The following is a 72,089-nucleotide window of genomic DNA, read 5'->3' on the forward strand; positions in this document are numbered from 1 at the left end:
GATGACAAAATAACTGTACCATAACCAAGTACCTATACTGGATGACAAAATAACTCAGTACTTTTGTTGGAAGGTAAAGTAACCGAGTACCTTTGTTGGATGACAAAATAACAGTACCTATGCTGGAAGACAAAACGACTGAGTACCTTTTTTGGATGACAAAATAACAGTATCTATGCTGGAAGACAAAATAACTGAGTACCTATGTTCGATGACAAAATAACTGAGTGCCAATGTTGGAAGAGCACAAACTGAAGATACAAGGTCAAAGGATATTACTGATAAACTCTTTATTTTCACTTGTTTATATACACAGTACTCAAAAGATTTTTTTAAAATCTAATTAAAGAAGCTTATTAAAATTGTTTGTGCAGAAATAATGAGTTTACAATGATGACAGCTTAACCTCCTTTTCCAAAATAATACACAGGTCAGGACCTTGTAACTGCCTTTCAACAATGGCTGTACACAAAATGGGTAAGATGTTATAGTAAATAATGACTGCTGGATCTCCACATTAATATCAATACGTTTACACATAACATTTACAGATGCTTTTCCTGACAATGATGACACACTTTACCTACAATTTATTATAGAACTTTCCCGAATAATATGGAGAAATTTTGGGCATGCTGAGAAAAGTACCAAAAAAATATACTTGCATGAAACAATTACAGATACATATTTTCAATGTCTTCCACTTATATCTACTTAGCTCCTGCATCTATGGCATCTAAGCTGTCAAATCATGCGTCATTACTAAGAACAGGAACAAACTTTATAGTCTTAATAAAATTAATTAACAAAATAGAGACCTATATGAACTTCCAGGTGATTATGTTATGGGGGGCGGGCACTAATTTAGGTAGGAAATTATACCCGATGGTAGCTACCTCTCTTGGTTTAAACAGAAACTATAAATCAACAAATCATTGAATGTTTCAAATGCTAACATAGATTCTCTTGTTACGCATAGTAAAATAAAATATGAATACCAACATCTCTTGATGTTCTTCATACTGATTGTTTCTCTTTGCTTTTCTTTTCTTATTGGCCCTTGATTTGGATCTTCCTGAGCCATCTGTGTCAAGTAAGGTAACCTACTGAATAACAAACACAAGTGTTTTTCTTCACTTCCTTTTCTCATTAAACTTGGGATGGTTAATAAATTTTCTCAGCCACACTTCACATTTAATAAAACTTTTCAAAGAGATGCTATGTATATTCATCCATGCAAAATTATCACCTGGAAAAAGACTCTCGACTAAATACAGTCTATGCTGTCATAATCCCTGAAAAATTATCACCTGGAAAGAGACTGGGCTTGAATGCAGATAGTCTTTACTGCGATAGTACATGAAAAATTATCGCCTGGAAAAAGAATGGGCTTGAATGCTGATAGTCTTTACTGCGATGGTACATGAAACATTATCACCTGGAAAAAGACTGGACTGGAATGCAGATAGTCTTTACTGCGATCATACATGTTTGTGTGTGTGTGATTTGGATTTTTAACATAGCTTTAACAATTTTTCAGTCATATCGCTACGATGTCTGCAGTGTGGCAGTTTTTAGTGATGTCTAGCACTGGGGCATCATGCCGCAGACATGTAGCATGATGTCCCACCCAGTCACATTATCCTGACACCAGGCTGACCAGTCCTAACACTAACCTCTTAATGCTGAGCGCCAAGTGAGGCAGCTGTTAGTACCATTTTTTAAAGTCTTTGGTATGACTTGGCTGGGGATCAAACCCATGACCTCCTGCATCCAAGGCAGATGCTCTAACCACTAGGCCACCAGAACAGAATGCAATCGTACATGAAAAATAATAAAAATCAAATTACTATCTGACAACATGTACATTACATGTCATAGAAAGAGTATCTGCTTTTGGAAAAATGACTGCTGGCTCTTGTACAATATCTTGCTTATTTAACATAGTCTTTGCCTCCTTTTGGAATTATTCTGGGATGTCGGATCAGTCTTTCCAATCTCAAATCAGCATGAAATCCATGTTAACATTTCTCCTGCATAATGAAAATCAAAACTGGCTTCAAATCAGCTAAAGAACTGACATTGTTTTGTCAAGAACTGACATTGTTTTGTCATTTAAAAATAAATGTTTCTGTCTAGTAGCTTGTATCCATCCAACATTCTTAATTTACTAAATATTTTACATTCTACACTGAAACAGGAAATGAAATCCTAAGTGACCTAGCATAAACATCAAATTGATAAATATGAAACTCCTGATTCGGAAATAAAAGTTTCAAAAAATCATGTTGAACTCCCAATTTCAACCACTTACTGCTGCCAAATTCATTCCCAATAATTGTTTTCTCCACGTGGACCATTATTCCCACTCAGCTTTGAAAATTCCCTGCATGATAATCATCAATGTAATAAAAGAACATAATGCAAACACTTCTTTAACATTATTTTGATTTATTCTGTTCAAGAAACATACCTCAACTTAATCCGATTTTAGCATTCCATCCCATTCCAGCCAAACAAAATGTAGGTCAACGAAATTGGAAAACATCCATTTGCTTATGAGAATTTGAATTTATTAAAGAAACGACATCAAAGTAAGTCCATTTCAAACAATGACTTTAATTTGCAGAAAAGTGTTGATATGGGCTGCCAAGTGTGCGAGATATTCCTGAAAATTGGAGCTGAAGTGTCATATCTCTTCTGTAATACACTGCCCATAAAGATAACCATCTGGTGACCATGGCAATGACACAGTGTGGCTTAAGAGTAGTAAAATCGGTATCGATTTCCTTCAGTATGAATTATGTCATCATTCCACAGGTAAGCCAAACACATGACTAGCTGACTCTACTCAATGCAATTAGTATGCACAACATTTTGATGTGCTTAGAGCCCATAAAGTGCAAAGATGCTAACTAAATTGAAAAACAATGTAATTACTCTTTTGACTCAATGCAATTAGTATGCACAACATTTTGATGTGCTCAGAGCCCATAAAAGTGCAAAGATGCTAACTAAATTGAAAAACAAAGGAATCACTCCTTTGGTTGCACCTGCCTCGTGTATGAACGAACTTCAGCTACCAGACTTAACATAAAGCATCATCAATGAGGCAGATTCATGCTGAATGGATAATTGCATCTCTCACAAAAATTTGTGACAGGTTGGACCTAATTATCCATGGCTTTGAGAATACTGGACTTGTTTCATTCAACAATTTTAAGAATCTTTACCCAACAAATGTTTGTGTGTACCAGTCAATCTGACATGATGTCAATTCTGTGGTTTCTCAGAAAAACAGTGAAGTGTGAGCTTCAGTACTCTGTCATAATTAGTAAATACATCGTTTCATTAGTCACTGTGCCTCAAGCACTGGTTTTAGTATTTTTTCAGTCATGTTCATTGTGATTAAGAATGCATGAATAAAATGTCTCATTCCTAGAGATCAACAATGTTATTTGATAACTCAACATTATTTCTGTAAAATGCTTTATAATTCTTTTTCCTTAAGATAGTATTTTTAACCAAATTACAGAAATAATGTGGATTTATCAAATAACATTGTTGTTCTCTAGGAATGAAAATAAGTTTTAAAAAGGGTGGGGCGATTTTTTTAATCATATATGGCTAAGTTTTGGTTGGGTCTTTTAGGTTCACTGCTCAAGACAACAACAAAATCCACGAAAATTTGTACCCTACGAAAATTAGTGATACTACAGAATACCTTACCAGGTACCCCACATTGATAACAAACCTCTGTCTGCCAGTAGACTCTGAGATTAATTAATGCAGTTCTGAACTAAACTTACAATTTAGAAACTACTGTTTTTCTTTTCATTGCCTTATGCGCAAATGTTCAAGCCCTTCAAATGCTTTCGTAACGATGCCTACAACTAAAATTATGTTAAAGTTTTTTTCAGCTACAGTGACCTTGCCTTTCGACTTCAAAAATGAATAGGCATCATTCTATAAGCAAATTGAAGCCATCATGTCAAAGCCACAAAAAGTACAGCTGTAAAACATTACCTTGATTCCAAGGTCAAAAAGATATGCGAACATGCCACAGACTTGTTGTCTTCGCTATATACTATCAATTCATTAAAAGTATGAAAAAAGTCATTAAGAGTTTGCAAATTATGCAATGAAAACTTTACAATTTTATATAACTGACCATGACTCCAAGGTCAAAGGGGCGAGTGAACCTGTTGCAAAATGATCTTAGCTTTGTAATAATCATCCGAAGTATAAACCATGTCCATTAAGGGGTTTAGGAAATGTTGCTGTTGTGGGATTTAATGCCATTTTTCAGCAAACGATAGGCTAAGGGTTTGGGAAATAGAATGAAGAAAAAAAAACTGAGCACAAAATTTCTTTGTGACCTTCACCACATGGTCAAATTAACAAGCAAGAATGTTGCAGAACAGATAGTCTTAACTTCATAATGAATTATTCCAAGTATGATTAAATTCCATGAAATGTAGGCAAACATAAATTCTTATCGCAAATATTCTACAACTTACTTTGACCCCAAAATAAAAGGTGTAGTGAAAAAAGTCAGAGAAAGAGTTGTCTTTGCTTGATATTGATTGACGCCAAATACAATCAGGCCAAGCACAATGAAAATTTATCATGGTGTTTTGGAAATATATGATAATGAAAAATTAAAAGCAGAACTATGGCAAACTGCTGGCAATGATGCAGATTGAAAAATTATTGCTATTGTCTCACTTCCCACAACAGACCTGCCAAAGGAAAAGAAAAATGAGATTTGGAAAATATAACAGAAGCAGTGTTTGCGGCCATATATTTACAAAAACTTTACAAAGGAATTTACATCTCTGCTGTCTGATGCTATCTACTTAACATAAAAATTGTATGCTAGTCATACCATGAAAAGTTATCATTTTCCCATTTTCATCTTTAATTCTGATATTTAGTGTTAATTCAATTAATATACTAAACATCATCATAAAAGATGAAAATGGAAAAATTATAGATTTTCACAGTATGACTGTAGTGTATTCCTCGTGGAATTTCTGCATCACTTTTGCTCTCTTTGCAAAAACAAAATTATTAAATTATATTTTAAAAATATTTGGCATTTTGAAAACTTGGGATTGGGGGAGGGGAAAAACAGGAAATCAGATTTTTTAAATATTTTTAAAAAAATTGAAATGGTCCAGAGTAAGTCGGGATAAGTGACAGGTCTGCCACAAACATGGACCTGGCAAAAATTACCAATACTTAGCAAGAAGAGTTGCTGAAACATAACATATGCTCAATTGACTTAAGGGCCTTTATTGGTAATCATTTGTTCTTGTACTTGCTTATAGTTTCACAAACTAAAAGAATATTAATACAGCAACAAAACTGTCATTTGTTTAAAAAAAATATCAACATAATAAGGCATGGCTTATTAAAGAATACAAGTACTTATTTTGGCTAAACCGAAGCCTGTATCAATGCATTCTAAAACTGCTTTCAACAAATTCAAACTATGGGATGATATTTAATGGAAATAATTAACATATTCCAACGAAAAACTATTAATCAAACCTCTTAAATTTACATTTTATATTCTAGTTTGTTAGCTGCTTTCAATTTTCTGGAAACTTAGCTCCTAATAATAAACATGCAAAAGAAGCTTATAAATTGATAAATGATGTGTGTCAATCTACATGGTCATTCAGTGTCCATTTCACATTGCAATGTTTACAGTATATATTTCATCACAGGATGACATTCTCTATCCAAAAACTCATTTCTTTTATCAGTTTATCTGAACTACATGTATAGTAAACCTGTTAATCCAAATTCCATTTATCATAATGCTTTTTGTGTCCCCCTTAGGAGTTGGACAAAGGAGATTATACAGTACTGGAAATTAAAGTTTTTATAAGCTGTAATGTAGACCAAAACTGCACCCTTCATTACTCAAGGTTAAACAAAGAGTCTCTTCTTGGACATGTGAATGTAAGATTCACACTAATTTCTGAAAAATCGCAAAGAAAAATCAACAGCATGCACAAAAATCGTGCATCATATTGGCACATCTTTATTTCTTCACTAAATTCTTACTATATTAGAAAATCACATCTTTTTTCTCTAATGGAGGGAGAAACAAAAAAGGTATTTGCCTCCATTCCCCGAGTTTTCAGTTCTAGAATAAACCCTATAAATGATCTTCAATTACAAAAACCAAAACAACATCTTTTCATGACCAGAATGGATTCTAGGATGCATGGATTCTATGATGCAAGGTTGCAGATCCTACTTCTATCTCAACAACTGTACCAAAAATATCAGCTTATCAACTTAATGTACAACAGTGCATAATTTTAGCAAACCATCCTTTATTTCATCTCCCTAAAGTTGAGAAATTCCCTTTTTTCCCCCCCACACCCCCTCCATATTTCACATCCTGTACATCTCTCAAAATTGTTGTGGTTGAAATCTGATTTTGCATGTATTCAAATTATTCCCAAGAAAAAGAAAACTGTGGATCTACAATTTGTTTAGTGTTCATTATCTGTGTACAAAAGAAATTTTGATTCCATAAAATTTACAATATTTCATGATTTCACGGTCAGTTTATTGAGTTCCTGTAATCCTGTAGTTATAAAACAAAAACCTTCTGTTGCTGCACCCACGTGACAAGTTGGCCATTCCAATAGCAGAGAGACAGAGAATGTATTAGAATCTTGGTGGTTGTAGTCACTTCAGATAAGTAAAATAATCACAAGATGAAATGAGAATGACGAAAGAGTTCCACTGGAACACCTGGATTCAGCAAGCACTAGAAAGAGGGCTGTTGATTCTGGTTATTCATAGCATACTGTCTGGTCCATTGTCGTGCTGAAAAAAGTTTTGAAATTTTACATATGTTTTGATCAACTACCAGGCTAATCATGCATGGCAAAAATGTTCATTGTCATCTACTAAATGTGAAATTATATTGCGATAAAGTTATGCATGGAGTTACAAAGGATAGCAAGAGCATGGGATAATAAGATAATGGACAATAATAGTAATAATAATACATGTAATAATAAATGGAAAGAGTTATGTAATATCACAAAAAAATTGTACTTGTCTGATAAACTGATGCCTGGCTGTGGTTCTGATAATACTTTATTAGGAAGGTTAGACTTTATATATATAATATATAGGTAAACCCATTATAATGCAATGCTGGGGATCTAAAGAATAACATCGCAATGTAAGTGGGATAGTGTTAATAAATTTTTCAGAAAACTTCTCCACAGAAAATATGCATTGAAATTTCAATGCCATCAGTTTAACTAACCTCTTGATCATATATTGTTTGTTTTGTTCGCCGGGTTTCATCAGACACCACATAAACTCATTAACAAATATAACACTGCAATGTTTTACAAACTTTCAGAAGTGACCGCTCCGGTGGCCTAGTGGTTAGAGCGTCTGCCACGGAAGCGGAAGGTCATGGGTTCGATCCCTGGCTGAGTCATAACAAAGACTTACAAAAATGGTACTAACAGCTGCCTCGCTTGGCACTCAGCATAAGAGGTTAGTGTTAGGACTGGTCGGCCTGGTGTCAAGATAATGTGACTGGGTGGGACATCATGCTACATGTCTGCGGCATGATGCCCCAGTGTTAGACGTCACTATAAACTGTCAGAATGCAGACATCACAGCAATATGACTGAAAAATTGTTAAAGCTACGTTAAAAATCTTAAGGCAACATTAAATGCAATGTTGGGATTAAAAATCTGCAAGGGATATGAATAATCGGCTTTTCTGAGAGAATGTATTTAGGATGTTAAAAAGCGAGGTCACCTTAAATAAAAAATGGGAGCCTGGCTGCCATCGCGTTATAAGCAGAATTGCATCATAACAGGCTTTACCTTTATATATGAAAAATAACATGGCTTTAAAGTGTTGGTATAAAGCAATTTGATATACTAATACTGTTGGTGTATAAAACTGTGGTCCACCCATGGTGCATTAATAAGCATATATAAAATAAAGATTATTTCAACAGTAGAATACTGCTTCTATACATTCTAGATCAGCGATAAAATATTAATAATCACCATTTTCTAAATGAATTAAATATGGTACACAGTTTCAATGAAATCCTTTCTGCTTTCCCTTCTATCCCTAACTCCCTCTCTCATACATAATGGAAAAATTCATGGACTGAGACATAAAAAGCAGTGGGCCTGAAGCAACCCTTGAAAAGGAACTTACACCAAGTAACCTACAAGAACCTGGGTAGTCATAACGTTATTTGTACACTCCATTGGGATTTATCTATCCACATTGGTGGCAATGATATAAAGTGACACAACCCAAAAGAAAAGTTTTCAGAATATTATGTATCGCAAAGAATATTTGCTCAATCACATTACATTAGGAATATTAGCCTGCTAATTCGTGAATCCAGCCCATCCAAAAGACGAAAATTAATTTTTTCTGTCTATTCAATAGACAAAGGGCAATAACTCTTGTCATTTACCTCCCCTTGGCACTGTCAGGTGTTGCTAGTTTTTAGATGAGATCTTAATGAGGATGCTCACATGGTGGGGTGTTTGGGAGAGTTATTAAGTAATATGATTGGGTATGTTTTCTTAGAAAAACATAATTTGCTTTCTCCAAATGTTACCCAATCACAGTGCATTAGGAGAAGAAGCAAAAGAAGGAAGAGATGCAGCAAACCCAACCTCTATCTCAGGTATCCTTCTCGGAAGAACAGCTGGATTGCCCATGTGAATGAAAACCTGCTCTCCTAATTACATCAGCAACACAGCCTGGGGTCACTTGATCTAATATATGTTTAAAAAGATGAATACTGAAATCTTGTTACCAATAAAATTTCTCCAGCAAAGCTAACAGGCTGTGTTGATTGACCTGGTTGGATCTAAAAGCCATCTGTACTGCTGCCACTGGATCTACCAGATTCAGGGTTTGCCTCTGCGATGATAAATCTCTGAGATGAAGGCTCAAGAAGGTCGACTCTGCATGCCAGCCAACAGTTTCTGTTGTATCTCAGATTAAAACATTGTGCTCGAAGGCAAGGCTTGCTGAGATGGCTCAATGCTTCTGAGCAGAAATCTTTATGAGGTGACTCAGAGCTGGTGAGACATCAAAATACAAAGAATCTAAAACCCAATTCAGCCAAGAACTTGAAGGGCGATATCCTGTGTTCTGGCTCACACCAGAAGGATGAGGTGTTTGCACATGCCATGACTTGTCTCTGTGCAATTCAAATAGTACTTGAGAGTGCAAACAGGTTTTTGGATGGCTGCTGTTCTCGACCTGTCTATGGAAGACAGAGGGTGAATGACATCTCTTTGGTAACTGACAGACAGTAACCTATTTTGGGCTACAAAGACTGATTGCATCAAGAGAACCACCGATCCCTCTGATCTGAACTGAAGAGAGCTCAGGTCAACATAACAGGCATGCTGCTCAATTACCCTGCATGTGGAAGCGATAGCTATCAGGAAACATGACTTTAAGGTGACTTGAGTGAAGTGTGGTCTAAAGGTTCAAATGGATTTGAATTGAGCTGTGTTAAAAGTTCCATTTGGAAACAATGAGTGATTTAGTCATTTGAGACCAAAAAGGGCTAAAAGATCTGATAGGACTATATCCTGCCCAAAGTTATGTCTGCCATGGGGCAGTGGCCTTTGATAGAGTTTGGGGCCCAAATGTTTCTCTTCAAAGAGCCAGAGAAAACAGTCAACCAGATGAGGGATTGAGGCATGCAGAGGGACAGTGTTTTTGCCTCTGAGTCAATCTTATCAAAGTGATGGGTGTTGATGACAGCATTCATTTCTAGGATTATGATGTGGTGAGACTGTTCCCCAGGCTCCCAAGTATCAATGTTGATAGTGAGGGTCAGCAACAGGTGGGCACCCCTTCCATGTACAATGGCATCAGTACCTACTGCTATTTCTGCTTGAGGCTTTCTCCAGCAGGATTCCCATGGTCAGCCAACTTGGGTTACAGCACTGACACAGGAATGATCAAATCATGACTGTTTGATTAATGTAACTGGAAAATTGACACCAATGTACTCGCAATGTCCACATAAAAAAAAAGACCAAGCAGAATCAAACCTGCTGCCGCAGTGAACAAACTAAGGAGCTGTCAAAGCTATCTCAGTGAAATCCAAGTCATGCTTGAAACGGACTCAATCAGTTTATTACTCAATCAGTTTAACAATTCTGATTATGCAAACAGGAGGATGTCGCACCAAATTCTAGTTGATTCGAAATTCCATATCTGGATGGGCAAAATTCTGGGATGGAAGTCTGACTTTTCCCAGTTCATGAGAAGGCCTGGATGATGTCATCCAGGTAAGCTGTCGCTGTTGTAGACAGTGTCAATTGGAACAGGGTAAAGATATAATCCATAATCTCAGTAAAAGCCCAAGGGCTGATGTTGAGGAAAAAGGGAGAACTCTGAATGGATAAAGCATGTCACAGTAAGCAAAAACAAAGTGTTCATGACATGGGGGTGGATAGGATGTGAAAATGTGTGTTATCAGATCGATCCTGATGGCATACTCATTCCATAGAAAGGATAGGTGGATTAAACTTGCTGTCTCCATCTTGATTTGGTTGAGGTTTCTCCAGTCAACAATGCATCTCAGCTTGCTTTCTAAAAGAGAAATGGCCTTGAATAAATGCCTCAGGGAACTTGGTATTTGCGTAAGCTCCACTGCCCTTTTCTTTTTATGATGAGTGGCTGTATCTGCTTTTTTAGAAAGGCATCCTTCTCCCAATTTATGAGTGCATCCGTCAAAAAGGCCAAGGGGATGGGATTGTTGATGAATGAAAGTTGAAGCCCTCCAAATGATGTGGTTCACCCCACCCCCCAATGAGGGCAAGTGGAGATCCGGTGAGCTATAAATTCCGCTTATCACCTCTGTATGACTGCTTTCTAGAGGTTGATGTTGGTGCACATGACAGAAGAGATCCCCTGTCCTTAGGCCGCTTAAGATCCATTCACACTACCATGGGCAGAGTCATTCCAAATATATAGCATGGGCTGAGTCATTCCAAACACATATGTGGGTGGAGCAGCATGGTGGAGAGGCAGTTCCTGAGCTGCCTGCGTCTGAACCTTCTCTTTTCTTCCTCCAAAACAACAGTGACCTAAACAGGATCATCTGGAAAGGGAAGACATGACAAAGTTTGAGACATGGATCAAAGATCTGAGACATGTATCAGGAGTAAATTGGCCCAACCCACCCAAGTATTGGCCATGGTATGGTGAACAGCCCTGGTCAATGACCCTAACAATTCTGGCCATCGCCTTCCAGACTTGGCTATTGCCATGTGTCTCATTTGTGTCTAAAAAAATCCAGCAATGAAGAAGGTGCAGCAGCATCCCAGACCAGCTCTGATGGGCATGGAGCACATTCGTCAGCCTTGCAAAGCAAACAAGCAGACATATGAGCAGCTACTATATTCTTGTCAAGTACCAGATCAGTACCGAAGGCATCTGTTGCCTCAAGTCCATCTTGTCGAGATCAACAGATTCTTTAGAGTAGTAGTAGGGGGTGGAGGGCATTTGGAAGTAGCCAACATCCAAGCAGTGCCAAAGGGAGGTAATGGTCAAGAGTGATTGCCATTTGTCTACTGAGCAGGCTAATACTCCTAATGAAATGTGATTGGAGAACATATTCAAAGGAGAAACAGGGATTGGTACCAAATCCAGTAAGTACTTCAGTTACTACTGCAGCAGAGTCCATGCCCAGAAACTGATGAAACTGCAGTGAGGTGGTAGTGTATTATAAATGGATTATTCTGAAGAAGCATCTTCAAATACATTATGCTCCTGAAATGGATGGAACTGCAGTGAGGCTAGGAGGGTGTATGTGTATTATGATTAGATAATACTGAAGAAACATTTTACTAGAAAAATTTCATTTCTTCTTCAATTACATTACCAAATTGTAATACCTTACTGTAGGTGAATGGCAAGATGTGGAGGGAGTTATATCCCCTTACCATGTAGAGGATATCTTGGGTATATGAGGCAGCTTCTAGACAGACATCCCAGCAAGATGATTGATTCCACACATCAGGAAATGGTATCTATGAGGGATAAATCCCACACACACAAATCCAGCAGAAGTCGGGAACCCATGTACTTTGGAAGCTTCTGATGAATCCAATTGGCCACACAAAGTGTTGGAAAAACCTTTTAGGATAAAAGATCTTAGAGGTAAAAGCTGAAGAACATCAACTCTGACCTCCATCTCAAAGCTTGTACAGGGTCAGCTAGGAAATAGTTTCACCTGAATGCAATATTTGTTGTGTATGTGTAGCAAATTCATTTGATCTGGGATTCATTCTCAGTATGTAGCGTGGATAACCAATTTCATTCAGGACAAGAGTGCCTCTACTGAAATATCATCCTTGCCCTCCTTGATAGGTAAGAAGAGGCAAGATTTCCTTTGACGCACTGTCTTCAATCTTTTCAGGTACCACTTCAGAGCTTCCACTGGGTTGTGTCCAGAGTACATAGGGATTACACAACCAACATGTAATTTCCCATGAGTGTGAGACTGGCAACGAGAGGATGGACATCATGAGTGACACTGACCCATCCAGTCAGAACTGCAAGTCAACGGATAAGATACGTATCTCGCCGATTCTGCCTGCTGTCGATAGTGCAAGTAGGAAGTAGGTCTTACATGAGAGGTGATTCAAAGAAGTTTGCAAGAGGCTCAAATAGTGTCTTTTTCTGTCAGGTGAGCACCCATGATAGGTTACACACAAGTCATGGGGACAATGCCTTTGGACATAAAAGATCAATACTGAATATGCAGCATGTTAGAGATCCTGGAAAGGCAGACTTTAATTTTTATTGGACCGTTCTGTTTCTCATCAAGGAGCCAAAGTAGGAAGTTAGCTATCTGAGGTATTAATGCATTCTGTGGCAGGTAGTGTTTGCATTGACAACATTAGGTGAAAATTCTCCAGATTCCCTCGTACACTTTCCAAGTGGTGGGCCGTCTTGCTAGTGATTTTCTCCATGGCTTACTGAGAGAACTGTTTGTTCTTAATGGATTTTTTAATATGATCCAGAAGTGAAGGTCCAACAAGTCTTGAATGGGATGGAAAGCCTATCATCAAAGTTGTTTGAGTAGATGAGAGGAAAGCTGTCTATTTTCCTAGGATTATCCACCGTTAGATTGACCAATCATTGATCCATAATTTTTCCCACTTGAGAGGAGCAATCAAAATGAGACAATACCCTGATTCTCTCATCATAACATATATTTTTTCGTAACTATTTTACACATCTGGTTTCTTGGCTTGACATGGATGGCTGTGAAGCTAAATTTGATTGGCACATTAGGCCACATAACAAGAACTGTGTCATAGACTGAACCCTGCATTATGTAGGCTTGTTTGAATCTGTATAAATTGCGCTTACATGGCTACCCATGTTTCTTGACCAACATACCATATTACTGTTCTTTCATTATAAGAGCTGTATTTAACTTAGGATTTAGCATAGGGTTTCGTATTTGTTCTTGATGCAGCAAGTGTGTGTGACTTGAAATTTTAGTGTCGTTTTAACAATTTGTCAGTCGTATTGCTATGATGTCTGCAATATGGCAGTTTATAGTGATGTCTAGCACTGGGACATCATGCTGCAGACATGTAGCGTAATGTCCCACCCAGTCAGATTATCCTGACACCAGGCCGACCAGTCCTAACACTAACCTCTTAATGCTGAGCGCCAAGCAAGGCAGCAGTTAGTACCATTTTTTAATGTCTTTGGAATGACTCGGCCAGGGATCAAACCCATGACATCCCGCATCTGAGGCAGATGCTCTAACCACTAGGCCACCGGAGTGGTGGAGCAGCAAGTACTATGCTGCTTTGACTATATCTTCTGGACTATCATTTTTGGTAACGCTAAAAACAATGACAAGAAAATTCATTATCTCTCTGTTATCTCTAGTTATATGCAGAACCATTTGATATAAATACATACTGTCTCTCCACCCATTTATTTATTTGCTTCTATTTATTTTTTATGAAGTTAAGGATATTACATCATCACATGTAATTTTTTGTTTTAATTTATTTTTGAATATTCATAGATCATTTGCCATCTTAGTTGGAATCTGGTGTCCGAGCTATATGTGTAACAAATGTAGTTTTTGAACAAAATACGGTTATTAACATATATTGTTTGTTTCAAATGTGTATACTATCAGACAACATGTACATTACATGTGTATACCTGACCAATGATTACTGGCAAATAGCATATATTAGATTAAATAATAAAAGGTTTTCAGATTTTTTAAGTAGGAAAAAGTTAATCTTGTGTATATTCTGCGAATAACAGTGTCCAGTACAAAAAGAAGACACCAAGTAACATGCATTAACTTTTTCAATGTGTTGTTTTTCTCATCATATTCAAGTCAAAATGTGAATCTTTGAGGTCAGTGTTATAAATTTTCATTGAATGGTATGCAACCAGTGCATAAAAAAGTTGTTTACACGTATTCAATTTTTGGCATATACATAACACTTTTGGGACCTATGATCTCAACCAAGCACTATACAGTTTTATTTTTAATGACACATCCAAGAACATGAGAAAATTAAGTTGCTGGTCTGACCTGGTGTGCCAAACCTAAATAGATACCATGTTATATCCCATACTTCACTTGCACTTTTCTTTTCAGTTTTGTATTTCATGCTTTCTCAAATCTGTGAAATTTAAAAACATGAAGGAATGTCTAAAAAATCTAGGAAAATACAGTACAATTATCAATATTCATTGGGCTCATGACAAAATATGTTTTTTTGGCACACTTTATACACCATACTATGTGTCTGTCTGTCTGTACTGCTGCGTGGATGGATGGGCTGATGGATGGATGTTCTGGTACCTCAGCACCAAAGTGGCTATGTACTAAAGTTTGAACATTGTTGTAAAATTGAACTGCACACGATTTAGAATGATAAACCCTTCCAAATAATCAGGAAACTTTGTGAATGGATTCAGCTTGACAAGACACTCATCTGAATCTGATCAAAATGGCATAACCTGATATTAAAGAAGTAATGATTCCACCATGGTAGAACAAGTTTAGAATCTTTCAGTGAAATCTAAGAGCTGTAAATAAATTTTAATCACAGAACATTAAACAAAGTGGTACCATTCACGAGAGATTAACCTTTATGCCCCCCTCCCCTCAAATGTCACAAAAACTGGTGCTCTCCCATCGAAGGTCACTGCAATATATGACTCGGAGGTCTTGTGCAGGAAATAATAGTCTTTCATGTCAAGTAGTCTTCCATCTATTTTAAGTCTGGTTATAAAGGGATCTAATTCTGCCACTCATAAACAATGCAATTTGTCATGAAGGAATCTAATTCTGACACTCCTATACAACTCAATACACTGTCATGAAGGGATCTAATTCAGATAATCCTATACAACACAATACACTGTCATGAAGGGATCTAATTCTGACACTCCTATATAACTCAATACACTGTCATGAAGGGATCTAATTCTGACACTCCTATACAACTCAATACACTGTCATGAAGGGATCTAATTCTGACACTCCTACACAACTCAATACACTGTCATGATGGGATCTAATTCTGACACTCCTACACAACCCAATACACTGTCATGAAGGGATCTAATTCTGACACTCCTATACAACTCAATACACTGTCACGAAGGGATCTAATTCTGACACTCCTATACAAGTCAATACACTGTCACGAAGGGATCTAATTCTGACACTCCTATACAACTCAATACACCGTCACGAAGGGATCTAATTCTGACACTCCTATACAACTCAATACACTGTCATGAAGGGATCTAATTCTGACACTCCTATACAACCCAATACACTGTCATGAAGGGATCTAATTCTGACACTCCTATACAACCCAATACACTGTCATGAAGGGATCTAATTCTGACACTCCTATACAACTCAATACACTGTCATGAAGGGATCTAATTCTGACACTCCTATACAACCCAATACACGGTCATGAAGGGATCTAATTCTGACACTCCTATACAACTCAATACACTGTCATGAAGGGATCTAATTCTGACACTCCTATACAACACAATACACTGTCATGAAGGGATCTAATTCTGACACTCCTATACAACCCAATACAATGTTATGAAAGGTTCTGTGTGTGTGTGTGATTTGGCTTTTTAATATAGTCATAGCACTATGACGTCTGTGTGGCAGTTTACAGTGATGTCTAGCACTGAGGCATCATGCCACAGATATGTAGCATGATGCCCCACCCAGTCAAATTTTCCTGACACCAAGCCGACCAGTCTTAATACTAACCTCTTAATGCGGAGCAGCTAACGAGGCAGCTGTTAGTGCCATTTTTATAAGTCATTGGTATGACTCAACCAGGTTTTGAACCCATAACCTCCCGCATCTGGGGTGGATGCTCTAACCACTTGGCCACTGAATTGGTATGAAGGGTTCTAATTCTGACACTCATAAACAACACACTACACTGTCATGAAGGGTTCTAAATCTGACACTCCTATACAACATAATACACTGTCATGAAGGGATAAACAATACAATGCACTGTAATGTGTAGATCTAAGTCTGATTTTCCAGCACAACAGAATGCACTATAATTAGTTTCAGACTTCATACCAAATTCTATGGCTTTAGCTTCATTTGACTTCCATTGCTCTGCAACATCATTGGCCAGTGGATCATCAGGATTGGGTGCACTCAGCAATGCTTGTATTGATAACAACACTGTTCGAATTTGTAAAGCTGGGCTCCATTTATCTGAAATACAGAAACAGAAAAAACTATACTGAAATGAAAAAGAGACAGAGAAAAACCATATAAAATTTAATTTAAAAACAAGGTCACATTTGCTCTTACCTTTGATAAATCAATAATCTGAAAAACATGCAAAAAAGACACTTCAACCAACAAACATCAATTATCAAGCCTTGTGGCAAATTTAATGCCAACACAAGAGGTCCATTTGGATCCGATATCACTCATCAAGTGTTACTGACATAAAGACATTAGCTGGAGCAATGAGCCAAGTAATTTTTATACATAACTTTAACTTTGGTAAAAATAAGGTCAAACCTTTGCATTGATGAGAAATGCATCAGTAACAGTAAAGAAGCCCCGTTGTTAAACATTTATCTGGAAGGCTGCTATCTAACTTTTATGCAATTCATTTTTACATTTTTGGAATACAACATCTGTTGGCACTATAGAGCCACTTCTATACTAAGGTGCCATAGAGCACTGCATTCATAAATACATACATATATAAATGTTGTTGTTGTTTTAGGGTTTAATGCCATTCTTCAGCACACGATAGGTTATACATGGCAGCCAATATTAATGGTGGAGGAAGAACCCGGGAAAACCCCAAAAAGAACCACCAACCCACGAGAAGCTACTGGCAAGCTTTTTCACATACCCACATTGGCTGAATCCGAGACTCAAACACACGCAGACAGAGGTGAGATGGCAGTGATCTGTAACGGAGAGCGCTTTAGACCACTCGGCCACTTGCGGCCCCACACATATATAAATACATAAATACATACAAGCATACATACATACATACATATATATATATATATATATATATATATATATATATATATATATATATATATATATATATATATATATATATATATATATATATATATATCTATATATATATATATATATATATATATATACACACACATACATACACATACATACATATAAATACATACATACATACATACACATATAAATACATACATACACACATACAAATCAATATCAACAGGAGATCACACACTGATGGTTTGGTTGCTTAAATACTGTTAGTATTGTTGGTGATATTTGCTGTTAGACAAACCTGACCAATCTTGATACCAAAATAAAATAAAATGGGAGTTGAAATCGGACAAAAGGTTTTTGAGAAATGAAAGTAGCAGATGCATATGACATGATGCTTACTCAAGATGCCTGACAGACTTATAGCCACAAAAACAACGGCCCACTTATCATCAAAAAAGCTTATTGAAACAAACAAATCAAACATTTTTCTATTCTTTCATTGTCATTTTACTTTGATTCAAAATAAACAGAACAAATACAATTGCTCATTTCATGATTTTACTAATGTTAATTTTTTTTTTACATTATTTTTGTTGGAACAGAATTCTGTCACTTTAAACAAATGCTTATGGAACATCCTCAATAAGTGGTAGCAGTTTCCATACCTTTTATGAATTTGGTTATTAGCGCTTGATTTCAATAAGTGCCAAAAGCAAGAATTATCTGAGGTCTTATATACTTAAGATGCTATGGAGAAAAGGTAAGTCAAACACACATTTATTTTAACATATAATTTTGGTATTGATATTAACTGCAGAGTCATCAGAACTGATAAGGTAAAACTACTTAAAATGCAAAATTGGAAAATGTTTGTTTTTCCTGCAATTTACTGAAAAAACATTAAATGAAAGAATGAAAAAGGATTGAATTTTATTAGCATATATATCCAAGGTTTTCTGGGATGCCAGAATTTGCACGTATCTATGAAATCTTTGTAATCTTTATGCTTTAATGAGTCTAGAAACAAAATCTTTGTCCAGTACCTAACCTAAATTGTATCATATATACAGTACAAAATCTTTGTCCAGTACCTAACCTAAATTGTGTCATATCTACAGTACAAAATCTTTGTCCAGTACCTAACCTAAATTGTATCATATCTACAGTACAAAATCTTTGTCCAGTACCTAACCTAAATTGTGTCATATCTACAGTACAAAATCTTTGTCCAGTACCTAACCTAAATTGTATCATATCTACAGTACAAACTTTCTGTCCAGTACCTAACCTAAATTGTGTCATATCTACAGTACAAAATCTCTGTCTGGTACCTAACCTACTTTGTGTCATATCTAAAGCATGGAGTCTAGCACAAAAACAATTTTTTTTATCCAGTACCTAACCAACATTATGTCATATCTACAGTATGAACTCCTGCATAAATACATTTTTGTCCAGTACGTAACCTACTTTGTGTCATATCTACAGTATGAACTCCTGCATAAATACATTTTCGTCCAGTACCTAACCTACTTTGTGTCATATCTACAGTATGGAGTCCTGCATAAATACATTTTTGTCCAGTACCTAATCTACTTTGTGTCATACCTACAGTATGGAGTCCTGCATAAATACATTTTTGTCCAGTTGTTACGAGTCTATGCTCTTAAAATAAGTAAAATATATGAGATTTAACAAATAATTTATTTCAATAGACAGCAAAGTATTAAAAAAATAAGAAAAATTAACTTATAGTATTGCAAATGAAATCTAAATTGTAATCCAATAATTAAAACACAAGTCCTATCAATGAAAAGTTCTAAGTGAATCACAGTTCAAATCCCACTGAAAATCCAAGATGGCAGGCGATGACATATGCAATAGTCAGCGTTTTACTGATGTGTCAACAGTCTCTTGTTGAATCACAGAAAATATTATTCTAGTTTTTGAATGCTGTAAAGATTCCAGTAAATGTCTTTGCCCAAGAATTAATTTGAGCACTTCAGCTTTTCCAGGGAAAACAATCACATGAAATTCAATAATTTGAAGAAAATAAAATTTCAGCCCCAAACTGGACACAACATAAAACAACTTGACCTCTCAAGGGTTAAGGCACGAATGATATAAATCTTATCATAACATCAATTACAAGACTAACTAAAATGCAAAACAGATGCCCGGATGGGGGTCAAGAGTTCATTTTTCTGGGAAAAAATAGAAGTTTGTTTACAAATTAACACATGCCTCATGTCATGTATTCCAGGTATGACCTTGATTCAACTAAATGATTCTTACTCTTAGAAAGAATATAACTTTTTTTTACAGTTGTTTACCAAAACTGTCACTGATTTTAAGGTCAGCAACTAGATACAATGTTTCTATTATTAGGTATTTACATCAATGAAATAAATTTTAAAGAATCAATCAAGTCAAAGAGAACTGAACTTAATTCTTTAAAAAATCAAGTCCAGTAAACAATATTACATTATAATATCATGTAATGGAATATAAACTATTTTAAAACGAACACACAATTAATTTAAATATACATAATACCAGTACAAGACTTACTTTGTGTCAGATCTACAGCACAGGGTATTGCATGCATACAACATTTTTGTCCAGTACCCAACCTACATTGTGTCATCTACAGCATAGTCATAAATACATTTTTGTCCAGTGCCTAACATACTTTGTGTCATATCTATAGTATGACATCCTACATAAAAATATTTTTGTCTAGTATAATTATTTTTTGTCAGATCTACAGTATAGGGTCCAGCCTAAGCAAATTTTTGCCCAGTACCAGGCCTACTGTTGTTAAATCTACAGTAAAGAATCTAGATCACTGACATTTTTTTGTCCAGTACTGGACATAACTTATGTCAATTCAATGGCATTTGGGACATTCACATTCTAGTCTAAGATGAAATCTTGGCAGTTTTTTTAAAAAAAAGCACATTTTTAAGAAAATTATGTTTCTCCAAGAATTGTACCCAATCACATTATGTATGGAACATTAGCCTGCTACTGCATAAATCCAGCACCACTAAAAGACAAAAATTGTCTTTTCTGTCCTTTTCAAATAAATGACAATAACTTTTACCCATTACCTCCCTTGGCACAACCAGGTGTTGCTAGTTTTTAGCCATTGCAAGAAATCCTAACCAGAAGACCTGTTGCAAGGGCAAGTGAGCAACTAAAAGACAAAAAAAAAAACAAGTTTAATTTGTGGTTTGTTACTGGATTTCACTCTTCAAATTCCATAGCCAACATTCAAAGTTGGACATGAAAAATTTCCTAAATACCAGTATTGGACATGTTTTTTCCCATCTCAAAACAAGTCAGGAAAGTGCTAAATTCACATTCTTCTACTTTTATCTAGAATTCATTCCTTCTGGATGAATGGATTCAAAATTTCTTCATTTATTCATTCACACCATGTGAAACAAAAATAAATGGTCACTGATAACAGTCCCATGTGCACAATATCTACAATTTCTTAACTGTACGTTGGACTAAGCCGCCAAATTATCAAAACAACTTCAAATAAAGCGAATCTGGTAGAACTAATTAGCAGTGTTTTAAAAGATCTTGTGTTTACCCAACCCAGATACTTGTGAGCAGATCACACTTTGATTTTAATCCATCAAGTCAATACAATAAAAGTATTAAAAGGCACATTACTGATACTTCTCTTTATGAACTGATTAAATTAGTTATTTTTTAATTGATTATCAAAGATCTACTCCAGCGTGCAATACTGTATTTAAAGCAAATTGGTCATGTTAATTAAATTTTGAAATATATTTATCTTTAAATACAATGCATTGGAAAATCACAGGTATAAATATTAATACTAGTCAGAATTTGTATGAATGTTAAAACAACACGTGCTTCTTAAGTTCCTTTCAATGACACTTCACAAACTTGATGCAGTGCATTAATTTCTTAATATCTGCATAAAAAGCATTAATTCAAAAACTTTTGTTGGGCATTTAAAAAAAAAAAAGAAATTCACAAATATGCAATTATTATAAACAAAATTAAAAAATTTATGGGAATTTACAAAGCAGAGATCATCACCACCACCCCCAAGTCCAAAAAATGTACACATCTGTGCTGCTCCATACAGGCAAATGTGTAGCAAATGCCAAAAAAAACCAAAAGAAATTAATAACTCAGTAAAAAAACTAAAAATAACATCTTTGCAATGTTTACTAAGATCCCTCAGCCGCATAAAGAACATGTCAAGGTCAACTCACTAAGACATGGGAATAAACATAACAATGAGACATTTACACTGTCTAGAGTTATTTTGTGTTTAAGTTGTTACATTGTGATTAGCTCTTTCATCTCTGTGTAGTTCTTAAATAGAATATTTACTAAGTAATATGGAAATCTGGTTTGAAAATGTATCATAATATAGTGCTCCTTAACTAAAAAACAACAAGGTACTGCACATCAATGTGAACCCAGGTACCACTGTCCTGTGTAATCAAATAGTTCATTCATTAACTGTGCAGTTTATTTTGGTGGGATCATAGTTTGTAGCTATAATAGTTATTAAAAGTTCTTTAAGTGTCTGTTTGTCTTGTGTTATGGCTCTGCATTTATTTTTTGGTGTCATATTTTGGGCAAGTTAAGAAACTGAAAAGAAAAATATTGCAACTATGCAGGTTAAAGACAGCATTCTTCACTGAATTCAACATTTCCATAGCAGGAGAAAGTTAAATGTGAGTAACAGCTATGAACTGTGAATATCCGAGTACTCTGATATGTAAATGTATTTTCCTGATCTGTAATGTTAATACACATTATGATCATTCTTCATGTCTGATATTGTTATGAGTCATTCACACTGATTATTAGAAAATTAATGATGAAATTATATATTTCACATGTGTGTCAGTTTTGTTGTTGCTGTTGTAGGGTTTAACGCCATTTTTCAGCACACGATAGGCTATACATTGTGGCCAGTATTAATGGTGGAGAAACAAACCAGAAAGAACCACCAACCCACGAGAAGCTACTGGCAAGCTTTCTCACATACCCACATTGGCTGAATCTGAGACTCGAACCCACGCAGACAGAGGTGAGATGGCAGTGATCCGTAACAGACAGCACTTTAGACCACTCGGCCATTCGGGGCCCTGTCAGTTTTGTTGTATTTTATAAGCTGTAAAACGTTAACATAAAGTAATAATTGCCTCGGTGTAAGAGATGAAGTCTTAATTACAATATAATCCTGTTTGGAATATGTATATAAATTATAATTGTCACCTTGTTTTATCAGCCAGGGCTGCAAATCTAAGTTAGGAGTTTGTAACTCTAAGTTTTAAAATTCTTGCAAGAACCCTTCATACATGTGACTTAGAACCTGCAGACTGCACCAAACTTGCAAGTCTAACATTAGCTTACACACAAGTCACATTCAGAATCAGCTTTCAGTCATCGTAAATGGTATGATTGCAAATTAAAGTCTCAATCCAAAACAATAGTATACATTACCTTTAAGGATATCCAAACAAATTCTACCAAGCTTATCTATATTAGGATGGTATATTTTTGTCATAAATCTAACTTTAGGTGCTGACATTGGATACTCTTCTGGAAGGAACAGTTCTAAATTAAATGTTCCACCTTCATATGGGGACTGAAATGGGAAAAGGAATAACATTTTAATGTGTACTGATATGTAACTTTAGACAAATTGCAATAAATTACAGTCACGTTGGATGTTTCTTATGTAACTTTATTTATACAAATAATAATTACAGTCCCATTGTAGTTGTCATGCGTAATGATAAGTAGCATTATACAAATAGCAGTAAATTACAGTCTCATTGTAGTTTGTTTGACCTGTGTATTGACATGTAACTTTATCAATACGAATTCCAAGAAATTATAGTCACATTATAGGTTTCTTCCATTAACTTTTATCTGTACAAATAGCAATAAATTACAGTCCCACTGAAGTTTTTTTCTTGTGTATTTGATATGTAACTTTAGAAAAATAGCAATAAATTATAGTCACATTGTAGTTTTTTGATTAACTTTATCTGTACAAATAATGATAAATTAGTCACAATGCAAAATTTTAAAAAATTAAACTGCAGAAACTTCACCAAATATAACATGTACAGGACTTGATGGCATATATTACAATCCTGGTGACAGAGAAATGTGTGAGTTAGTTTAAGTATAAAAAAGGCATACTAAACAAAGATAAATGCATAAAAGGTAAACTCCTTCAAATGAAAATTTGACTTCACGCTTTATAAAGTCCAAGATTTTCACAGCTGGAGCATCATCATAGGACACAATCTCAGGGTAAAAAGGAAGTCTCATAGATTGGCTCTTATCACATGCAAGATGACATAACCAGCTCTTTCTATAACCATGTGCTTGCAGGGCTCAATATATGTAATTGGTTAATCTAAACAAGTTAATTCATATTATTATTTATTTTTATTATTATTATTATTAGTATTAACATTGTTGTTGTTGTCTTGGGCTGGGCCAATATGGGTATACAAGAAAATCTGCCCAAGCTACTCACTGTTCAGTGGTTCTTCCCAGCATATTCCAGCTTCTTCCTCCACCACTTATAGTGGCCACCATGTATAGCCAGCCTATTATGTACTGAACAATGGTGTTAAACCCACAACAATGAAAGATTATCAATATTATTATTACTTCCCTACTTTAATCCTAAACATAACTGGAAACAAAAGGCACAAGTCAATATGGTCTATACAAAGTGTAACTAACCTCTGATGGTCCAGCAACAACTACATGGAAATATCGAGCATTAGACTCATCTGGTCGAGCAGTTATACCAGGAACTGGTTCTGCCAACAATCGCTGTGTTTCCTATAAAAATTAAAAATATATGAAGTAAAACATGCCTCTGTGGATATCTTCTTCAAAAAACACTTGCCCATGCTGGACATCTTAAGGTTTCTCATAAAAAACACATGCAGGACAATTCTGTCTCTTAATAAAGAACACCTGCTGATACAGGACATGTCTAGGTCCCTTATAAAGTACGCCTGTTGATAAAGGACATTTCTGGGTCTATTTTCTTATCATTAAGGCTATCTGTGTAATCCATTCTTACTGTTCAGTTCAGAATGGCCTGAGTATTATGTCATCATTATTTTGCAGCTGAAATTACAATACTATGTTATCAACATGACTTAATTACATGGACATAATTATTACATTGTGGCATCAACATGACATTGCTTTTTATTTTGGTGTAGTAATGCGTTGTGAAATCTGGCAAAAACAGAACATAAAGCAATGTTTGTAACTTCCAGCTCTTACTAAATAATGATGAAAAAAATATATTTTTAAACCTAATGATATTGGCATAGAGCTTCAGTATAATCGGTATTTTACAGGCCTTATGTTATCGGCATAGTGCTTCAGTACGATCAATATTTTACAAGCATTATGATATTGGCATAGAGCTTCAGTATAATCGGTATTTTATTACAGGCCTTATGTTATCAGCATGGTGCTTCAGTATGATCAATATTTTACAAGCATTATGATATTGGCATAGAGCTTCAGTATAATCGGTATTTTATTACAGGCCTTAGGTTATCAGCATAGTGCTTCAGTATGATCAATATTTTACAAGCATTATGATATTGGCATAGAGCTTCAGTATAATCGGTATTTTATTACAGGCCTTAGGTTATCAGCATAGTGCTTCAGTATGATCAATATTTTACAAGCATTATGATATTGGCATAGAGCTTCAGTATAATCGGTATTTTATTACAGGCCTTAGGTTATCAGCATAGTGCTTCAGTATGATCAATATTTTACAAGCATTATGATATTGGCATAGAGCTTCAGTATAATCGGTATTTTACAGGCCTTATGTTATCAGCATAGTGCTTCAGTATGATCAATATTTTACAAGCATTATGATATTGGCATAGAGCTTCAGTATAATCGGTATTTTATTACAGGCCTTAGGTTATCAGCATAGTGCTTCAGTATGATCAATATTTTACAAGCATTATGATATTGGCATAGAGCTTCAGTATAATCGGTATTTTACAGGCCTTATGTTATCGGCATAGTGCTTCAGTATGATCAATATTTTACAAGCATTATGATATTGGCATAGAGCTTCAGTATAATCGGTATTTTACAGGCCTTATGTTATCAGCATAGTGCTTCAGTATGATCAATATTTTACAAGCATTATGATATTGGCATAGAGCTTCAGTATAATCGGTATTTTACAGACCTTATATTATCGGCATAGTGCTTCAGTATGATCGATATTTTGCAAGCATTATGATATTGGCATAGAGCTTCAGTATAATTGGTATTTTACATACCTGATGATATTGGCATAGTGCTACAGTATAATTGGTATTTTAAAGGATTGATAATATCGGCATAGAGCTTCAGTATGATTGGTATTTTACAGGCCTGATGTTATTGGCATAGATGAATTATCGAACATTTTCATGTCACAGCCATTACTGTTTCATTCTATTAGGAAAGACACATTTACCAATTGTGTACTGTGACTGGATGAATTATAGACCATTTTCATGTCATAGCTATTATTGTTTCATTATATTAGGGATGACACAGTTACCAATTTTGTACTGTGACTGGATGAATTATGGAACATTTTCATGTCATAGCTATTATTGTTTCATTATATTAGGGATGACACAGTTACCAATTCTGTACTATGGTTGGATGAATTATGTAACATTTTCATGTCATAGCTATTATTGTTTCATTATATTACGAAAGACACAGTTATTAATTTTGTACTGTGGTTGGATGAATTATGGACCATTTTCATGCCAAAGCTATTATTGTTTCATTAGATTAGGAAAGACACAGTTACAAAGATTTTCTAGCCCGACCTTGCTTGGTCTGACAGTGCTGTAACAATGAGGTCAAGTTTTAAATGCCAGAAACAGTCAGGTTATTTATCTAACTCAAGAACTTACTATCCATTTCTCTTAATAGCTCCCAAGAATGTGATGCAAACAGTTACAAAATAATATAAAAATCAGCTGAGGACCTTATGAATTCTGTGGCAATTTTAATGCAGAGTAAATCAACTAAACATTCAGCCTTCAAGCCATATTTTCAGCATCTTATTTAATTGCTCTGATTGCAATGACTGTATATGCACGAGACATGAAACTCAACCCAGGGCTAAAGCCATGGTCTGAGAAATGGCAGGCTTAACTTTCCCTCCAGATGAAACTAGATGCAGTGATGGTGTACAAGTGGGGTAGAAGTGAGGTAAAAATATAGTTTATATTTACATAAGTATATTTATATGTATATATGCTGTGGGTGACATATAAATATATGTGCACGATCTGCATTAGAATTTTCTAGCCATGTTTTTAAACTAGCAATTATAGTGCTGCACATTGTTGTATAATTATCCTTAAAAATGACCATTCCACATTACATGGTAAAATCTGTTCCAAGTAATCTTTAAAAAGTAACCATTCCACCATTACAAGGTAAAATCTGTTCCAAGTAATCTTCAAAAATGACCATTCCACCATTACAAGGTAAAATCTGTTCCAAATAATCTTTAAAAAGGACTATTCCACCATTACAAGGTAAAATGTGTTCCAAGTAATCTTTAAAAATGACCATTCCACCATTACAAGGTAAAATCTGTTCCAAATCTTTACGAATAATAGTCCACTGATGGGACAGTTAGTCTACTCTAAGAATGTTTTTTTATCAAAAATTCAAGACCGTTCATCCTTTTAAACTGCAGTGTTAAAACCATCTGTGATGTTCTTGCATAATACTTTCAAATTATCCACTGATGTAAATATTCCATGTTGATATCATAATCCATTCCTGAGAATTAATGACTAGATTTTCAGTATGATTACTGTGACAGTCATATTGAGGCCAGATTAGGACTAACTAGATATTATAATTCATTTTCTGGTGAAATCATACTAAATGTTGGCACTATTTTCATTTAGTACTGTACAATCTGTCTTAAATGATCTGCCACAGAATTGTGGTCTCTTGAGTCATGTGGTCTTTTTAACAGATAAAATGTGGACTCTCAAAACAGATGGTCTCATAGTAATGGCCTTTCAAGACAGGTTTTACTGAACTAAATAAATATCATAAAAAGTTTTCAGGTGAAAACCCAATATTGAATTAGCTTTCGGTGTAGTATTGAGATTTTCATGATGAAAGCTGTGGCAGTCACATACGACATCAAATTGGCACAATTTTAGTTTAGACCAGCTAGATACCATAAGGATTTCCTGTGAAGATTCCATGCTGATATAGTTTCTCTTCTGATGGAGTAGTAATAACAAGGGTTTCAAGCCTTCCACCATGGACGTCCAAGCAAAACTATTTTCACTTAGGACCAATCAGAGAGCATAAAAAGTCTGCAGGTGACAACCTCATGTCAATATGACTTTCTGTTGTAAAGTACTACAGGTAAGTCAAAATAATCCTAACTTCATTGCAGTGTCCTAATCCAAATAAATGGGCCATAACAATTCTAGAAATATCTAAAATATAGAAATATCTAAAATAATTAATAAATCTCATGAAAACAGTGATATATATATATATATATATATATATATATATATATATATATATATATATATATATATATATATACACACACACACACTTTATCCATCCAGTGTGATTTTAGATACAATTTCCATGATATTGCTACAGGTGTCCACTACAATTATATAGGTATGTAGGTGGACATGGGGGGGGGGGGGTACTAGAGCAAAATAGTAACTCTTGACCCTGTCATTTCATGTAAGCATATCTTAAATGTGAAGTACTCTTCAACTTGCATCGACTTCATGCCCCTCTTCTTCCAGTTTCAATACAATGCATAAATAATTAATGCAAAACACGGACGTTCATGCCAGTTTTCCTTCTAAAGAATCAGGTGGAATGTCAGAAAATGGAGTTATAAGCTCCGAAGTCATTTTCATGCTAATTTGTAGAATGCCAGAAATAACAGTAAATTAATGAATTCCTGCTGGAAATTCAGAAGTTCCTTAAAAAAACGAGTGAAAAATTGATTTTTTTAAAAGTCTAATCAGAAGCTAAGTAGGACTTAGTGGATATATCAAGGTACATTAAGTTTAATATCAGTTAAATGCAGCATTTTCTTTATCTGCAATTTAATATCAGTCAAATGTACTATTTTCTTAGTTCAATATCAGTCAAATGAATTTTTTAAAGCCTGAATTTCAATCAATCAAATATTTTATTTTCTTTGTCTTAAGTTCAATATCAGTCAAATGTATTTTTCTTATGTTCAATGTCAGTCAAATGTATTTTCTTTGTATTTAATATTTTTAAGAAGAAAAAAATCTGGTAATAGAAATGTCTACTGAAACAAAATACATGTCTATGGTAAATCATGTATAAGGAAAAATACAAGTCATCAAATTACACTAAGGAAGTATTGATGTTATTGTTGTTGTGGGGTTTAACGTCATTTTTCAGCATATGATAGGCTATACATGGCGGCCAGTATTAATGGTGGAGGAAGAACCCAAGGAAACCCCAGAAAGAACTGACCCACGAGAATACAGAAGTATTGATGGCAGGAAAACAGTCAAATGATTAATGTGTACAACAGACAATGAACGAGTCCTGTTTGTCTGTCAGAATTAAATTTTCTTTTTGGTTCTATTGATTTTTGGAATACACAATAAAAACACAAGCTGAATTTATTTGGGTAAAATGCCCATAAAATTGCACTGAATTCACAAGTCCTGTATGACATGTACAAGCAGCATTCAGTTATCAGGATACATACACTTCAATGCCATGCACATTTACTAACATGTCCTGAAATTTTCTGGACTGACTTGGACATAGGCCTAATCGAAACCATCTGAAAAACTAACATTGATCTGTTCAATATTTCCAAAGCATGTCATTTATGCTGTTAATCAGTCATTCCACCGAACATATGAACATGTAAACCTGGCGGTATTGACCACTCATCTCTACCTTTAATTCAAAATATGATATACAGGTAGTAATAAATGCAATTAACAAATAAAGGACACAATTTATACAAAATAATAATACTTCTAATAATAACAATACCATCAGTACATAAAGAAGTCTTTTTTACTTGATGCTTTATCATAGGTACAATGACTGAAATAATTTCAATATACAATGAAAAGATTATTTTTAAAAATTATCTAGTTAAAAGTGTCAAAACCCATAAGGTCTCACACAAACTGTAATTCTGCCTTAATGTTATAACAGTGACTTCTTTACTGTTTTTTTACTTAAATATTTTCTCCAGGCCACTAATGCAGACATGAAATGGCCATACAGAAATAAATCCTGTGGTGACAACAGTGAGTTAATTACATCACATTAATAATTATACTATACCTCTGTTATGGCTTTTACACCTGTCATAAAGTTACACTGGCATAAACTTTTGCTATCAGGTGCAAGTATTTAATGTTTATACATGAAATTCAATTTCTGATGATTATTACACCTGGTCATGTCTACATCTTGAGTTACTGACACCCCCAGTAATCCTGCCTTTTTCTCATAATCTGACAAGTTTATATAGATATTTGCAGTAATCTGTACTGGATTATCAGTATACTGTAGCAGGTGTCCTCCTGGTACATGCACTGCTGTATACTGCCAATGAACTGGTTTTTGCTGCATTTCTACAAATGGCATACAAATCAAATTTCTACTACAGCTTTCTTTTGCTTCATGTGGATATTTCTTTTCCAATGTGTGTTATTCCAAAACTACAAAAAGGTTTATATCCACAAAGAAAATGGCTGTACTACTGGGTGAAATAATCAATATATCAATATTTATTCCTTCTCAATAACTGTATTAGTATAAAAGGCAAAGAATCTATACAAAAAAATACTTACCCTATTGAAGTTACTTAATCTTCAGTAGTCATAAATAATTACCTGTGCTAGTCATTTGAATTTTTTCTTTAAATTTAGAATTTATCTGAGTCAGCCATACATCCAATTATTTATATCAGTAAAAAAAAAAACCAAAGACATCAGCCACTTAACTTCTACAAATTAGTAGCTACATGAAGACTAACTCAACTTTTTTTTAAATATACACTGCCCCCCCATGCTGATTATTGAAAATCCCATCAGTATGTTAAACCAGTGACATAAAAAAGACATCACAGATTTGTTCCCATGTATGATTTAAGTAATTTACTGATCATTTAGTAACCACTTTTATGCAAAGCTTCACTGCTGCTTCAAGGCATGCCTACTTGTGTTGAATATGAGGGTACACCTTCTGTGTCTCATGCAGTGAACTATGTTACAATCATTTCTGATAGGTGGCTATTGTTTGTTCAAGTCCAGAGTAAAATAAAACATCGATCAGAACCAACTGTATCTCACTCAATGCATGACACACTAGAAGTACTGGCATCCTAACAACTCTAGAGAAGGGAAATTACCAATGATCAGCAGAAACAGATACAAAGCAACAGAGAAATGTCGCACAACAGGCTGTTAAATGATACATAAAGTACTTTTAATTGCACATGGGGAACAAGTCTGGTATGTCTTCTTTTACACTCATATATGTCATCAGTGACTGACCGTGCCAACTGGATAAAATTTAAACAAAAGACTAGCAAAGAATCTGCAAGGGGCAGATTGCAGGTAGATCTGGTTGTTCTAGGTAAGGTTTCCCTTGCACAAGGAAACTGCACTATTTCTTCTGTTTTAATGACAACACCATAAGGCCTTCCAAATTTAGTGAAGACACGAAACTGTTAACAAAAATGTTTTAAAGCATTCATGTAGTGCGAAACAAAGGGCACGGTGATCTATTTAAAGCCCTGCACCTGATCAAATAGGGCAGCCTCAAATGGCCTAAAAAGCTAGGAAAAAAAATCATTGACACCTAACAGGTGGTCTGTTTGAAAGTACACTGTATTTCTTTTATCTTGTCAGGATGCATCATAAGAACAGATGATAGGTCTATGTTTGTCTGTAATCTGCTTGCTAGAAATATAACCAAATATGTCAGCATATATAAAATGGTACCACCATACTATACAGAGAACTCCAAAGAGGAAAGACCATGAAGCAGATACATGTATTGATAATGTGTCGAAGCAGATACATGTATTGATAATGTGTTGTATCATAGGCTGTTTATCAGGAATCATATTGATATGCAGCAGAGGTGTATTGTTTCAACTCTAGTTGTACTGCAGGGATCATGTCCTACATGTTGCATACAATAAACCATGATAAGCAAGGAGCCCCAAGTGTTGTTGTTGTGGGGTTTAACGCCATTTTTCAGCACGCAATAGGCTATACATAGCGGCCAATATTAATGGTGGAGGAAGAACCCGGGAAAACCCCGGAAAGAACCACCAACCCACGAGAAGCTACTGGCAAGTTTTCTCACATACCCACTTTAGCCAAATCCAAGACTCGAACCCACGCAGACAGGTGAGATGGCAGTGATCTGTAACAGAGAGCACTTTAGACCCCCAAGTGTTGTATGAGCTGGCATCAAATGCAATGGCAAAACTGAATAACTTTGCCATTTATCAATAATCTAATGAGAATATGATGTTCATGGGTGAGAGGACAAACTTTACTGCACACATGCAATGATATCATCACATCATAGCCACCAATGTGGACACAAGAGTTAATAAAATGTAAATTAATTTAGGAGCATGTCTCATAACTCCAAATGTAAGGATGTTTCCAAACACCATTTACTTAGAGATTTAAAAGAAATTAAATGAAACTTTGACTTCTTGTTTATGCATTTGTTTACTTCTTCACATTTTCCCACTACACTTATATAATGGAATCTGTCCTGACTAACAATACAGGAATTCTGGTAAAACCTACCATAGTAAGTCTAAAGATATTCACTTACCCACCCAACCCTGCAGTTTGTGCACACTTTTAATTTTAAAAACAAAAAATTCCACCCTAATTATCACCAGAGGGACCCTAACACTTTAATCTTGTTCATGTGCCAAACCAGAGTTTCAAGTATATATAATAAGCATGCTGTTTTTTCTCCAGTTCCTGGAAAATTTCATTTTCAGTAAAGGGATGAGGTTCCTCGGACTACACATATATAGAAGGTAAAAACTGTATGCATTCAATATTTCCAATGTCTATTTGTAATATTTCTCAAATAATTTAATGAAATAAAATGGGAAAGCAGTTTAGCTCTTATGTACTTAATTCCAAAGGGGTGAACCTCCCATATATAAGAAATCTATTGAATTATCTGGAGCTAATCAAAGACAATGAATCAAATCACTACTGCTGTCTGAAGGGGCTCTAAGTAGCCGAGTGGTCTAAAGCGCTCTCCATTACGGATTAATGCCATCTCACCTCTGTCTGTGTGGGTTCGAGTCTCGGATTCAGCCTATGTGGGTATGTGAAAAAGCTTGCCAGTAGCTTCTCGTGGGTCGTTGGTTCTTTCCAGGGTTTTCCCATGTTCTTCCTCCACCATTAATACTGGCCGCCATGTATAGCCTATCGTGTGCTGAAAAATGGCGTTAAACCCTAAAACAACAACTGCTGTCAGAAAAATTAGACTGGCCTACACAAATATGGACATAATGTTAGTAAGGAAATTCCAGTTTGGTTTGAAACACAAACAACAAGACACAGTGTTAAGGACCCCCCTGGCAACAATCAGCTTGGAAACGTTTCATTTTAAAACACAGTAGATGGGTACACAATGCTGGAGGGTAGACAAATACCTCAGATACTTTATTCAATTTTGACACACATGCTCTAGTAGAACTGATATTCATTACTAAAACCAAAGGAAAGGTATGGTCTGCCATGTGACTACATGTATATTTGGGCTAAAAATAACAAAGTCCACTGGCTGCACCTGCTGGGGGCAGACAGACATGAAAGAGTGCCAGCTTATCCAGATATCGTCCTGGGCTTCGCCAATGTCGCAAATTGCGATTTTTTTTCCTTATTGGCGACAAAAATATCCCATCTGGCGATTTTTTTGGCGACATACTTTTTGGTTATTTAATTTGTACATACAATCATGGATTTGGACTGGATAAATTAAAAGGCAGAACGAAAGGAAGCCACAAACTTGACTAAGCAATGCATTGGTATCAATCTGTTACACAAACGATCCTTTGTTCTTATTGACAACCCCATCTTTACAGTGCATTGTTACATCATAATCTGCTTATGCTGACATCTGGTCTGAGTACTGTATGCTGCGATACAGTCAATCATGCTACCGCACTATACCTATAACTGACCGACTTCTGAAGATGCGAATAGAACAGATACAATTAATTGTATGGCTAATCCTTCTGTTTTTTTTATACATATACCAATACAATAGTTTTGCTGAACCTTCATAGAAAACTGATAAGCTTTGAAGTACCGACAACTGTGTATAAATACAAAGCAAATGGAAACAATCTAAATCACAATTACATCTGTCGCCAGTGCAGCATTTTACTCATTGATCTTTTCCTTTTGCCATCAGTCCTGTGTTACGGCTGCAGAGACTTAAACTCCGCAACAAGAAATAGCAAAAAAAAAAAAAAAAAACAGTTTTGCATAATTAATAATAATTATTTATTTCTCAAAATACAGGAGTGAAAGAATCCCTAAGTTGGGTGTGAATTTATGCTTATATATTCGGTCCAATATTGCCAGGTGTTGACTCGTGTAAGTTTCATTCGTGGGAATGGAGATCCTATTTTTCTTGTCGAGAAAATTTATACAGCATTCAGTGATCATTCTTGGGATTTAGGAAGCAATTTGCTACAAGCTTTGTGAAGCTAGCCATAAAGGGTGGGGGGGCTGCATGTACAGATGTGAAAAATTAGACTTTGAAACTGCATTCAACAAGTGGGCAGCCCTAAAATCGCGACGGATCTTCATGTAACACTTTGTAACATTTTGTTAATGCTTCTTGTAATTAAAGTATTAACTAATCCATCTTTTGTAATTTTCATTGCCTGTTACATTAATAGACTAAATTAACACTTGGAAAAATGTACACTACTTTTTTGGCGACACTTTTTGAAAATTGGCGACAAAATATTGAGGTTGGCGATTTTTTTGGCGACAGCTTTTTAAAAGCCAGGACCATCCCTGTTATCAATAAATTATGTCTTTCAACTGTTTTGAAATTGATGGGTAGTAAAAAGCTGTGTCACCCAATAAGCAAGGTTTATTTACAGAGCATGCCAATTTGAAGTCTAATTAGTCATGGGGAATTTAAGTAGAATGTCAATAGTATCATCAACGTCTCTGACAAATGGACAATTCTGGCTATGATGTGTTCCTATACCTTGCAATGGAGAAATAAAACAAATGTCAAAGGCAAAACAATTATACAAGTAAAAACTTGACCTTAATAGAGTTGTTTAACAGGAAGTTTCCCTTAAGATCAAGTTACTAAGCCAATACAAAGTAAAATATGAACTGTCCTTTGGCCATCATGACAGATAACACAATATTCCCACAGTGATTCACTTTCCAAAAAAGGCTTGCTAGATCATATTTGGACATTATATGATACATTATTCAATGCATACCATATTTAATACAATCTAATTGTGTCTCCAAACAAGGAAGTAAAATCCTTATATGACAAGTAAATAGATTAACTAATATGACAGATGGTCCAACAGTAAATTTTGTGTTTAGATGTGTTTCTACATTGGAATTCAGCAATACTGGTAGCCCTACAACATAAGACACACCACCCGATATTTTTGTTCTGGAGGGTGATGGGTCTTATAGCCTAACTAACGGCACTGTGTAGCGTGTTTTAATATCGACTAATGGTATAACGAAAGTCAATTTTTGTAAAAATATCACACACAACTGGCAACCAATAATGACACCTTCCTACAAAGTAAAGTTACGTTTTTGTCAGACTTTACTTACCCTGATGTCTTTTCTCTAATAAATTCAAATTCTCACAAAAGAAATGGACCCGTTTTCAAGTTTCGTTGGCTGGAAAGCAATGAAAGCCAGGAATGCCAAAATCGGGTTAAATTGAAATATTATTCTTTTACGAAATGAATAAAAATATATTACGCCTTTAGAACTGTAAAGCAACGTTAAATTTCATTCAAGAAACATATCCGCCACATGAAACTACTAAAACATACTTTGGCATACCTCGACTACAGTCACATTGCAACAAATTCAAATTTATTTCAACAGAACATGAAAATGTATCCATTTGCTAGTGTTATGTTTTCATTACGCCAGGATAAAGACAGGTTAGTAAGCATATTAATTACTCATAAATTAGTGGAAGAATATCGATATATGCTGCCAAATGTGCGAGATATTCTTGAAACTTTGACTACTCGTTCAGATGTCAACGACATCAGAACATGCTATACAAGCCCATTATTTGGCCAGTAAGACATAGCATTTAAACAAAAACAACATGTGCTATGTCTTACATTATAGGACTACAATACTGGTATTACAAAGAATCGGCGATTTAAGAATAGGTATATTATTTTCTTCAAACTTTTTTACCATACGCTGAAAAACCGTCAGGTGTGATTCACACCCGGTTGTTCCACTGATAAATAATGAAATGTTTTCGTACCCTGTCCACAAACTAGGGGTACTAATAATATTAGTACTGGGAAAGCTAGTGCCTTTTGTCAGTGATCTGACACGTGTTGATCTACTTATATGCAGAGTAGCCGCTTCTTAAGTGGAAGGCCATACAAATAACGATATCTACTATAATGCCATACTGTTACCCCTCTGACTCAGTCTGCATTTCACCCTATGCCAAAAATTCCAATGCGAGTTCAGACTTCATAAGGCATGTCATGTCATTCTGCAATGCAGTTTCCGGTGTATCACAAAATGTTTCATGTTTAAAAAGTTGAGAAGTATTGTTTATACTTAGTACAGCCTAATAGACAGAACAAATATTTGTTTCCATTGTAATTACACTTATCACACCTTGATAATTCGTCTGGGAAGTCCCACTCCCGTCATCTTTTTGGTTAATCACGAAAACTGAAAGAAACTCTATTCGGTTATTCTCGAATGGCGGTCAAATAAAGCTAGTCAATCGTAGAGAGACGTTAGTTTCGTAACTGTACTAAAAAGCTTGTTGGGTCCCAGCTGCGTCTTGTTAGAATTTGCTAAAACCATACGGAATCAATGGCGAGGGAAGCAGCAATATTAACTTTTTTTTCTTCTTCCAATTACGTACCGAGATGTGGACGGGTAATTCAAAGCCATGCTATCTCTTTTTTATATGTACTGCTTGCTTTTTGCAGTATGCGCGTCTGAACCTATTGGAGATTTTCTGAGTAACGGGTTCTATTTTTAGCAATGAGGATATCCCCGCGATGACATCACTCCCTAGCCAGACACACATAGCGTGCATGTTCCAACAGAACTATTTAAATATCTACAAATGGATGGGAAAGGTGAAACAAAACTACTCATATATGGACGGGCACAACAATTATTTTGTTAATATGCATTGCATACGTTCACGTCTCAAATTTTACGTTATAGTGTTATGTATCTTTAGTTTACATTGTTTGCTATTTTTTTTAATATTATTTCATTGCATGCTTTTGTAACGTAACATTGTATGCATTTATGCTTGACCAAAATTGACTATTTTATATTTTCTTTTGTGTAAACAACTAATACATAGCTAAAGTATTGTCTAAAATCAGAATCGCTCCTTATCATCGATAGAGATATTTTAGTATTGTGGCTAGCAATGGACTTACGGTTAAAGTTAAAACAATCCCTACTAAAGTCGTAATTTACACTCAGTTGAATATGACTCCAAAATCAGGAATCCATAAAATCAATAGTATGGCGTACCACTACTACTTTCTAAGCTTTCAAAACAGTTAACTGTTAATAGTGCAATATGTACTAACAGTCGTAGCAAGTCTTGATGCTGTAGTGATAGTAAAATACGCACTACAGCAGTCGCAGGAGGTTTTGATGATGTTGTGATAGTAAAATAGGCACTGCAACACTCGTAGCAAGTCTTGATACTCTTGTTAAATAGGCACTCCAACAGTCGTAGCAAGTTTTGATGCAGTAATGATAGTAAAATAAGCGCTACAGCACTCGCAGAAAGTCTTGCTGCTGTAGTGATAGTAAAATAGGCACTACAACATTCGCAGGAAGTCTTGGTGCTGTTGTGATAGAAAAATATGACTATAACAATCACAAAAGGTCTTGATACTGTAGTGATACTAAAATAGGCACTACAACACTCGTAGAAAGTCTTGATGCTGTAATGATAGTAAATTGGCACCACAACACTCGCACGAAGTCTTCATATTGTAGTAATAATAAAATAGACACTAGAAGACTCATAGAAAGTCTTGATGTTGTAGTAATAGTAAAATGTGCACTAAAACACAGGCAACTAGTCTTGATGCTTCTAATAGCTATTTATTTAAATTTATACCTTTTATTGTAAAATAAAACAATTCCAAAGTGGTCAGAAAATCTACATTCTACTAATCTCGAGCCCCTCAGACTTATTTTAAAACACTGAATTCTCTCTGGGAGCACACGCCTCTCGTTTAGCTTAGCCAATCATGATTACTACTTTAACCGTCAATATTTTTGTTACTCCCATTGAAGTCAGAATAATCCTCTCTGCCGCCTTTATTAATAATTATTCTGGAAAATATTATCTATGACACATGTTACAAATGGCCCGCGACTTCCTAAACCTTTCCCTGGTTCGTCTCAACTCTTGTTATTTTACCGCTATTGACCTAGTGTTAGCATTGCACTCTGTCTAGCTCGATCCTTTAACTGCGAGAGTCCTAATGAATATTCAATTCATGCAACAAACAGAGCAGATTCAATCCCTCACAGTCAACAACTTATGGCGAGTCTAACCCATATGTCAAATTTAACGTTTTCGTGTCACGCCGATCACGACAGAACGTACTGCAAAGTTATCTCCGCAAAAATTATTCTACAAAATTTTGCAATATTACAACTTGTTATGTGAAATTGTATGTTTGTTCTCCTGCTTTGAAAGTTTTTGTTTCTACATGTGCTACCCGAAATGTTGATTTTTGTTCACTTATTATTTTCGTATTTGTTTAACCCTTTCTTATTTTAATGTCTTTTTCATTTTTTATTAAAATAATGAAAGTATGATTTTATTGAATTATTTCTATGAATTTTGTTTGACCAACACGTTTAACATATGTTTCTATCATTTTCATATTCAAACTTGAAAACTAATTCAGTTGAAACAAATATCTGAATTTAAAGTGCGTCATTCTTTAAAAGTATTCGAAATTTTATATAGCTAAAAGGACATTATATCTGTGTCATCAATCGTAAATGTTAATTATCACGACATAACAAAGCTATAATCCTTCATTGTTCATAAACCTTATATACGTCATGACTGAATGAACCACTCAAACGTATTTGTTGAAATCGCATTCATAATTGAATAAGCAGCCACGGTACATCTCCCTTTAATAATTTTGTTTCATGAAACATTTCTTGATTATATTACACACTTTCCTTTTCTCTTTCTTCCTTTGTTTGTTTTGAACCAAATAGATGATTTATTTTTCGTTTGGATAATCGTAATCGCCATCAATTTTAATTGTTCCAATATTATCCACATATAATGCATATGTTTTGTTAGAATCATTCTATATTTCTCCACGACTTCCACTTAAAAGGCCTTCAATCTATGTCGTGGTCTAACAGTGGAAAACTTAAAATCATGTCGTAATCAAACTTTTGGAAAGCTTTAAGTCTATGAAATGTCATGTTCTAACTGAGGAAGGCCTTAAAGTCATTGTCGAGGTCTAATGGATGAAAACCTTAAATCTATGTCGTGTGTTGTTTTTTATAGACGAAGGCCTGAAATCTATGTCGTGTGTTGTTTTTTATAGACGAAGGCCTGAAATCTATGTCGTAATCTAAAAGAGGAAGAATTTAAATATACGTCGTTGTTTACCAATTTAAGTTCACTTCTTTCAGTGTTCGTTGTCAGCATGGCTGCAAAACCATCGCCTAAGCATTGTGGTTACACAAGGAAAAGCTAATATATAGTCCGACCAAATTAATATTTTTCTCATTTGTCAGTGCTATTTTAGTTAATAAATATACAAACATCCGCAACTCCTATTTCACTTGAATATAAAGAAAATGACAATTTATTTGAGAACTGTCGAATTTTGTAATCAGTCATACATTTATTCAACACAGCAATTCTCTTTACCTATATTGAGTGCTTAACTTTTGTTCATGGTTGTTGATTGTACTATAAGATAAAGGTCATTGTAAACTACGTGTTTGTATAGCTAACTTTGTCCATGATTGTTAGTTGTAAACAACATATTTACATGGCGAGAGTTCAGGGTCAATCTTGTTGCATTTAGACAATGTTTTCCTTTGGAAATTCTTCACATTCTATTACGACGTGAAATCTGTATTTATAGGGATTAAGACATTATTTTGGAACTATTGTGAACTCATTCAAAGACATTTTGGACTGCGTCACCTTGGTACATCAGAACATTCAGGACTATTGGAATTCGTTTTAGATACATTATGGGCAAGCGCCAAGCAAGCCCTACACGGAATGGGGGGAGGGGGCGCCACCAAACATGCGAAGTGGGCCAGAATTATATGTTGTGGAACGGGGATCAGAATTTCTTGGTACGCCACTAACCTCACTGAAAAGCAGCGAAAAATGACATATGAGTTAAAGACATAATCATTTTGCAATACGTTTCCATATTATATCCAGTTGTAAAACTTCTGTATGTTTTTTAATTACTTCAACTAACACTTCGAACCCACTTTGAACTAAAAATTTCAGTCTGTCGCATATTGAACCATCATGATTTCGATATGTCTTGAATAGATCTTTTTTTTATATGGCACGGTAATACATTAGGCTAACTACCGTGTTGAACTTATTCTTCACAATGTAAAGCCAGTTGTTACATGACTGACTCCACTTATTATCAACCTTATTACAATTCGCTTTTGAAGACGATTCGTTTATATGCTTGAAATACCGACCCAACTTAACTGCTTCTCAAAACGGCAAAAAGATAAGTCGGTTTTCTTTGCAACAAGCATCTTTTTTTAGAAAATGCTGACATATTTCTTTACTTTCATATATTCCGACAGAAATTACTTTGTATATGAAATTAGAAAAACAGCGTGATGCCAAAAGCTGAATATTGATCAAACGGCTGTCAGCATATGCTCGAGAAATGAACTTTAACTAATCCGAAGTTTATTAACGTTAGCAGTTAATAAAACAGGGAAAATTAATTGTGCCAGAATAGAATACTATTTTCTGAAAGAGCAGTGCATGAATTGTGAAATAAAATAAGAAGACTAAGCAAGGTTTTGTTGATTGAAACTCTGGAATATTTTAATTGTGGAGAATCCATTTGTCAGTGTTTTAGAGTATATTGCAATAAACCAAAAACTTGTGTCAATAATGATAGATATGTATCCCAATTATGTTTTCATTTGGAAAGAGGCTGTTGCTAAAGAGACCCTTTAAAACTCTATTTATTTATAACACGAATGAACTTTTTTTCAATAGAACTAAAAATGAACACAAATATAACAGACATTTTCAATAATGAAATGCAGTTCAAATTAGGGCAGTATGCTGATGACGCATTTCTATTAAACGGTTCTCCATTGTCCTTGACGACATTCGTTCATATTTTTAATGACTGTCTTGGATTCTGGTCTGTTTTGCAGTGAATTTTTTAATAATTAAAATAATTTAGATTGGAAACAAAGAATATTTTATTGAAAAATTATGCCCAGATATATATATTAACTGGTTAATTTCCAATTTTAGGTTACTTTGAGTTGAGTTCTCTTTAAATTTGGAGGATATTGTAGAACTTGATTATTCGACGAAGTTGAAGGTAGTAAGAAATCGCTTATCTGTTGGAGCAGAAGAAATTTATCCCTTATTGGATAAATTACTTTGATAAAATCCTTGATTTTGCCAAAATCTGTCACTGTTCTTGCAGCTGTACCAAGTCCTCCACCCCAAATTGAAAATGTACAGAATACATTACTTTTCAAGTTTATTTGGTGTAAAAAAAAAACTAAGAAGGAAGGGGGTTTAAATATGATTTACTTGCGTTCATTTGTTTGTTATATAAAACTTTCCTGGATTAGGCGCGTTTTAGTAAAAGAAGATGGATTATGGCACAAACTTAGTTTCTGAAAAGAAATACGGAATTATACTGTTATTAAAATGAGGAAGAACCAGACTGAAATACATTTCATGATCAATCAAAAATGTTATTTTGGCGTGAGGTTATTTATGCGTTATCACAAAGGAAAAATGAACCATTGACTATTCAAGAATGATTGTATTATGATGTTCTAAATTTGGTTACTATATAACATTTTAAATTACAAACAAGGTGGAGAACAAACGGTTTTGAACATATTAAACGCCTTTATTGATCCACAAGGATCTATATTACGTTTTAGTGTAATAAAACAAACAACACCAACTAATAATTTCACCCCTTATGGAAATAGCAAAGAAAACTGATAAAAAAATCAAGATATAAAAAGGCCAAATGGCAGCTAGATCTGGCAATTGGTGCAAATTAATGGACCAACTCTTTTGTTTTGGCTCTCAACACAAAACGGATTAGCTTAATTTTTTATTTTTGTACATAAATATTGCCACAAACCAGTTTTTAAAAAAAATATTAAGTTAAGTGACATTTATTATGTACCTTCTATAAGAAGGGAATGTAACGAACAGAGCATTTATTCTATGACTATTCAGTTCTTGAAAACTTTTAGAAATTATTTGTGGAATGGATCCAAACTCACAATCCTAATTTTAGAATTACACGAAAATATGTCTTCATCGGAAATAACAACTTTGACGATCCTAATAACTTTCTAATTTTGCTTACAAAATATACTTTATACAGATAATGCCGTGCTTCAAAAATCATAAATCTAACCAGTTAAAAAATTGTTTTATCGTATAAAAAGGCTGGACAAATATATTGCCAAAGTTAATAAAAGAAGTGGCAAGTTTAAGAAAAAGTTGACCCTATTGTTAACTTTTGTTACATGATTTTATACTTTTTTTTTCTTTCATATCAGCAAACAGGCTATTCAAAACACCTTGGGATTTATGCGAGATTATCTTTTTGTACAATATTTAGTGTGTGACTCTGTGTGAGTGTGTGTGTGTTGTATCTAATTAAGGGAACATATATAAAGGTTAGCATGCAAAATAAAATTTAAGGTAATGCCCCCAACACCAAGTCAGGTCGTCATTGTGGGGAGCACATGAATCCCTGGCAACTTAGATTCAATAAAAATGTTTTGCTGATTATTTTTTACATTTAAAATTAGCTCTGAAAATTTGGAAGTGAATAAGACAATGCTTAGGAGTCTTTACAAAGATGCAGGACTGAAGTATTGTGTCAATCTGTATACACCATAATCCAAATGACACATATCAAGCAGACACAGAATTAAAGAAAATTCAAAGTTATTTTTAACTATAAAAAGATGCGCAAGGTCCTTTAATTAACAAGGAGAACTAGTTAGGAAAACCTTGGGACATTCATTTACTGTAAAATATCAGTCCCAGTGCAAAGTATGAAAATGTAGAGAGGATCCGATCGTCGATACAAATACCCTTTTTAAATACTTGGGATATCTAGGTAAATCATGTATAACAAAATAAAATGAAGATAAAGAACATCATTGCCTCAAACCTATTTTAGCGTGAATCTATTTGATATTCAATCCACTTATCATTACGCAAAATCATTCAGATACAAACTGACGTTTTAGTGACCACAATAGTCATTTCTTCTCTCGTTTTAGAGACTGCAATGAAAACAATATAAAAATAACGTGCTTTGTATAAACAAAAGAACACTTAATGAGCCACAACGCAATCATAATGTAACGGAACTTTATAATTTACATTTGAACTTAATGAAAAAATAAATGTCTGGAATTTAAATGAGAATGTATTGAAAACTTGCGAGTGACTTTTGAATTACTTGTTCTTGACCAAGCGATGTCAAACCCTGGCGCGATTCCGCTAGAAGTCATACGTTTCCCTTAATCCCAAAGACCCAAAAGAACTTCTATTGTAAGCTGGAAATTCCAACGTGTAATAATAATTTTAATTAATACAAGACCACAGAATCACTGCCATATCACCTCTGTCTGCTTGGGTTCGAGTCGCGCGTTCGGCCGATATTGGTATGTGAGAAAGCTTGCCAGTAGCTTCTCGTGGGTCGGTGGTTCTTTCCGGGGTTTTCCTCGAGTTCTACCTCCACCATTAATACTGGCCGCGGTGTATAGCCTATCTTGTGCTGAAAAATGGCGTTAAACCCTACACCAAAAAGACCACATATATGACAACTTCCCAATTATCTATTAACCGCACATCTGCATAGTTTCTCTTCATTAACTTTCCGTAACGTACCGTCAGCATTTCACGCCATCACACAACTAACTCATACAGGGAACTACTTTTACAATGCTACCTTCGGCCAGTCAAATCATGGTTGAACTGTACCGTTGCATCCCATTTGCCAAAGGGCAACATAAAGGGTACATGCCGACGACGAAACAGTCCCTTCTCGTTTATTCCATTTTATATCAGTCTCCAATCATAAGTACTGTACCTGGAGTCACAGAACAAATGTACAACACTCATGCAGCTCTGACCTAAATTCACCAGAAGTAAACCATGGCATCTAGGAAATGTACTAAGACTTCACTCCGTGACGTTTGCTCCTAGTAACTGGCTAATTAATTCGGGCTGAGGAATATTTATCCAGGACCGAGTTCCCATTATCAAACAAGTAATCACAAAAATTTAAGAATTCCTTAAAACGGAGTGCTATTAACAAATGTGCACACTCCAAATTTATTACAATATCTTAGAAAGTAACCATTATGAATGTATAATAATATGCGACAATTTAGATTATGTATTCCTTTTGGCACAACATTCTAATTAGAGTTATCTTTGATGATGAAAAAAGTAATAAAATATATTATAGGATGTTTTTGTGACATCGCACATCAACCATTCACATATGAATAGCCATCAATCCAACGACCACTGCTGTACAATTCTATGTCACGTAATTGGGTATAGTTCCAGTCTCTGCCACTGCTGCACAATTCTATTTAACGTAATTGGGTTTAGTATCTAGACTCTGCTAAACAGTAACTCATGAAATTCATAAAACTTTCACTTGTAACGACCGCTCTTGTGTCCTAGTGGTTAGAGCGTCCGCCTCAGATGCAAAAGGTCGCGGGTTCGAACCCCGGCCAAGTCACATCAAAGACTTATAAAAATGGTACTAACAGCTGCTTCGCAAGGCACTCAGCTTTAAGAGATCAGTATTAGGACTCGTCGGCAATTTCTTTTTTTAAAGCTACGTTAAAAATCCAAATCACACACTCCACTTGTAACAGTTCCATATCACATAATTTGTGAGTTTACTGTAGTAACTGGGAGAAATCAGTTTGGAATGCATCATAACTGTCCTTCCATATCATCTCTTGGACCGTGTATCAGAACTGTCCTACCATAGTATCATCTATGGGACGGCGTATCAGAACTGGCCTACCATAATATCATCTACGTTGCTGTTCAGTTGTATAGATACTCCGATCTGAAACTCGTAGTTTCCAAAATGAAAGTCGTTTCACCTTAAATTTTAACTGAATCAGAATTTACCTATATGTTGAATTATTTTTGATGCTTATTTTCTTTCTTGAAGTGGATTTGCTTAATGCTGTAACCCAAAGCTAAAAAACATTTTACAAGCTGTAGGATATGTTCAACTTTGCTTTTTGAGATGGGAAAGTAAATACATTATTGTTGGTTATTAACACTGACTTAAATACAGAACTATCGAACAATAACATTATACTAAAAGACCAACATTATTTTGTTAGCCAGTTAGCCAACACTCATTTTTGTCAGCCAACACTCTGTCTGTTTGCTATTGCTGTTACTCTGCTGACGCTATCTAAGGTCCATAACTCCGGGCTAGTTTTTATACTAAACATGAAGTTTTAAGTAAACAACTGATCTAAGCAATAGTGGCGTACCAAGCAGGTGCGAGGGGGACAGCTAGAACGGAGGGGGTGCCATCGGGAGAGTTGAAATACCAGTACAAGTTTTCAAACCAAATGAAAATTTCGCCAAAAGTCAAAGTTATTTTCAGTTTTCTTATGATAGCACTGTATTGTTTAAAAATTTACTTGCAAACATACTATATTTTTCTGTGTGTTTACATTTTAAGATTATTTGTTGATGTGCCAAAGGAAGGATCCGCCCCGGGTGCCAGATACTTTAGGCACGACCCTGGCACTTTCATGAAACCATACAAAATCTTAAACAATTCTACTTTGAAGATTATTATCCACGCATTCTTTTAGATTTCAACGAAGCAACGAGCGGCTAGGATTGGGCAAATTTTCATAATCCTAAACTAACAGTATAGCTGGTACGAGAAGCAAAGACGTTAGTTTCAACGTTGTTAGTCATCACGAATGTCATATTAATTCCAGTCCTAACAGTTTTCTTCTAATGATAATCGGGACATTGGGATTTCTCAAAGAAGAGAAAATGGCAAAAATCTACTTATCACATGGGTTCAAAAGTGTATGTGTGTGTGTGTGTGTGTGTGTGTGTGTGTGTGGAGGTGTGTGTGGAGAGAGAGAGAGAGTTTTTTGACCATTCAATCTGAAATGAGTTTACTTCATATAAACTAATGATTAAAACTCCAATTAATTTTATTTGATTTTGACCCTTGGCATTTTTTAACGTTAATTCAGTTTATTCCTTTATCTACCCAGATAACACTTTGATGGGTATTCGGTATTTATACTGGAAAATATATCATAGGCAATTAATTTTCCGTTGACTTCAATATATGACCTATGAGAGAAGAAAAAACATCTATATACAAGTTTACTTAGGAAAAAGTGGTCGCTTCGCATCTCTCCAGTCATGTGTTCTACCATCAGTTCCAGAACCAGCATGGACAAGTGATCGCTCATCATAGATCTGTGATTTTCTTAGAGTTTCTCCTGTTACCTCTGCATCAAAGATCCCTTAATGCCGACATCTGAGCCGTTCGTTGTACTTTGTATTAAATTGTCAGAACGTATCGTACAATTAACGTATTTATTTCAGATAAAGTTGTTACATTTCAAAACGTTCGCGTACAGTCCAAGACTGGTTTACAGAGTGGTTTAATCCGATACCTCAAAAGTGTGTGTGTGTGTGTGTGTGTGTGTGTGTGTGTGTGTGTGGGAGAGAGAGAGAGAGAACTTTTGATACGCACAAACATCAACAATTTAAATGATTGATTTATTGTGAAAATTAAAATATATAAATGCGATAAATAACTAACATATAACTGCATGCAAATGCTATGTTTTAATAACAATTGATAGCCAGTAATTTAATGCATTACATGTGTCATCAGACCTTGCACGAGTAATAAATGCCATAAGAAACATGTTAGAGTGACCTTCAAATGAAATGGCATACTAACCTGACCTTCTCATTTAAACCCACTGAACTTGACCTCGCAACCTTAACTTTTCTTTGCTCCGGTTATAATGTGCAAATGAAAGACTGGCATGAATCAGAATATATAGATGATACATTTAATACAGATGAGAACTCGGAATATGTTTAATACAGATGAGAACTCGGAATATATAATTATTCACGGTTTTCTTCAGAAACTACAGCAGGATGTTTCTTAAATTAAATATCGTTCAAAGGTTCATCTGTGCTGCCACAAATCAAATTAATGCCGACATTTATACAATATCGATTGTCTTTGATCTGCCATGGTTCTACGGTACATTTACTAACTCAGAACGTCAGATAAATGCAGATGAATGATACTAAAGTGTTGAGCTAACAGGGAGTTGCGTGCATTCTTAGGAGGCCGGAATAAAACAGTATTAAACGTAAAACAATTTTAATTTTTTGATATATAAAAACCCATGCTTTAGTTTCAATACAGCAGCTTTGCAGAGTCAATTTCAGATATAAATAAGTTTTCTTCCCAAATAGCTAAAATACTCAGTTTAAATTTTATTCCCTTTTGTTTCCTTCATAAGCCTTAATGTTTCATTTTCAGAAACTGTTCCAAAAATTTCTGAAAGAGATCCATGTATTTACTGCGAATTTTCAGATGAGAAATAACCTTTAATTCTATGTATCACAAATCCGTATGTAGGTCCTGCAATAATATTTTCCCAACAACAAAATAGTTGTCCTTGTATCATTTCTTATGTAATAATTGTTTCCTTCTTACAAGAAATATATGGAATCATATGGAATATTTACTATTTCCAATATTAACGTTATGTTATAATGCACTCTTTGGAAATTCGGGGGTTATGAGACTATATATATATATATATATATATATATATATATATATATATATATATATATATATATATATATATATATATATATATATATATATATATATATTTATTTATTTATTTATTTTCAAACACACACACAGATGCGTGCACATATGAAATACAAATCTTATGGCAAACATGTCTTTCCGGCTTTCCGGATTCCGAAAGATCACATGACAGAGTTATTACATATATAAAGAAATAAACAACACACGGATACATGAATCAGTGCAGAACAGTTTATAAGTTAAATAGGCTACGTTGAGAGTTAGACGTGTCTTCATTGATATATTTGTCGAGAAGGTTCATTTACTCAAATTGAAGCATCTTACTTTCTATATGGTTTTCTATAGAAAAAAGACGTACTGTTACAATCCTATTTACCATAGTTTAGCGTGTCCTTGTTTTGCGGTCAATGTTATGTAACAAACTATATCTTCCTAATTACGCATACACCCTCCTTCTGTGTTCCTAATTATGCATACACCGTCCTGTTGATCATGAAGTTTATATTTATTTGTTAGCATTTGTACTGGCTCTAGCCCTTCCTGGAAATTTTCCAAACAATGGATTTCACTATCTCAGCATCCAGTCTTATCCGTAACAGCAAAACTTAGCCTTGCTCTCTGCTTGAGTGATCTTTAGTTTAACTAACATTCAGTTGTTAATTAGAAACAACGAGATCAATATTTTGATATTTTCACTTGTTATTTGTATTAAATATATTCCGGATAATTGTAATCTTTTTGTAGCAGATTATTGCCCGAGTAGCGTGCAAGAAAATTCAAATCTATGAAGTAATGTGTAATGGGTCAATCCGAAAAGTCAAGTGCATAGTTCAAGTCAGCGTTTACAACATGCCCAACATAATGTGTCCTCGTCAATATTTGAGCACTCTTATATGATTAATAGAAACCAAATATTATAACTGAATGAAAGAGAGTCGGGGTTTTTGTTGTTATATTAAAAGGCTTTATTATACACTGAATTTGTTGTATTGTTATTACTTTATATTGTTGTTCGTCGACTTTTTGGAAAACAGTTATAATGTATCTACAATAAACTGACGTAATTCATGAATGTTTCCGACTCTGAAAAGCTGTCGAAAAAGGTTTCCTAATATTGATATCCACAGCATTCCGATATTCGACCTTCTTTGAGAAACCTGTAACAGCTGAAACTGCGCACCTGTAGTCGGAATTAATCGGAACATCACGAATCTCCGATACCACTCTTTAATGAACAGCCATCCATATTTTCACTGTAAATGACAGAAAATTGTGTTAAAGGAGAGAGAAATGTAAATAGTACAACTAGTGGTTCCAAAACTCACAGGCACAAACGTAATTTCTGAAATAAAATTTGCCAAACCGTAATTCATATTTCCTATAATAGGGACATACATTTGGTGAAAATATTACAAATATAGCATATTTAGATGAATTAAAGTCTGAACAGAATGATACTTTTACCTTTCTTCTTAATAGTACACAATATACATACCTGTAATTAGAATTAGTATTCTCACGTGATGATGTCTGTCATAGCTGTAGAAAGAAGACGAAAGAGAAAACAATCAAAATAAGCGGGAAAAAATAGTTTATGCAGACGAAATTGTTGTATCTAAAGAACTGTATTCGCTAAAAGCGCTTTGAAATTCTGTATTCTCTCTTTAATTATTCTTTGGTATACTTGAAAGTTAATGATGTGGGTCGATATTTAAGTAATTGTTATAAATATTAAACTTTCCTTTAAAGCGTTTCTTTAGCCTTAAATCGAAACATTCATTCCATAAATCATAATGATTGAGTCGAGGATGCGTAATCGTCAAAATATGCAAATGAAATGGCAATGTAATGCCGTTAAAAAAATACAGAAATCCCTCCTCATTATCTCAAACTAACAATCGTATAAAGAAGATAGAGTGAGAATTTTGTAGGAAATTCTTAAGAAAGGCACGATAAACATCTGTGTCAAGGTATATTAAAAAAATGAAATTGAATCTACACCGTAACCTCCTTTTGCACAGTGCGTATGGATAATATCTTGGTTAAGAGTCATGCTGACCTCTTGAGTAAACTGAATGATTTCATCTTTGTTCCTGATTTGGAGCCAAAACAAGGTCGAAGCTTACCTTACGTTTGCCTTCTGCTTTGGAGAACGTAAATTTCAATACAAAAAGCAACTTGTGTTCATGTTACCACTTCCAGTTCATGACATGCGCAGTGACTGAGGTTAAGCTACCTATGCGCAAAACCCAAATATCCAGAGGAATAGATTATATTCGACTTTTTGATTTGTGATTAAAATTATATTTCAGAATTGCTCCTCAGACTGATATGTTGCGTGACAAGTCAGTTCAGGACACACTTTGCTCAGACTGATATGTTGCGTGCCAAGTCAGTTTGGGACCCACTTTGCTGATATGTTGCGTGACAAGTCAGTTTAGGACACACTTTGCTCATACTAATATGTTGCGTGAAAAGTTAGTTCAGGACAAACTTTGCTCAAAAATGATATGTTCCGTGACAAGTCAGTTTAGGACAAACTTTGCTCATACTGATATGTTGCGTGACAAGTCAGTTTAGGACACGCTTTGCTCATACTAATATGTTGTGTGACAAGTCAGTTTAGGACACACTTTGCTCATACTAATATGTTGCGTGACAAGTCAGTTTAGGACACTTTGCTCATACTGATATGTTGCGTGACAAGTCAGTTTAGGACACACTTTGCTCATACTAATATGTTGCGTGACAAGTCAGTTTAGGACACTTTGCTCATACTGATATGTTGCGTGACAAGTCAGTTTAGGACACACTTTGCTCATACAGATATGTTGCGTGACAAGTTAGTTTAGGACAAACTTTGCTCAAAATGATATGTTGTTTGACAAGATTATACACAAAATGAAATTAGAATCAATTGGAACTTTTATTACTTTGTCCAAGAATGTGAAACTATTTGCAATCAATTATGAAAATTCATTTTAAAAATTGCTTTAAGTTTAAAGATTCACTGCATCTTCTGCTCAGCTAAAACTACATTGAGAACATGACAGTATAGTTGATTTGTACGATCACCTTATTACAATTTGGCAAGTAAATTCAAATTAATCAGGGAAATTTCATACATAATGGCATCACATTTGGATCTTCACTGTAAGAAACTCTTGTACAATGGACTGTAATGAAATCACAGCGGGTCTCGAAATCATTTCAGAAAATCGAATCTCTTTATTGAAACTGCAAATTTAAATGTGTGGTTGTCAAGTGGTGATCCGTTAGCCAGACCTCTAAGACTGGGTTTCCATTTAAAGTACGGATCAGATAGATTCCTTTGGACATTTTGTGCTACTGTTTCGAGCATCTTGAATGTTTAAATAGAGAAATTGATTACTGACCGTCCCCGTGGTCCTGTTTGAGCTTTTTTTGTTGATGTCGTCAGAACATTGGAATATTGTAACCGATGTGTCTTTATCTTTGCCGAGCGTTATAATTGACCAATGTGAGAGTGATGTAATTGACACAAAATTAGGCTAAATATTACGAAGCCCGCAATTGTCTTGTGACTTGTTTGATTTCATGTTTGTACACTGCCTAATCATATGGAAGTTATGTACAATAGAGACTTGAGTCTAACTTTTATTTTTTGAAAGAAACTGTGATCTGAAAACGGATCCGGCGTGTAATGTATGTCGGCGCTACGGATCGTTAGAATTAGCACCTTAGCTAGGATTGAATGGTTCGGTCTTTTTTTCTAGGTCTCAATAAGCAAGCATGTAATTGACCTATTTTTCGCAGATTGTCAAGTGGATTACATTATGCGCAGGAGTAATAGTAGTGAGTTTAGCAGCAGCAGCAGTGGTAGTTGTGATAAATATGTTCATACTTATAGTAATAACAGCAGCAGTTGTGGTGGTAGTAAATATCAACATCAGAAGTAGTTGCATTAGTGATAGTGATGGTAGCAGCTCTATATGCGGGTCACTGTTGAAATTGATAGACAACCAAACGATATCAGCAGCAATAATACACTTGACAACAGCAGTATCCCCATAAATACTCATTACAACAGCAGTAACCCCGGTAATAGTAATTACAACAACAGTATCCCCAGTAATACCAATGACAACAACAGTATCCCCAGTAATACCAATGACAACATCAGTATCCCCAGTAATACCAATGACAACAGCAGTATCCCCAGTAATACCAATGACAACAACAGTATCCCCAGTAATACTAATGACAACAGCAGTATCCCCAGTAATACCAACGACAACAGCAGTATCCCCAGTAATACCAATGACAACAACAGTAACCCCAGTAATACCAATGACAACAGCAGTATCCCCAGTAATACCAATGACAACAGCAGTATCCCCAGTAATACCAATGACAACAACAGTAACCCCAGCAACTATAGCTGTAATAGCAGAAGCAGCAGCGGTAGTGGTGATATTTGAAGTAACTGGTACAGTAGTAATAGCGATAGTGGTGGTAGTTGCTGTACATGAAGCTTCGGTGTCGAAAACGATAGTCGAACAACCGATATCAGCAGCAGAATCAGAAATAGAACTAATTAACACCAAATATAGCTGTTAATTGTTGGAACGGCAGCAGTAGTTGTGTTGGTGTGTTGGTTTTGATGCTGGTGACCGACAATGGTGTGCTGTTATATCAAACAGATCATCTAGTTTTTCAAAAGCTATTTAAACAGGCTTTCGTAGAATTTATTTTTCGTGTTTGCTCTTCTCTTCGTACATCATTTTCGGACATTTTTAATTACTTCAATTGGAATGACATGTGTGCCTCTATATGATAACGTTAAAGACTCAATATCAATTGCATAAATAGGAGCGAAAAGAAATTATGTCTTCGATAAAGTGGTATTCTTTGTTTGTTGAACAAAACGATGAAAACGATATGTAATTACCTTAGTGCTGATACTGAGTCATGTGGCGATACATCGGTGGATACCTTTGCTGCATCATTGTAGTACCAGTTACAGTAGCCTCAGACTGTCTATTTGTTGGAAAATCATCTCTCATGTAGTCTTCGAGGGACTGTAGGGGTTGCATGTCATCGTGATCTTCTCGCATGTTATCGCTGTGGTTACTAAGAAAGCTGGTGTTTAGTTCGCCTAGATTGCGCTGTTCCATGGGTGAAGTTATCGTCTCAACGCGCAGTCTCTTTCCATGTTGCGGGGTGAATTCGCGAATAGTTCCGCTGGAGGGTGTGGACACTGATGATTCGATCAGCTTATAATCTGTTTAAAAAATATCAGCACTATACAGACCATCACTGTGTTAATGTAATTTAGTTGTCTTTGGGAACATAATAGAAATAAGTGGGGCTATTAATAAAATTGCATCATATTAAAAATAAAGTTCTGAACTTGATGTGTCCGGTTATGGAACTATTATTTTTAAAAATATGCTTATGCACCTTTGCACTTTGCAAATTTGTATTGTTTTATGAAATACTTCACATACAACCTAGCTAGAGGTTGTTAGGTAGTCCTTAGTAATTTAAAACTTCAAGGGATTCGATGTTTTCTGTATAAGTTTTCAGTAATTTCTCTCTGGACTGTTATATCTATAACAAATGGGAATTAATCTGTGATCAAAACGTATTTATTTGATCAATAAAGATTTGCTACGTTGTTGAGTGGTTATGAAGAATTAAGAACCGAAAAAAAACATGCTTTCAAAATTAGCCGGAATTCCCGATATCTTTTTTTCTTCTCACAATTACTACTACACGTTTCCAAAGTTTCTTATCCAATGACAGTGCATTACAAACTTTAGTGAACGGTAAGAAATAGAATGAATCATGTAACGTGAAACTTTTGTATTCAAAGTCTACCAACCTCAATCTCACGCCTTATGTAAACACGTTATAAATCACACGTTATATTATGGATTTATTTTCTCATTCATTTTATTTACGTTAAAAGTTTGTTTTGAAAAGACCGTATTTGCATGCGATATAAGCCAACGGCTTGCAGGATAGACGATTCCAATAAAAACTAAGGTTTTTCTGCATAGTAAATTGACTCTATTACTCTGAAAATAGTGATTAGCTAAAATATCTTGACTAAAATAATACTGTGATATGTAGTTACAATAATAACTAAGGAGTATTTTCTGGTAACGAATGTCGCAACGTTATTTTGTTTTGTTGAAAATACTCTTTATTCTGCGATCGTTCACTGATTACAATTTACACGCGTATCCTTGAGCTAAAACCTTTTGTTGCCTTCACTAAATCAAGAGATAAGACTTGAAATGTAGCAAGTTATAGTACACAAATCACGACGTGAAAAAAAAGTAATAAGAAACCATGAAAAAGATCAATGAAGAGTAACCATGAAATATACAGAAAATTTATTTGTAACAACTTCTGTCCCATTGCTTTTCTTTTCTTCCCAATTTGCTTTTTATTTTCCCAAGGTAAAATAGGAAAGAAAAATGGAAAGCGTTATATTTCAGCAACCATATGTCACAGTATTATTACTTGCAGCGTTGGATTTTGGCAAATACAAAAGACCCACTACATTTTTATGATGAGATCGTCTGATTCTAATTACGTATGTCTCTTTCCTATTCTTGCCATATATGTATTGTAACGTAACGGAACTCTGCATACTTCAAGATACAAAAACTCCATTTTTTTGGAACCTTGCATTTGTTTCCAATACGCGACCTGCAATCACTGTACAGCTTCAAGTGAGGACATATGCATTCAACCTAACATTATTTTAATCCATATAATTTTTTGATCTTGCTGCCTTTATTTGACGGTATTTTTTTTATAAGTGTGAGATGCATCTGAAGTCAGTAAAGGCCCTTTTCCTAATTTTTTGACAATTTTTGTGTCAATAATACTCAACATATCCTGTTTTTATTATGTAATGAACTTCTGATATCAATTTTAATGATGTAAGGGACACATCTTTAACTGCCAATTTAACGACCTTTTCAAAATAGCCTGTGTTATAACCAGTAAAGTTATTTCTTCTAATGCATCTTGATTATGTTGGGTGTTGGGTATGAAATATTATGGAAGGGCAATTCTTATCTAATATAATTTGTGTCGCCCAACCCCTTTGGCAATTAAAACTGTTTAAATCACAGTAGTCTATGTGATAATTAAAATATGGCATTCTTTTTAAAGGCCACATACGGTTGATCAGTCACAAAGTAAGACTGACATTGAATAATATTAATCGGAATTAGAAAATATACTGCAACCCAATCTATTGATCGGAATTAGAAAATATACCGCAACCCAACCTATTAATCGGAATTAGAGAACAAACCGCAATCTAATGTGTTAATCGGAATTAGAAAATATACCGCAACCCAATCTATTTAACGGAATTAGAAAATATACCGCAACCCAGTCTATTGATCGGAATTAGAAAATATACCGCAACCCAATCTATTGATCGGAATTAGAAAATATACTGCAACCCAACCTATTAATCGGAATTGGAGAACAAACCGAAATCCAATGTATTAATCGGAATTAGAAAATATACCGCAACCCAATCTAACAATCGGAAATAGAAAATATACTGCAACCCAGTCTAATAATCGGAATTAGAAAATATACCGCAACCCAGTCTAATAATCGGAATTAGAAAATATACCGCAACCCAATCTAATAATCGGAATTAGAAAATATACCGCAACCCAATCTAATAATCGGAATTAGAAAACATACTGCAACCCAATCTATTAATCGGAATTAGAAAATATACCGCAATCCAATCTGTTAAGTTGTGCTGCTTCTAACTTTCGCTTTATTCACTTTTATTATTACCTTAAAATGAATAAAACAGTTTAACGTTTCCTCTTCAAAACTGCAATTAATCCAGTTAGAAAATGTTTTAGATTATACCGTTTCCTGTCATCCTCTCTAAAAGGGAACATCCCTTAAACTAAATACGAGTGCCAGCCACAAACAAGTAATCGATTAATTGATTGTTAGATTGATTACTGGGTTGATGTCAGGGATTATTAGGATGACTTGACAGCATCTTTATTCTCATATAATTTTCGCACTGCCTCTGATTTTCGGGTTTATTTATTGGTCATACGTTACAAGGCGCTCTATCCTGTTGTGTTTTAAAAAAAAACAATTGTTTGCACTAGGCTGCAAAATGTTAATAATTGTGGTTACGATAAATAAAGTTAGTATATGGAAGTGGACGGAACAAGAAACACTAGTTCCCTGAAGGAACTTTAATATAAGCACGAAATTCAGTGAAAATTGAAATAATGGTAAAGTTATATTGCATGTCCTTGTACTGGAACATTGCACGATGAATATATATATATATATATATATATATATATATATATATATATATATATATATATATATATATATATATATATATATATATATATATAACAAAGCAAACTTACCTGCTTTCTCATGAAGCTGTGGTGAGGGGAAGAAATCAAGATGCCTGGGATTGATGTTCAAGTACGGTGGGGGGGATCGAACTGGGGTTTCATAACACGAATTCCATCCAAGTACACCATTATAAAACGGCTGTGTGGGATAGATAGGGGTGAAAGGAACAGAACAAGGATGCATGTATGGATACGACAGGAATTTTGGGGGTGTCTCAGACTGTTTGACCACTGTGATTTCCGCTTCTTGTTTCTTTTCCTGTGAGTGTTTTGCCAGCATCTCCGTCAAGGTTGTAATGTAATTCATAGCGACGCGTAAAGTCCGGATTTTAGACATCCTCCTGTGGTACAGCTGAAACTGTGGGGGTAAAACACTCCTCAGCTTTTCTAGAGCCTTGTTCAGTCTTTGCATCCTTTTCCTCTCTTGACAGTTTGCGAGAAGTCGTTTCTTTTCGTCAAGTTCGTCATCATTATCTCTAGAATCGTCTCCGATGTTATCCTCTTTTGATTGTTCTTTCCTCTTCCGCTTGCTAGATTTGTTGTTCTTACTTTTTGTCCCGCAAATTTCGCCAGCTTCTGGAGCCTGCACTAATTCTTTCTCATTCGAATTGTCCATAGTTGTTAATTGAAAACCATAGTGACTACTAAAAGTCGTGTCAGTTAAATCTGTCGCAGATTCCTTGGCCATATTTGTGTACCTTTTCTAAATTAATTATAGAACGTAACATATATAATATTTAGAAAGAAAATTAAGGAAGCGTGTTAAAGCCAAGCCACCAGACGGGTATGTCATTGATAAAAGTCAATGTTACAAATGTCCAAGTGATTTCGATTTTATCCAGTTCATCACACAATATTTAGAATGTGATTTCTGAAGCATGTATTCTACCTTTTTCTCTTTTCCCAACCGCCCGTGGATTTACACTTCATAGTGGGGAAGGAAGGGTTCTGGCCAATGAATGAGGTTTATTATGTAAAGGGAAGGCTTATAGGGGCTATAAATTTTGTCTTTGACGTTGAAAGTCTCTTTACTAGCCCTCCGTAATATCGTCGTCTCACACGTGCGTTTGGTTAGACCCTGCCTCCGAATCGGCTCCCGGTGACGCTCATTAGACCTAGCATTATACCGTCACATTATCATTTTCTTCACGATTATTTCTAGTAGATTATTTCGTGAATGCCATAATGTGGGTATTGTTTTTGAATGGACTATTGATGCGTTCAGGACATAGATCATTCTAATGTAGCATACTTGTACTTTTTCTTTCTTGTAATAGCTTTCCGCTTCATTTCAAACTATGGGCCGTGAAAAATGAAATAGGTAACAAGGCAAATAAAATTTATCCTGATCAATTAAGGAGTGGAGAAAAAGAAAAGTAAGAAAAAAGACAGTATAGTATTCATTGCAGATAATTGTGTATAGATAATCGTAGCCTTTGCAGCCGAGTGTAGTTGTGAAAAGCCTACCTACTAATGTGTTCTTAACTTTAAGAACAGAGAGAATTTGTTTATCTTCAAACATTTCTCTATTTTCATGGATGAGTTTCTGGCGTGTTTTGCTATCGGTATAACTATATAATTGGCAAGTCTGGTTGTGAACACCTTTTTAAAATGACAAGAGTTTGGAAATGATTCTGAAGCTCGTCAGTAGATACCTTATCCCGGAAGAAGTGTAGACGATTAAGTACTTGTTAGGGACGATCCGGTATGCGGTCCGACAAAAACGAAAAAAAAAAAAAACAAACAAACAAAACGTTGTTTTACGGTTGACAATAAAGGGGATGGGGAAACCGAAAAAAAAAAAAAACAGGATTGAAGAAACCCGACCCGAAGAATCTGGACTCCTACAAGCTAGAATCACTAGGGAGGAGTATTTTACAACAAGAGGTGTAAGCATAGAGAAGTTGTTCTTAAACAGTAATGAATGAATGGTATATTGTGTCTATGTAACACGAAAGAATGACTGGTATATTTTGTCTATGTAACACGAAAGAATGACCGGTATATTGTGTCTATGTAACACGAAAGAATGACCGATATATTGTGTCTATGTAACACGAAAGAATGACCGGTATATTGTGTCTATGTAACACGAAAGAATGACCGGTATATTGTGTTTATGTAACACGAAAGAATGACCGGTATATTGTGTCTATGACAAAGAAAATGAATGAGCGATATACTGTGTCTATGACAAAGAAAAACAACATGTTTTTACCTAATTCTGCTTCGAAGTGCTTTTCATAGACACTTTTTACTTTTATCCTAAATGTATATTTCTCTTGCATTTACGATAGCTTGTTCATCCTGAGGAGAGAATAGTGTCTTATACAGACTGAGTTACCTCATGAAATAAATTATATATAGATATATATATATATATATATATATATATATATATATATATATATATATATATATACATACATACATATATATAGTATTATTTGTATCAAATATTAATTCTGCCTAATATTAGCAATCATTCTCCTATAAAATCCCGGGATAGCACTTTGCGTTCTGGTGTATATTTATAATTCACTATAATTAACCCTATATACCTTGATTTCTTTCATAGGAATCCGAAATGACTGTGTAGATAAAAGAGCATGTGTCTGCTACACAAGACTGCATACAATACCGACTCAGCTGCATACTTTTTTTGGTGATGTGCGCTTAGTCGTGATGGACTATGGACTGGTGTATGCAGGCAAGACGATGTTTGCCGTTTACCCGCGGACCCGGGTTCGAATCTCCGTTGAATATAAATTAAAAATTATCCAACTTTTATGATAGTATTATATATACTAATCATAGGGCGAATAACATTCTTTTCTGCCGCTTAGGTGACCTAGTGGTTAGAGCGTCCGCGGGAGGTCGTGGGTTAGATCCCCGGCCAAGTCATATCAATGACTTACAAAAAATGATGCTAACAGCTGTCTCGCTTTGTGCTCAGTATTAAGAGGTTAGTGTTAGAACTGGTCGGCCTAGTGTCAGGATAATGATACGGGGTGGGACATCATGCTACATGTCTGCGGCATGATGCCCCAGTGCTAGACATCACTATAAACTGCCACACCGAAGACATCGTAGCGATATGACTGAACATTTTTTTAAAGCTACGTTAAAAATTCAAGTTACACACACACACACACACACACACACACACACACACACACACAGTCCTTTCAAGTGCACTGGATCCAGCAAGGAATCACGTGTGTCTGGGATTGATTAAGAACACTGAAACCAAGCAGTTTAAACCAAGAAGACTAGAAAAAGACAGCCGTTTACAAATTCAATTATCTTTTGCAGCCGACATATTTTCTTTCAAATAATTTTCTAAATTTGCTTAATGGCATATACTTGCTACTGTAACAATGAAATATCCGGGATATTTGCGCTTAAATAAATTTACATACAACAATAGACTCATCGATTACTAGGACCAGTATTTTCCAGCATCCGCATGGTCATAAACCATTTTGAAGCTGAAATAAACTATTTGAAACATAATATATTTAATGGTTTAATTCCAGTAGAAACAGCCATGTGAAGTTTTGCAAACACAATGGTTGCTGTGTTTTATTTGTTTGTCTTATCTGTGCTTTGTATTTGCCTTTGAAAAAGACTCGTTAAGAGTCGAAAGCGCTCAGGCTAATTAGATACTAGATTTGCAATGTTCGTTGTCAGTTTATTGAATATGTATATATATATATATATATATATATATATATATATATATATATATATATATATATATATATATATATAGAGAGAGAGAGAGAGAGAGAGAGAGAGAGAGAGAGAGAGAGAGAGAGATTCTGTATAGGCTGATAAATAAATGCATTTTCTTCTCGACATATGGATAAATAATAAAATCGATGTAATGTGCTGACACGTGTATACAAATATAAACAAGCAAACGCACAGATGCACAAAAAATTATAGATAAAATATATTGCGGAAGTCAATTCTAGCTGTTCATTGTTTACATGGTCGGCCTTACATTTCAAACATTATATTCATGATATTGGTCAAAACATCCTGTGTTATTCAATAAAGCAGTGTTTCAAAAGACCCCATATTTTAAGACAAAGAGTTTCAGGAAATCCCACCGTTAAAGATAAAGAGATGCTGCGAAAGATTAAGGAGCGAAACATATTGTTTAGCAAGTAGGTGTTAAAACTTTACTGCCGGGTAATGGACAAGAGCGGTCATCATCACCGGCTAATGTTCCAGCGGGAGGGGGCGAACGGAATTAAACTGGAGTTAATCAGCTTTTAAACTTTCACACTGAGCTGAAAATCGAAATACACCCTCGTTCATCACTGACAGCAGTGAACAGGGGGTGGCTTTATCACCATGAATAATCTCTACAATGACTTTGATTAAACTCTCTCTCTCTCTCTCTCTCTCTCTCTCTCTCTGTATGTGTAGATGATAACAGTGTGATTATATATATATATATATATATATATATATATATATATATATATATATATATATATATATATATATATATATATATATGTGTGTGTGTGTGTGTGTGTGTGTGTGTGTGTGTGTTGGGGGTGTGTGTCTTACTCAGTTTCGAATGTTAATGTCTGTTTAGTTGTGTTAAAACAATAATCAGTTCAGAAAATATCATAAGATAATTATGACGAGCAACCATTCTCCTAGACTATCTAAGATAAAAATACTGTGCCATTAAAGTGTTATAGAAGAAGAAAAAAAAGTGTTTTTAGCATAATAGTGCAATAGACTTTATTTTTTGTTCGATTTAGGGGAATTAGTTGGGCTTATATAACTGTATTTTAGTCAGACAATAATAAGTGAAACGGTAATTAGTACAAAAGAATGAAACAGTCGTCTACATCCAGTACTGAGATCAGCATATGTCGTACATGAATACTGCACTTAAATGTTTTCTTGCACAGTTTTGTATCTCAATACATTAGTGCGAATGAAAAGGTCAGCTGCCGCATTAAGAATAGTGTGGAAACATACTTGTCTAGAAAGGCGTAATCGTGCTGAAACTAAGTGTTAAATATTAGTCGATATGGTCCCAGTTTCAAGAAATATAAAAAATGTCTTCCTCAAAATGTAGCTTTTTCAATATTTTTTTATTATTATTCGGTTGGTAACAATGAAGATTTAACAGAACCTTCAGCGTGCATCAGAGATTATGTCATATTATTCCAAGAAAAGTCTTGCATGATTTCTTAATAAATGTTTATGCTTTTCTCAAATATGATGAATTCCTCATCTGTAATTTCACGCCAGCGGCCGAGTGGTCTAAAGTGATCACCGTTACGGATCACTGCCATCTCACCTCTGCGTCTGGTGGTTTCGAGTCTCGAGCTCGGCCTATGTGACCGCTCCGGTGGCCTAGTGGTTAGAGCGTCCGCTCGGATGCGGGAAGTCGTGGGTTCGATCCCCGACCGAGTCAAACCAAAGACTTACAAAAATTGTACTAACAGCTGCCTCGCTTGGCGCTCAGCATTATGAGGTTAGTGTTAGGACTGGTTGGCCTGGTGTCAGAATTATGTGACTGGGTGGGACATCATGCTAGCATGATGCCCCAGTGCTAGACATCACTATAAACTGTCACATTGCAGACATCGTAGCGATATGACTGAAAAATTGTTAAAGCTACGTTAAAAATAAAAATCACGTCACATCACATCAACACGGCCTATGTGGGTACGTGAGAAATCTTGCCAGTAGCTTTTCGTGGGTCGGTGGTTCTTTCCGAAGTTTTCCCGGGTTCTTCCTCCACCATTTCTACTGGCCGCCATGGTTAGTCATCTTGTGCTGAAAAAATGGCGTTATGTTCTATAAGAACAACAACAACAACACCTCTAATTTCAAGAATGAAACGGATTCCACGAAATAAATTCAATAGGACTGATTTTGAATCCTTTCCAGTGTCTCTACCGCTGATATATCAATGTGTTGTCTGAAGTATCATAAGAAGACAAAGAAAAATTGCGAGATAAATTAATTGGAACAGGGAGGGCCTGATGCTTTTACTCTGGCTCAGTCTTTGAAGGTGGTATGCGTGACGTCAGTGAACTGATCTCACTGGCAGTCATTTTGTACATGAAAGCGATTCTTGCATTAATTATATCTAATCTGTGTTTATATCTTGGAAACAAGTATTTGTTGCATTTTCTGTACTTAAAATGTTCATATGCAAGGTTGCAATATTAATTTCTGTAATCCCTATAATTAGGGCAACACCCATATAATAGCTGGTTTATTGAAAAATGTATTTATTTGATCTGTGTCATGTCTGTCTCACGTTTTCATATCTGTGTAGATGAGTGAATGCTTTAATGTAAATTAGTTTTTACTTACATAGATTCTAAAGAACTAACATGTTCATTGACTATCAGAAAGTCAGCGAGACAGATGATGCATCCTCTGAGATATTATTGGAAATGCAGAAAAGTATATCATAAGTTGGATAGTGTGTAAAGTGATAAGAGAAAAATAAATTTAGCATTGTGTAATAGCGATGTGAGACCAATCAAGTGGGTATTGTGTAATAGCAATGTGAGACCAATCAGTTGGGTACTGTGTAATAGCGATATGAGAACAATAAATTGGATATTGTGTAGTAGCGATCTGAGACAAATAATTTGGGTATTGTGAAATAGCGATATGACACAAATAAATTGGGTATTGTCTAACAGTGAAATGGGACAAATAAACTGGATATTGTGAAGTAGCGATTTGAGACAAATAAATTGGGTATTGTGTAAGAGCGATATTAGACAAAAAAATTGGGTATTGTGTAATAGCGATATGAGACCAATAAATTGTGTATTGTATAGTAGTGATATGAGACAAATACATTATGTATTGTGTAATAGCGCTATGAGACAGATAAATTGGATATGGTGTAGGAGTGATATGAAACAATTTGTTGCTCTCATAACAAGTGATTTTGCATAATGTATTACTTTTGCGGAGACATGTCTTGATAATTAGGGCTACATCAATATATATATGTTTTGCTAATGTAGGGCTACATCAATATATGTCTTGATAATTAGGGCTACATCAATACGTCTTGATAATGTAAGGCTACATCAATATATGTCTCAACAATGTAGTGTGTCACGTTGTGTGAGAAACTTTGCTTCATGTTTTAAATGTCTTCTGATAGAATTCGTAATGTAATGTATTTTGGGCAATGTCAATACATGTTATATTATATTACTACTTTAGACCGATTATGAAACAAAGAAACTACCCGTCCGTACCTTATCCATTGCGTTATTGTAAAATTCGCGGTTAATTCAAATAGAATCTTGCCGCGGGTGAGAAACTGTTTGTTGTGTCATCATCCATTGATATCACCGGTCGGCGTTGGCTTCGAGACCGGAAACCCGACATTATAACATATCAGTGCCACTACCCCAGACAGTTTTCAGAAAGACTACCGGTATCCAATCAGAACTAAGATAGTCAAATGTTGGGGCGGGTTTCTCACGCAGTCAGACATTATTCTGTTACATCCATTGTGAAAGAACCAGTGCACGTTTGGCCGTAGGTCATAGAGAAGTTGGGGAACACTGGACTGCACTCTGAGAGCAAACTAGGCACTCGAAAAAAAAAAAAGAGCGGGAAAGAGTTCTGTGAATTTCGGAAGAGATTTGGAACAAAGGCTTCTGAGGTAAGATGTCTTTGCCTGAATCTGTCTCACTTCCTCACTAGGTGTCGTAAGATTTATACGTTATTGTGTGCGTTTAATTTAGGAGATCTTTAATCTTCTATGTATTGCTAAATTATCAACATGTCTTAATGTAGCGTATAGCAAATTTGTAATATTCAAGATTGATATATATAGTTGTTAGGAAAAATGGAAGTGGATGGTGTATTCTGCCACGATGTTGCATCGTGGTGCATAACTGAATATAATAGTGAGTAGTGTTAGACATTGTACTTGTTTGTATTTGAATATATAATTGTGGATTGCGCAGTTAGGTATTGTTGGCCTTGTGCACGTATAATTAGGCATTTATATTTGTATGTCTTTTTATAATTTTTAAGGTAGGAAATGCGTAGGAATATTTTTGATGTCGATACTTACTGTATAGAAAATTAATGACGTGTGTGTGTATCAGAAGTCGTGATATTATTGTTGTTATAGCCTTTATTATAGAACAAGCGTGTGTTGAATATTTAGATGTGAGTGTATGAGCTGTCCTAATGATTTAATTGACATTATGCTGATGAAAGGTCTGTGAGAGTGTGTTAATTCTCCTGTGTTAGAACAAGGAGGCAAAATTGTACGTCCCTTCTAATCCACAGGAAGCTTTCTGGGTGAAATAGGATGCCACCTAAGATTAGAGAGAGGAGAAGACAAGGAGGGCCATGAGAATAGGCAGTATTGCGAAGGCGCAGGGCCGGAGACGGAAACAAGGGTACCAGAAGTACGGACTAAGGAATACAAGGCGGAAGTTACAGATGAGAGACATAGGGTAACTGGTCATTTCATGTCCAAGTCGTTTCGTACCCAAGTCGTTTCGTTCCCAAAGCATTGGCCGTTTCGTACCCAAGGTGCTGATCGTTTCGTTCATTTATGAGTGGATGCGACCATCCAAAAAATGTTAATAACATTATTAAATCTATTTGAACTTCGTGCAGATGGTAAGTGTTAAACTGAAAAATAAATACCGACTTTTAAAATAATCTCTATATTTGGAGTGATAAATGGAAATTGGTAATTGACCCAGTAGATTATTTTTTCTTTTTTCATTAATATCACCACAACAATACAATTTTTATTCCGTATATTGTTCATAGCTTCAAATAATAATATTTGTCGAGAAACCGGAATGAAAATCAAACAGTTTAGCATAACACATCCTGTATATTTCACTTTTCACGACAACGAGCTCGTCTTTATTTTTCGCTAGTCTTTGGTGATGATTAAGGTATAGTTGTAATGACTATTAATCTTAACCAGAATTATTGGAAAATTTGAAATTTGAAATTAAATTTAGATGATCAAAACTATTTAAAGGAAAACACTTTTAAACGGTCAAAAATAAAACGATAATGTAAGTGAAAGAAAAAGTTATAAAGAAACCCTCCATATGCTGTTCAAACAATGAAGAACTATATAATAAAGAATGTGAAATCAGTAAATTGCAATTTGTGTATTAAATCACTGAATTATCCATAACAAAAGAAAGAAAACAAAAATAGACATGGAAAGGTTAAATTTATTTATTCCGACTTCCATGGCTATGAGTCGGGAGAAAAACACATGGATCCAAAACTCTAATATTAGGGCACAGTTACTAAGAACCAAACTGAGACTAAAGATTAAATTTATTTACAACATGCATGAGTCATGGCAAAAACACATGGATACAAAAAATCTAAAGGGCCAATCATGTTTAAAAAGAACCAAATTGAGACTAAAAATTAAAAGCATGTAGCTAAATTTAGAAGAAAAGAATGCGTGTTTTAACAGCTTAAAATGTTAAGTATACAAAACATCGTTTTGTCAAGCCCAAGTTTTGTTATTTAGTCAGAAAGTATATTAAAAAACAAAGAAAAACAAACTTAACATTTGGCTTAATCTAAAATCACGTTAAGATTTACCTTAATCTAGGGGGCCCAGAGTGGCCGAGTGACTAATGAATCACTGCCATCTCACCTCTGTCTGCGTGGGTTCGATTCTCGGATTCGGCTAATGTGGGTATGTGAGAAAGCTTGCCAGTAGCTTCTCGTGGGTCAGTGGTTCTTTCCGGGGTTTTCCTGGGTTCTTCCTCCACCATTAATACTGGCTGTCATGTATAGCCTATCGTGTGCTGAAAAATGGCGTTAAACCCTAGAACAACAACAACAACAACCTTAATATAGTGCTGTAACAGACAAATGTACAGAATATTTGTTCTAAAACCCACAGATCAATATGAAAAGGAATATCCAAATATCACAAGTTAGTGATTTAGACTTAAGTAATCTTGCCATTTTCATTAGTCAAAGGGTCATCGATCCACTTCGTTTCATACCGATATTTCGGCATACGTACCTATTCGAAAACGTATTTATATTGTTTTCGGTCTAGACCCATTTCGTTCCATACACTTGCAAGGGACACTGTTTGAATGCACAAATTTAATGCCGCATCAACCTACCTAAATAAAATACACCACGTCAAATTTACAAAGAAATCGACTGAAAAGGGAATATTTAGATGACGCAGTGGGGAATGTGCAATATTTTTTTAAAATCGTTGTCGGCTCTCATCTTCGCCGACTAGTGACATTATTTGTAAACAATAATTATGTGACGGAATTGTTGGTAAAGCTTTAACACAAGATAACAACTAATATACATCAAACCGGCAATATTAGTAAAGCTAATATTGTGTCAGTTACAAAAAGATATATAAAGGAATACAGTTGCCATGGTTTCATTTTCCAAATGCAGTCGTTTTGCTTCGACCGCATGTGAAGCACGGAATCAGATTAATGTAACTATCTGAAACGGTACAAATATACTCCCTTCTGGCCAGGCAGGTAGAGGGTCAACAAGTTCACCCAAGTGATACACCGGACACAAGAATACAAATAAACCTCATAGCAAACACGTGATCCATCCCGCATGCAATCGGATAAACACAGAGCTATCATTGGGGTGAATTTGGCTAATGAATTTTCTCAGCAAAATGTTCTAGTAATACGTATGTATCAATGGGTCTAATGAATACTGGCTTTAGACCTTACTGAGTCATACGAATACTGGATGTAGGCCATAGTAGGTCTTATGAATAATGGTTATAGGCCTTATCGAGTCTTATGAATACTGGATATAGACCTTACCGAGTCTTATGAATACTGGCTATAGGCCTTACTGAATCTTATTAATACTGGCTATAGACTTTACTGAGTCTTAGGAATACTGGCTATAGGCCTTACTGGGTTTTATGAATACTGGCTATGTTTGCCCACTTAATGTCATTTGGACGTCTCCATACCTTGCACGTTGTAATTTCATTAATAATAAGACTACGTACAGCTTACTGATCTATGAGGTTAAAAATATGTTATCTCTCTTCAGAGTTGGCCTTGTGGAAGAGATGGATTAGCTTGAAAGCTCCCCGGCAGTCAGGTGGTGATTTAAAAGTCTCCCCTAGGGCGTGTCCAATTTATCGGCTATAAGTTACCATGAAAGATTATTTCATAGTACCACCACTGTTCTGAAAGCTAAATCCTCACTGGATCTGGTTTTTTTTTCTTTGTTTCTTTTCTTCTGTCGTATTGTGACTAAAAGCCTTGCTGGAGCTGTATGTTCTTTTGATATTGTGACTTAATGGCATTGACGTTTTGCAATAAAACACAGTATTGGTTCCATCAAAATTGAAAATATGAGTATATGCTATCTCTATACTTACAACTGGCTAACTACCTGACACAACAAATCGGGGACTTAGCACGTGCCATCGTTTCTTTAATGTTTGCACCGATATGCATTTCAACCGGCACATTGCAGTTTGCCTCCTAACTCTCCGTAAGCTTATTTCCTTCATTAAGCCTGGAAACTTGTCATAAGTTTCACAGACCCAAACTACAACTTGTCGATCATTGGTCAACTTTTGCTGTCTAAACTTTTTCTGTTTAATTGTTTTATTAAATTTGTATGAAAAGTTATTTCTAGGTTAAAATATTTAGCTTCCTAAGTTTAAATTTGTATTTAAAATCTATTCAAATTTAACATAAATTTTATTTACATATTTGAAACATATTTTAGATTTACAGCATCTTTCATTACAATTACGTTTTTCTGCATTGAAATGTTCCTATAATTAGGGAAGATATTGGATTTATAGTTTTGAGGTCTCAAAAACGTTTCGTCCAAAACTTGAACCATGGGGAACATCAACACTACAAAACACCTCGCCAGTAAAATAAAAGTCTTGTATGCAAATATTAGAGTTTGACTAAAATTGTCCTTAAATTAATTGGCCTGATATGACTCTGGTCCCAATATTTACATCCGGGTCGGTACCAAAGCATGTAGTCTAGGATTTTATTTCATTTCTCAATTCTGATGGTGATACATGCATTGAATTTAGACATTCTAAGTATTTATTTAAAGGAAAAAACGTGTTCGTCTTTGACGCGTGGGTGATGGTCTCAAGGGCGGCTTCTTTCCCCTGGTCCTTATTATTGATCTTTGCCAAGAGATCATTTTATGGTCCTGTGTTTGCCATGTGCTGGATGCTATATTGTGTGTACTCTTCCTGTGTTTGCCATGTGCTGGATGCTATATTGTGTGTACTCTTCCTGTGTTTTCCATGTGATAAATGCTATATTGTGTGTACTCTTCCTGTGTTAGCCATGTACTGAATGCTATATTGTGTTCACTCTTCCTGCGTTTGCCATGTATTGAATGCTATATCGTGTTTACCCTTCCTGTGTTTGCTATGTATTGAATGCTATATCGTGTGTACTCTTCCTGTGTTTGCTATGTATTGAATACTATATTGTGTTTACTCTTCCTGTGTTTGCCATGTGTTGAATGCTATGTTGTGTGTACTCTTCATGTGTTCAGGTTAGGACTGGCTCTCTAATTAAATGCATAGTTCCCTAATTCATTCATTTAGTTTATTTATTTACTTAAAAATATTGAAGTGGGAGGTCCTCCCGAGTTACTTTATACTCCAGCCAATCAAACGCTGGTGGGTACATGTACATAAAAAAATGGCGTCCAATGTTGTTTAGAAATATTTCAGAAATAAAATTAATTAAATGATTGAAATTTATATGTAAATTATCCACAAACTTTCAAAAACAAATCTGATAAACTAATATGAAACGCATTTTATTATAGTGACGTTTCGGATGCACAGAAATAGTTTGAACAACTTGCTCTTTGATTTCCAGGATTAAATTTGTTTACTTCGACACCGTTTCCTTACTTACATGTAGATGTCCAGATGTGAACAGCTCAAAGCTACTCTCTCGTACGGTTTGAAATCCGCCCTGGTTTCCAGAAAATAAGACAGGATGGCTCCAATATTAAATTTCGTCAATATCTGCGGCAGCATCGCTGTTGAATATGCATTTTTCAACTCGATAAACGATGTTGAAGTAGTTACAGAACTTAATGCTGATGCTGAAGCGTTAGCCATATTTTGCCCACCACCTGTTACGGTCAGCTGCCCCCCCACCACGTGATCAAAATTCCGAGCAAATTACGAAGTTCACCGAAGTCTGCATGAAATGGGCTATTCGCTGCCCCAGTCTTAAGGTTTTTTTGTACGTAGGTGCAATTATTAAAAGCTATGTTAGGTGACTGAGCTTCGCCTTACCTTATTGTGGTAATTAATTGTTATTATTGTGATTAAAAATGGGGGTGTCATGTCTTCCCATTAAAATTCAAAACTAGTTAAACTTTAGTATTGTCCGAAGAGACATCCTCCTCTACCGATCTGGATATGTAAGAGAGGAGCATCATGTTAGAGCTCAGGCAAATACCACCTCTCCTCCAAAGTAGGGTGGCGTCGTTGAACGATCTCTTACAGTAGTCTTACATCAAGTACATAAGTCGTATCTATAGCCAAGTGTTTATTAAATTAAACGGGTATGTTTCTTTTGGTTCAAAAGTTATCACTTGTTCGCAGGACAGCTTATTTTTCATAATAAAATCTATTGTATTAAATAGTAACTTCTTGTTATCCAATCGAAATAAGGTAATTTATTGTCACGATATTCTCTTTTAGTCAAAGCTAGTTGTTATAACACGAAATGATGGTAATGAGAGATACAATGTTGATATGTAAATTCTTTTCTTATTTGCTTTTGGTTGTCCTCCTCTAAATATCTGGACATGTAAGGGAGGGGCTTTCCATTCGCACACAGACAGATCTATACCGCCCCATAAGTAGGGCGGCATTCTGTATCCCATCTCTTACAGGAGCCACCATCAAGTGTTACTGTTATAATCCGATTCTTTCTTTCTAATATAATCACTTGTACACAATTTGGCATATTTTTGTCACGAAATCGGTTGTTATAGGGATCAAAGCTTTGTTCGATAGTGTATTTAACTATAACAGATTGTAGTCATGGTATTTCCTTTTTTTGTTGTATCTGAGTTTTTTATATGTCTCTCTCCCTGTTATTTACAAGACACTGTTTGATTACATGTTTTCTCGTAAAATTTACCCTTTACATTTCGGCATTTTTCTGATTATGTGGCGCCTTATGGCCACCTCTTTCGTTAACCCAACACGTTGGGTGTATTTCAGAAGCACACACTGCTTTTTCAGGGATTTAATCCCTGTTCAGTTTCTCCAAATGTCCTTCCAAAAGGAATTTGCTTTTCCACGATTGAACTTTAAGAATTATGTTTCTGGTGAAGTCTTCTTTTACTATATTATCTATATTTTTGTCATCCTTCTCCACATAGTTTAATTTTATCTCAGTATTTCATAATTACTTTTGGTAAACTATCAAAGTCGTCTACGTACATCAATATACGTTGTTCTTGTTTGTGGGATACTGTTAATCCGTCCAAGCATAAATAACTAATTAGAACGTAAGAGATGTCCACTCAAAACATTCCGAATGCCCGAAAGGTTTATTGCATGAATATAAATAATTAGTAATTTTGGTTGAGTTTCTTCTGGGTTTTTTTCCTTCTAGATATTCAGATTGTGAGGTCTTGAGGTTAATGTTCATTACACATACACCCCTCAAGACATTTTGACTGTTGGTCAGGTCTCCTTTCTTTATTGCCCTTAAGTCAACTTTGGAAAAATTGTGACCTTTGCACTGAGGTCGTCTTAGTTCTGTTCTACGTGTTCCGTGATGATGCCTTCCATGATGATGCCGTCTTCTTTCGTTCTGTTCTACGTGTTCCGTGATGATGCCTTCCATGATGATGAGGTCTTCTTTCGTTCTGTTATACGTGTTCCGTGATGATACCTTCCATGATGATGCCGTCTTCGTAAGTTCTGTTCGACGTGTTCCATGATGATGCCGTCTTCTTTCGTTCTGTTCTACGTGTTCCATGATGATGCCTTCCAAAGATACTTACTGTTGTTGGGATTAATCTTTGTCTTCTGGTCTGAGACCAGAAAAGATGTCCACTGACTTCTTGTTTCCATTTCCGAATTTCGTTGACGCAACCTGAAAAAGACTCTGGACTCTGGACTCGAGTCGTCGTTCTGTTGGTATTGTTCGTGGTAGGAAATTGCTATATTTCCTACACTTTTAATAATCAGTATCGACGATCAAGAGCACAGAACAATTCAACATTTATCCGTGTTTCCGTCAACGCGCATTCATCGTTATCGTAGTGACAAGGTTAGTGTTTTTTTTATATGCATCAGCACAGAAAATACGTGACAATGACGAGGCAATACTATATAGTAAAAGTTCGGTGGTGAAAGAACCTTGCATTTGAGTAAACCATGTAAAT

General features: G+C 35.2%; 1 protein-coding gene across 1 annotated transcript; it reads right to left on the bottom strand.

Annotated features, from left to right (window-relative positions):
• Positions 1–275: 275 nt before the first annotated feature.
• On the bottom strand, positions 276–36,825 carry LOC149788517 (ubiquitin-conjugating enzyme E2 N). The gene is made up of 5 exons (XM_089974517.1): positions 36,671–36,825; positions 24,405–24,506; positions 23,142–23,286; positions 16,692–16,832; positions 276–6,855 (listed from the first exon to the last, which is right to left on the bottom strand). The coding sequence occupies exons 1-5, from the start codon at positions 36,704–36,706 to the stop codon at positions 6,797–6,799; spliced, it is 483 nt and encodes a 160-aa protein (XP_089830643.1). The 5' UTR covers positions 36,707–36,825; the 3' UTR covers positions 276–6,796.
• Positions 36,826–72,089: the final 35,264 nt, after the last annotated feature.

The sequence above is a fragment of the Sinohyriopsis cumingii genome, chromosome 11, assembly GCF_028554795.1.
Source record: "Sinohyriopsis cumingii isolate HCF-2022 chromosome 11, ASM2855479v2, whole genome shotgun sequence".
NCBI lineage: Eukaryota > Metazoa > Mollusca > Bivalvia > Unionida > Unionidae > Sinohyriopsis > Sinohyriopsis cumingii.

Coding starts and splice junctions, on each gene's coding strand:
- LOC149788517 (XM_089974517.1), bottom strand. CDS start 36,706: ATGACGGGAGTGGGACTTCCCAGACGAATTATCAAG. Junction 24,507..36,670: donor TTCCCAGACGAATTATCAAG/GTGTGATAAGTG, acceptor TAATTTTTATAG/GAAACACAGCGATTGTTGGC. Junction 6,856..16,691: donor AGCTAAAGCCATAGAATTTG/GTATGAAGTCTG, acceptor AACTTTTTTCAG/CACGACAATGGACCAGACAG.